This window comes from Colossoma macropomum, unplaced genomic scaffold, assembly GCF_904425465.1.
Source record: "Colossoma macropomum unplaced genomic scaffold, Colossoma_macropomum, whole genome shotgun sequence".
NCBI lineage: Eukaryota > Metazoa > Chordata > Actinopteri > Characiformes > Serrasalmidae > Colossoma > Colossoma macropomum.
In genome coordinates this window covers 7,309,455-7,368,783 of record NW_023494792.1, presented here as the reverse complement: position 1 = coordinate 7,368,783, position 59,329 = coordinate 7,309,455, and the positions used below count along the sequence as shown (strand labels likewise).

At 39.5% G+C, this 59,329-nt stretch overlaps 3 protein-coding genes across 3 annotated transcripts in view; 1 reads left to right on the top strand and 2 right to left on the bottom strand.

The window, feature by feature from the left end:
• Nucleotides 1-5,606: 5,606 nt before the first annotated feature.
• On the bottom strand, nucleotides 5,607-33,089 carry tbc1d2 (TBC1 domain family, member 2). Its single transcript, XM_036575748.1, is given in 15 exon segments — nucleotides 5,607-6,689; nucleotides 9,828-9,949; nucleotides 10,108-10,293; nucleotides 10,377-10,497; nucleotides 12,119-12,153; nucleotides 12,155-12,620; nucleotides 13,751-13,923; nucleotides 14,567-14,677; nucleotides 16,234-16,620; nucleotides 17,094-17,338; nucleotides 17,616-17,746; nucleotides 18,761-18,878; nucleotides 27,501-27,648; nucleotides 30,724-31,186; nucleotides 32,861-33,089. Coding segments are annotated over 14 exon segments (2,904 nt in total). The 5' UTR covers nucleotides 31,183-31,186; nucleotides 32,861-33,089; the 3' UTR covers nucleotides 5,607-6,487.
• A 708-nt stretch (nucleotides 33,090-33,797) lies between these two features.
• elp1 (elongator acetyltransferase complex subunit 1) lies at nucleotides 33,798-51,099 on the top strand. Its single transcript, XM_036575746.1, has 37 exons — nucleotides 33,798-33,924; nucleotides 34,189-34,353; nucleotides 35,139-35,291; nucleotides 35,953-36,034; nucleotides 36,162-36,242; nucleotides 36,341-36,426; nucleotides 37,269-37,368; nucleotides 37,446-37,536; nucleotides 37,629-37,752; nucleotides 38,126-38,219; nucleotides 38,344-38,574; nucleotides 39,260-39,430; nucleotides 39,596-39,677; nucleotides 39,811-39,972; nucleotides 41,046-41,152; nucleotides 41,395-41,498; nucleotides 41,580-41,633; nucleotides 41,880-41,985; nucleotides 42,755-42,870; nucleotides 43,289-43,362; nucleotides 43,481-43,559; nucleotides 43,652-43,731; nucleotides 43,820-43,966; nucleotides 44,353-44,438; nucleotides 44,588-44,736; nucleotides 44,862-44,985; nucleotides 45,072-45,169; nucleotides 45,488-45,689; nucleotides 46,754-46,815; nucleotides 47,232-47,294; nucleotides 47,407-47,467; nucleotides 47,564-47,677; nucleotides 47,931-48,042; nucleotides 48,889-49,016; nucleotides 49,561-49,712; nucleotides 50,776-50,854; nucleotides 50,948-51,099. Exons 2-37 carry the CDS (start codon nucleotides 34,204-34,206, stop codon nucleotides 51,013-51,015), a joined length of 3,972 nt encoding a protein of 1,323 aa, XP_036431639.1. The 5' UTR covers nucleotides 33,798-33,924; nucleotides 34,189-34,203; the 3' UTR covers nucleotides 51,016-51,099.
• A 1,747-nt stretch (nucleotides 51,100-52,846) lies between these two features.
• The window catches only part of smu1a (SMU1 DNA replication regulator and spliceosomal factor a), a 7,459-nt gene continuing 976 nt past the window's right edge, over nucleotides 52,847-59,329 (bottom strand). Inside the window, exons 2-12 of the mRNA XM_036575747.1 lie at nucleotides 58,186-58,396; nucleotides 57,748-57,900; nucleotides 56,475-56,585; nucleotides 56,110-56,238; nucleotides 55,460-55,579; nucleotides 55,174-55,290; nucleotides 54,910-55,037; nucleotides 54,231-54,357; nucleotides 53,798-53,965; nucleotides 53,420-53,572; nucleotides 52,847-53,256 (exon numbers count right to left, since the gene is read on the bottom strand). Coding sequence (XP_036431640.1) covers nucleotides 53,158-53,256; nucleotides 53,420-53,572; nucleotides 53,798-53,965; nucleotides 54,231-54,357; nucleotides 54,910-55,037; nucleotides 55,174-55,290; nucleotides 55,460-55,579; nucleotides 56,110-56,238; nucleotides 56,475-56,585; nucleotides 57,748-57,900; nucleotides 58,186-58,396 — 1,516 coding nt within the window. The 3' untranslated portion in view covers nucleotides 52,847-53,157. The remainder of the gene's footprint in view (nucleotides 53,257-53,419; nucleotides 53,573-53,797; nucleotides 53,966-54,230; nucleotides 54,358-54,909; nucleotides 55,038-55,173; nucleotides 55,291-55,459; nucleotides 55,580-56,109; nucleotides 56,239-56,474; nucleotides 56,586-57,747; nucleotides 57,901-58,185; nucleotides 58,397-59,329) is intronic.

The following is a 59,329-nucleotide window of genomic DNA, read 5'->3' as shown; positions in this document are numbered from 1 at the left end:
AATGTGACTCAGATCTGATGTTTTCAGGGCTGTGCAGACACACAAATCTGATCTTTTCAAATCCGACCTGAGTCACTTTCATATGTGGTCATAGGTCGGATACGTATCCGTTTTGTGGCCATGCGACCTTAATGTGATGCTCAGATCGCAATTCATTTGCTTTTTTCCACTGCGCATGCGCCATCATTCAGCATTACCATGGCAGCAGCGCCGAACACTAGTTAAAGCCTGTAAACAGAGGAAAAAGAAACTGCCTTCGTCTTACTCTAATAATGAACAGTTGAGAGATGAGTTAATTATCTTCACAGCGAAGCTCGTTCTGCTCGTTATTCTGTTTGCTGATGATGCATGTGACGCACACGATTCATTCACGTGACGTTACTGAGTAGGATGTGCGCATGCGGGTCATTTCAGGACGCCGGTTCATTTACATTAATGACAAATTTGAATCACTTGCCTAAACGAGTGTGAACCATCGTGTCAGAGAAATCGGATTTGAGCAAAAAATCTGATTCGAGCGATGAGGCTTGTAATGTGAACATAGCTGCAGTAACACTTTTTCTTTTGGTCAGTGCGGCTCAGTGTGACGCAGACACTGGGTAACAGCCCATTCTGCTAAAAAAAAAAAATAAATCAACCCACATAGAAGCACTATATGTGTGTTTAAAAGGGTCAAACAGTAAGCAGTAATCAAGCATGAGCACTGATGTAAAAGATGGTTTAAAGGTTAGTTTTCAAAACTGGACGTGCATTTGTTTATGTTTTTAATTCATTAATTTATTTTTATTTATTGTCAAACATGAGGCTTGTTGTGAAAAGGCCTTAATGCCTCGTGCCTCTACTGGCACAAATGCAATCTATTCCAACAAATTATAAAATTGTTGATATTTATCAATAATTTTATCCGAATTCATCAATTTTTCAAAAATGTTTATTGATCTGGCCCTGATATTGTGCAGCCCTATTCAGAACCTTGCTCAGCATACTGAGACGTTTGGAATGTGCCACACTTTACAGAGATAGTAATTCTTATATTTTTATTCAGTTGAGCTGGAAAAACTTGCAGGCCTTCAGGCATCGCATAACGCATCACATAAAGCTCTGGGCATGTATTCATCCAGAACTTAGGAGTGGAGTTGGAGTGCTAATTTACAACCCAGTTCCTTGCATGTTTATAGTGACCTAAGTTATAAAACCAGATTAGCACTCCTGCTCCTCATGAATACTAGCGCAGGATCTGATTTCTTGATTGTGTCGAAGCATGATTGTTTTTGATTTTCTTCACAAAAATGCTTACCACAACAGTGCTTTTAAGGACATCAGGCCCTGGCCTCTCCTCAAATGCAGTGTATTTTCTTTTAGCCAGGGCTATTTCTGCAGTTCCTCCTTCAGACTGTAGGGGGAGAATGCTTGGCTAACATTTCTGATCAAATGGTTCTGCATGTGAAATTAGCCCTTTTTTTCTTGGCACGTCCAAATAGTACTAGCCAAATAGTACTGAGTGTGTTACTGCTCAGTTAAGATTTCACTTTCTCACACTGCATCCTGTGGAGAGTCCAGCAGCTTTTAAGTCACTGTGTGGTGTGCGAGCGTCCACTTTTACACCTGCAGCAAACTCGAGTCTTCCTACTTGCACTACATTTCTCAAGAGAACGTGTGAGGCATCCCTTTGATCCTGAGTGAGGGGGAGAGGAGAGGCACACAAAACGTCGCATCTTGCCTTAACCCATCCAGTGGGCAGCACCCCCTACTGGATTTAATTGGTTAGTTACAGTGTAGTACTTTCCCCCATGACATTCAACTTCAACAGAGCTTCTGAGCCTTAAACCAGTCCTAACGTTTCAAAACACATTCATGACAGTGTTGTAAAGCCTGGATAGGACAGGAGCAGCTACAAGAAAGATGTTAATGTTTATTTACAGAAGAAAATGATGTTTAACTTGAAATGTTTATTTTGAGGTTTTATTCGTTCTTTAAAGGAGCGTTCCACAAAAGAGAATTTGGCTGGAAAGTTGGCCAACAGTTAGCCATGAACCTACAGATCTGAAGAGGAAAACAAGCAAGTGTGCAAGACTATTGGATAGAAGGACATTTCTTATATCATAAAGGTAATGAATATAAATGAAGAGTTTTATTCCAAGATGCTGTATACCCATTTATAATAATTTTGCATATAATGAGTTTCTGAAAAGAACATCAGCTGACGTATAATGGAATACAATTTAATTTCCTGTAAGTGATCTGCGCTGCGGTTTGGAACAAAACCCTTCAAATATACAATAAATAGACAACATAAGCCTCATTTGTCCGTTTGCCTCATAAGAGGCCCAAATCTTTTCACTAGTTTCACCATTCATTTCAGTTACAAAGTCAAATAGTGACTAATTCACTATTAGCTCATTTTTCTCAAGCAAGCCTGGGCAGTGTTGGCCAACATTTCTGACAAAACAGCTTTTGCATGGAATTTTTTTTTGTGTTCTTTAAAAAAATTCAGTTGGAGCAAAATGAGGTGAATATAATGATGTGAGGTATGCGGTTTTTTATGTACAGTATATGTGAACATGTTACGATACATGTTTGACTGATTATAATATTGTTGAAGATTGTCGTTCTTTGACAAGGGACCTGAAAGTGTTTAGTGGTTTTCTGTTTGTTTCTTGTCGTCTCACGTTAAGAGGCTGGAGAGTGTGACTTTATGGGTTAGCTTGAAGATACATACAACTATAAAACTTGGGCAGAGTCCAGAAATATACACAGCTGTAGCTATAAAATAAAAGCATGAATCAAGGAAAAAAAGATTTGCCACACTAGTCTTATGCTCAAAGCATGTTAAGAATTGCACTAAGATGGTATTCATTTCAACACAGAGATAAAAGAAAGATACTTGTAAAAAAACTATATTTGAAATGTTCTTATAGTAGTGATTGGAAGTGTTAGATGAAGGATTCCCTCGGTTGACTAATTGGTCCTTAAATGTTTGAGAAATGCAGTAGACAAAATGCAAAAGCAGTCTTTCAGAAAGAACTTTGTGGGGTGAGACTAATGCTGTTAGTAGTTTCCTTATGCAGAATTTAGTGTCTTGCTTACTGATTCTGCTCCAGTTGTGGAGGATCTGGGTCAGAAACTCTGGTCCTGGATCAGTGTAAAAGAGCAGCTTTGGCAGTGCTGAGTAATGGCAGTGACTGGCTCTCCACTCCAGAACACCCCTTCTCCACCACCCTTTTTTTTTTTTGCCAAATGCGTGCACAATGGGAAATTCAGACAAAGTGCATAAAGCAGTATTGTGCTAACTGGTTGAAAACCAGTTTGTTTTTGTTTTGGTGTTCGGTCGGGTCCTTGTTTTCCTTTTTTTCCCCCTCTCTCTCTGTCTCTGTCAATCAGCCTGGCAGCTGAGCAGCTGCTGTGTGGCAGGGCCTGGCCTGTCACTGTCCATTAGAGAGACGTAGAAAAGCTCTGCTTAGAGCAGGAGCCGAGCTAGCAGCCCATAGTCACCACACACGCACACACATATACACACATACACATACACATAAACACAGAGATATGACCTGCATGCTCCCGGTCTGGGCTTTTTCTAACTCTTTAAAACAAAAGAGCCATTTTTGTAGGACGTGAATTGTTCGCCATTAGAATCCATGTGACTTAAACACTGACTTTAACTTCTAGAACAATAGCTTTATTCAGCGACAAGCCACTGTTTTTTATTTTTATTTCTTTTTTCCCCGAGATGTGAGTCAATCTCCTCTTCATTACTGGAAACTGTGCTTCTATTCTCGTTACTTCTGGGGAATAGGCCATTTCTGTCTAAAGATACTGTTATGAATAGGCAATACATCAGTTTACTCGTCTGGTGTAACACTAGCTCTTAGCTTTTACCTGCAGTAAAGTTGTTTGTAACAATGAACTAAGTTTTTGTTTTGTTCTGTTTTTTATATTTATGATTTCGTATGTATCTTGTTTTTTAAAGTAATAAAATCGAAAATTTTAAACCTCGTCCTCAAATTCTTACTGTACTGGAACTGAAGTGTAACCTATATATTGGATTTATGCGGGGGTGGAAATACACTGTATGGCCAAAAGTATGTGGACACCTGACTATCACACCTATATGAGCTTGTTGGACTTTTCATTCACAGTGTGTCTCTTGGTGTCTCATTTGTGGCTATTGTTCAGTGGTGTGGAGGTCAGGGCTCTGTGTAGGCCTCTGGAGTTCTTTGTCTTTGAGATCATGTCTTTACTGACCTCGCTTTGTGCACAGGGGCTCAGTCATGCTGAAACAGGAAAGGGTCTTCCCCAGACTGTTGCCGCAAAGTTAGAAGCACATAATTGTTTGAGATGTCTTTGTATGTTGTAGCATTAACTTCACTCTTCACTGGAATTAAGGGACTGAACTCAAACCCTGAAAAACAGCCCCAGACCATTATCCCTCCTCCAACTGACTTTACTGTTGGCACAATGCATTCTGGTAGGTAGCGCTGTCCTGGCTTCCGCCAAACCCAGATTTGTCCATCAGACTGCCAGAAGTGACGGCGAGATTCATCACTCCAGAGAACATGTTTGCAGTGCTCCAGAGTACAGTGACCATGGGCTTAACACTTGCCACTCCTGTCAACGCTCAGCATTATTAGTTATTAGCCCTACCCACAAGCTAATATAGGCTGTATAGTTGGCTGTATAGGCCATATCCTGTATAGGATACATGTAAATGCCTTGTATTTCATGACTCCACAAGAAAGTGAAAACAAAATGGGCTGTTTTGGCTGCTTAGTTTCCATATATGGACTGTAGTTTCCATATATGAGCTGAGAGGTGAACGGTACATTTTGAAACTGTAATATTGTTTATATACTACTTTTATTTAAAAACTTTTATTTCAAAAATATGGAAAATTAAGTTTTCCTTGATAAGTTATCCAACCAGTAAATACCATTCATTCAAGCTTGATATGTTTTATTTGTGACACAAAAAGCTGCTTTTACCAAAATAAAATACTTAAAAAGTGGAATGGTATAAACATCAGGATCAGGAGAGGCACCTATCAAGTAGTTAGGTATCAGTATTGGCAGATATTTGAGGATCAGGTATTTGTATCAGAAGGGAAAACGTGGTATCAGTGCATCCCCAGTTCCAAGAGAAAAAGCATACTTTTTACTTATATTTTCGTTTTAACCTTTAAAATGCTTATTACAAATCTCAAAGTTTAATTTGTTTTTATAAAAATACGCAACCAAATTTATATCAGTGTAACCGAAATCTGCTTATGCTATGCTAATTCGCTTTTGTGCGAGGACTAGTACAGCCCATCACACACTAAACAAACAAATCTGTTAAAACGTTTACCTTTTACTTTTATAAATTTTAATATGTTTTTAAATTGATATTTTAACTCAGGTATAGTTTTAGCTCCATACTTCCACTTTTCATTGAATGAGTATAATGGATCTATATTGTTTCCATCTATGGATATTTGTGGATAAGTAGAAAAGAACTCCAGGGAAAAATCCAAGTTCACATGTGGTGCCTCTGTAAATGTATAAAGTACACAAAAATTAACAGTTTTATTACAACATGTTTATTACAAATATAGATTACAAACATAAATGCTTTAGTATAAAATTATTATAAGTGCTGAAGTATAAAAGCTTTTTTTTTTTTCCAACTGAGATACATTTGTGACATTCAGTGTGTGTCCTATTATACTGTGAGTTCAAAACAGGAGAATCTTTGGTATTGGAATGTTAATGAGGGAAAGCTTCATGAATGCGTTTTATGATTCCAGAGGGACGATTAAAGTCAGGAAGGATTTCTGTTTGTTTGTTTTTTGGATGAGGAAGCAGATTACGTACATTTATTGACTGTACCAACTCGTTTACAGTGCCAAATATTATTGCACGTCATAGAGTCTAATGCCCTCTACTGGTGAACCCCACTTTCGGTTTTTCGGTTCACTATGTCACAGTCCTTTTTCTCACTTTTAGCCTATGCTATTTTTTCCTACATCTTCAAGACCCCTGATGTCTGAAGTATGCAGGTGAATAGTACAGCAAAGAGAATCCCCACAGTCTTCCATATTGGCCTAGCTCCATGGCTGTATATGATTTTATGTGCGTATCGCAATGTTTCTTATTGCTGCTCCAGAGGACCCACTGCCCTGAACAGTTTGAATCATTCTCTGCCCCAGAACACACGATCCACCTCATCAACTGATTATTGAGCTCTTCATGAGCTGATTCAGGTGTGTTGAAGCATGGAATAATTCAAACTGTGCAGGCCAAAGAGTCCTCAGTAGCAAAAAGAAACACTAATGTCTACTATGCATATCTCTGGACTGTTGTTGGCTGTTGGTGTGTGAGTGCATGCTTTTGCATACCCACACTGTATTTGTTGTTCAGGTCTTTGTCTTGTCTGTATGTGTAAGACAGACTTTGGTAATTGTATGTGAATCTTCATCCCTGCCCTGAGCCCTCTCATACATAAGTGTAACTTTCTATACATCATCATCATCCTCACTGGTGATTAAGTCTATGTCCTTGTCCTTGCGCTGGGTGCTCTCTGAAGCATACTCTTTCTGCAGTTTCTCCAGCTCTCTGAGCTCAGCCTGCAGGCGTTGGAGGTGCAAAGTCCGCCGGTTACGCAAAAGTTTCATCGGGAACGGGTTTAGATCCTCGAAGGCGATGCTCGTCAACTTCCTGTGAATGTTCAGCAAAAAAAGGATTAGAAATGCCGCCATACAGAATTCGAAATTTAGATTCTTTCAAATGGAATAGTTAAAAAATGTACACAATTTTATCCCAAATGTAGTCCATCAGCCAAGATAAAAAAATGCTTCTTTTTTGGAGCTACAAAGCTACAAGTAATGGAAGCTTATAACCCACCAACTAGCATAAATCAAATTGCATGCTTAAATTATTACACACTTGCCTCAAACAAGTAGTGGGCAGTACGGCCCAAAATCTATATCACAGTGTAATGAAAACTGATGATGGTTTCGGTATATATATCATGGTATACATATATTTTCATACAAAACCATTTCAGATGCTTAAGTAACCTATTTTTGTAGGTTAAAAGTGGCTTATTATTCTGGAGTGCCCTTCACTTTTTAATAAGAAACATTTTTTAAAATTAATGTAAATCTTAAATATTTATAGTAATTTCCATCTGAATTTCTATTAGGCTAAAGTTGGCTTCTTATTCGTAAGCTTTCTCTTCAAATTTTCTGTTCCACCTTAAATGGAGCAGCAGTTAGTGGCACCTGTACAGAGGCCTAAACTGCAGCACTATAGGCGGAACAGGAAATTTGAATAAAAAGCCAACTTCAGCTTTCTCGAATTCCTCAAATCATCCGTCTTATGTGTGTATTCCATACACTTGTGCATCTGAACGTCAGACACTGATGGAAATTGTAACATACTACAGTCATTCACAGTCATTACAGTTTTGAGCACAAGGCCCCGGCAGTGCAACAAGAGAGAACAGAAGCGTCTAATGTTGGCTTGTTTTGTTCTCTTTGTATGTCACGTTATCTGTGCTTATTTGTGGCATTCTGGTATATATATCAGTTATGGCAAAACTCATATACCACCTACTACTACCTCAATCCATGCTAAGTTAATGCGGGCTCAGACACTACATGACAAACTGCTATGCTTAGAAATAAAATTCAGGCTTCAAAATGGCTGCTACCACTGTTCTATGAGAAAACCATGCTAAACCAGTTAGAGACCTTGGGCAAGACCCCTAACGCTACATTTGCCTACATTTGAAACAAAATTAAAATAGTAAATTGGATAAGAGCATCTACAAAATGTAGATAATGCTTTCTAGGCGGCAACAGATCAAAAGAGAAAGTTAGATTATCTGCATGTTAAATAAAATGCTCTCTGCTGCTGACAGACAGCTCTGAAACACTCTCAGACTCAGTCTGCGCGTCAGCTACTTGAAGGAATATCATGCTTTGATCAGACATTTTCACAGCCCTATAAGCACCATTCATTTCAGAGTTTGAGACAAAGGAGGAGCGCAGTGATGTGACCCAAATACACTTCATGTCTTTCTCTGCTCACTGCATGCTTGGCCATAACTCCTATAACTGGCATGTGTGTTGGGCTCTGTGCTGTGTGTGAGCTTAGTGAATTATACATGCTGGAGTCTGTCTTCAGTGTAAAAATAGCAACACTGTCTACAGCTCTGAGACTGTGCTGAAACAAAGTGGCGGAGAGGAAGGAAGCAGTGAGGCTCAGAGTGACCTATATTGGAGAGGTCAGCAGGTGCATTTTTTCATGGTTCCTCTTGGTTGACATGAGGCTAAAGAAACAGGAGACATTTAAAGGCCAAGAATTAAATATTTTTTAAAACGCAATCTGGGGCAAATGGAACAACTCTTCTAGATCTGTACTATGATTAATTAGTTCAACAATGATGCCATTTGTCATGAATTTGCAGTGATGCTATACCGATATCTAACTATTTATTTATTTGTTTACTCATACTTATTTTTCTAGTATACAGTGGTTCCTTGTCCTGGTCCTGGGGTACCCCTGCCCTGCACACTAACATACACTATATGGCCAAAAGTATGTGGACACCCCTCTTAATTATTGTGTTCAGGTGTTTCAGCCACACACACTGCTGACAGTTGTACAAAATCAAACACAAAGCCATGTATCTCTGTAAACAAACACAAGCAGTATAAAGGGCCATACTGAAGAATTCAGTGACTTTAAATGTGGCTGTCAGTTCATGAAATTCTGCCCTATTAGATCTGCCCTCTAAGTGCCATTATTGTGAAATGGAAGTATCTAAGAGCAACAACAGTTCAGCCATGAAGCAGTACGCCACACAAACTCACAGAGGCTGCTGAGTGATAAAGCATGTAGCATCACTCACTACCTGTTGCATCACTCACTCCATAGTTCCAAACTGCCTCTGGAAGCAACACAAGAACTGTCCATCAGGAGCTTCATGAAATGGGTTTCTATGGCTAAGCAGGTGTGCACAAGTGTAAGACCACTGCAGTGGTGTAAAACACACCGCCACTGGGCTCTGGAGCATTGGAAACGTTCTCTGGAGTTATAAATCACACTTCACTATCTGGCAGTCTGATGGACAAATTTAAAGTTAGGTGGGGCTGCGATAATGGTCTGGGGCTGTTTTTCAGGGTTTGGGCCCCTTAGTTCCAGTGAAGGGTAATGATGATGGCTTTCTTGTCCATCATCCAACACAAATGCTCTTTTGACTGAATGGGCACAAATTCCCACAGACTCACTCCAACATCTTGTGAAAAGCCTCTACAGAGGAGCGAAGGCTGTTACAGCTACAAGAGGTTATATTAATCGCCAAGGTTTAGAACAACAAGCCCATTTAGGTGTGATGGTCAGGTGTCCACTTATGTTTGCCACATAGTGTAACAACTTCAACTCAGCTGGGTAAAAAGCTTGCTAATTAACTACATAGCTGGATTGGGTGTGTTAGAGCAGGAAATCACTAAACTACTACTGCATCAATCAATGTGGATGAATTATCTACTATCTATCAAAGGTGGTGGTACCTGTGAAAGGCCTGTTTCTATTTCTTAAGGTTGGTATAGATGAGAAAATGAACCAATGTGATCAAGCTGAGATACTGTGTTGCCTCGTGATGTATCAAATTATGACATCCATGAATACTGTGTTATGACCTAGTTACCATTAACCGTATCTATGTGTGTTCCGGATATTGATGGTATTGCATCAGCCCGACAACGTTGTTTTCAACTGGAAAACTATCATCCTTTTAAAGGTTTGGCTGTCCTATCACTATCACAATTACTATCAATGTCTGCTCACCTGCTGTCTGTGACTGTTTTGGTGAAGAAACGGAGGTACTGATAGATTTCCACGCTGTCATGGATCTTTAAGATGTCCTCCTCCTTGTATTTGAAAAGAGCAAGTGCATAACGAAATATCACCTGTGAATAAATGAATGCACAGTGTTAGTACTTGTATAGTTAGTACATTAATGTAGGACCTCCAGTTAATATTGTAACGTAACAAGACGATGAATTTAAACCATGAGTAAATCTTGGGAGTGAACGGTGTGGCAGCTGATTGGGGCACCGTGTTGTACCTTGGTGCCTTCGGATAAGAAGGCGTCCCAGACTTTAAGAAGAATGTCACTGGGCAGACTCTCTACAAACACCACCATGAACCAGTTAAAGGTGACGAGGGACACATCCACATTGTGCTCCTCCAGATGGGCAACCAGCCGTGGCAACTTCTCTGCCATAAACTCCTTAAACACACGCTGATCTGCCTGCAGGGAGGGAGGTGTGATCAAAATATGCCTTTTCATGAATGATCTTGAAAAGTAAGAGTCTGTTTTCCACACATGGGTACCTGAGAGCCCAGTAAAGTTTTGGTGTAGTAGTCCTGAGGCATGAGAAACTGCACTATGGCCACCAGGCACCAGAAAGCGTCTTCCTCATTCTGCAGCACCAGCAAGGCGAGAGCAGCCAGCCTGGAGACATCATGTCACACATACATTCACATGCTGTATGCAATTCCAGTATAAGATTTCTTCAGTGTAAGTTTCATGCTGGGACCATAAAATTAAGGGCATATTATTGTTGAGAGTGACCACTAGATGTCAGGATTTCCTTTGATATGCTCTGCTAAACTAAGGTCTGATATGCTGGTCAAAGCAGAGCAATACTGAGCCAGTACACTAGGACTGCAGTAACTAAAGATGGCCAGACTCAGAAAGCTGCTATTTCAGCTTTAGAGAAGTCAAAACATCATTATACAATCAGAAGAGTGAAGTCAGCATTTATACCTTCTAACACTTGCCTGATCACCTAAACCTTCCATCCTTAATTGAACAAGAATACAGAGTTATGAAAAAAAATAAAAAAAATGTACAAGGCTGATGAAAACATCAGGATGGCAAAAACATAACAAACAGTGAAGATGACTGTGCTACCCCGCATGCTTACATACAGTTGCATAAAAACATTTGGCACCCCTGGTCAAATTCATATTTTGTTGATTTTCTAAGTGAAAATCAGTTAACCTCTTCAGAGAACACACTTCTGTAGAGTTTCATGCACAATTATGGTTTATTTACTGAATTTAACATACTAGGGGAAAATAAAAACAAAGTGTTGCCTCTGCAAAAGTTATGGCACATTTTATATGCAGAAAAATGCAGAAAGAGTTTGTTCTCTGTAGAGGATGTGTTAACCTTTTTTACTTTTTTCACTTTTCTTCACCAGAAGTCAAATAACATATTTTGTTTAAGTGAAAAAATGTAGCACATCCTGTTAAATTTTCCTCCTCTCAAAACACATCCTTTCAAATTTTTCCATATGATTGTATTGCATGAGGTCACCTTAGGAATTTAGCCAACGTGAGAATTTAGCCAACAGCAAATGCAAGTTCTGAGAAAAGCCAGTAAACTAACGCTATTTCCGTCTCTATGAGTAAATCATTTGGCCTGTGCTGCTGTTTGAATCAAGTGTATGCCATTATGCATGACTTTGTGTGTAATGACTTTGTAATGATTAGCAGGTGTGGTTGCAAACAGGGGTGGAAAAACTTGTAATTTTACTTTTGGGACCACAAGGGTTCGCCTTGACTGAACTGACTTTTCAGTTGACTTCTTAACTGTTGGTTACAGGAGCAGCTTTGGTGGATTATATCTAGCCAGTTGTCATCCCTGATCCTAAAGATCCCAAATCCTGCAAATGTTTTATTTTTTCCTGCTCTAACACACACAGTTCAACTCAGGAAGGCACGGAAACACCTCTTTCTACATTTTCATTATTTCTTTAAAGGGTGCATATTCATTTGACATTGAAACAAATTGAAAATGGTTGGAAATGCAGACTTGAACCTGCCAATTTAGACTGTTAAATCAAAGGTAATTAACTTCATAACTATATAATTCATGAGGCATATACACATAAATAACTGTATAATGTGAATCAAAGACAGAAAAATGGCAATAATAACTCTAGGCTTTAAACTAGTTGATTTGCAGGATCAGTTATGTGTGGAAACCAAACTAAGCAAGGCAGGGGTAATCCTGGACCATAAGGGATTCATATAAACCATTTTAGTGTGTGGGTGAAACCATGTACCTGTTGAGTCCCTGGCAGTAGCCGACGGTGGGGTTTCTGCCAGGCGAAAGCGAGCAAGACCCGATGGAGCTGCTCCAAGGCTGGGCTGGAGGGGGAGGAGAAGTGCTGATTGGTGGTCAGTGTGCGGTGCAGGTCCAGCTGGATCTGTCTGGACGCCGGGTGTGGCGTGTTGCGGCTCTTCTTGCACAGCTGCTTGAAGAGGTTTGGGTGTCGCTCCTGGAGCGAGCGGGTCAAGGTCCGCACCATCCAGCGCCACACTCGCCGCCGGTACTCACGTGGGATGCCCCACCGCAGGAGAACCTTTAGCTCCAGAGTAGAGGAAAGATCATCTGGGGAGCGTCCGCCTAGGTACTGCGTCCAGCGGGCCAGTACTGACCTGTCCCCTACATCCTGGTTGAGCAGGTTGTTGGAGCGGATCTCCAGAGCCTGGATCTTAGACAGCAGCCTCATGTCCTCCACCTCATAGTCAGGGATGAGCTTAAAGCCATACTCATCATACTCCCTAAGGAAGTGTCAGTATCAACACTGAATTGCTCAGTCTCACAGGTACCTCTGAGTAGTAAATTTCAGCATTTATTTTAGAACATGTTGTTTAGAGCAACAGTCCTGCAGTGATTACAATTTTCCCCTTTTCCCTATTCATGCTGGATTAGTTTAAACTGGGGAGGTACTGTAAATGACTACAAATGAGATCTGTGATTTGATTTCAGTAAGAAAGTCTGTAGTTTTTCTGACAAGTGATAATTCCTTAGTTAACAGCCCTCTGTAATTTAGTGAATGCTTCCTCAGCAATAGAAGTCCTGTTTGAACTGAATTTATGGTAATGTAATAACAAAACCTGCAATACACATGTATGGGATGGGCAATATGTCTAAAATAACATCATGATACTTGAAGATTTTTGACAACACATTACATCTATCACTATATTTAGTTTTTCTGAGGTTTGATGCATTGGAACTAACTAAAAAAGAAGGAGCTGCACCATCTTTAAAAATACTGTCAAGAGTAACGTGCATTTCATTCAGCATTTCACACACTGTACTGTACTAAATTCAAATAAACAAGACCAATTATGCTCTCTTTGTAATGAAACATGCCGTTGATTAGTGCTCTTTAAGTACTGACAGTATCCACAATATGCTCTGAAACACATACTGTGACGCACAATAACAACATGTAATAAAATCACAATAACAATATGTATCGTCACACCTAGATAGCCATGCAACATGTTTTCATAATTGAGCGCTGTACCTGACATATAACACTAATATAAACATCAGGGCTATGAGCAATTAATTCAAGTCATCTATGGTAACTGGGTGAAATTGCACAGGAACTTTATCCCTTAAGTCAAAGCCCTTACAAATTACATTACAGAACCCCTGGAGATAAAACTAATCCAGCTCAAATAGTGCTTTACACACCAAATTCAACTAAGACTTTGTTAAATAGCTGAACAGCAGTGCTGTGACCCTCCAAGACTGGAGTTGACACCCCTGTTTAGAAACAGGATTACTTAGATTACTTAGAGATTTACAGGAGTTAAAGCAAAACAATCATGGTTAGATTATGTAAAGCTTTCTAGTGTTCTTATAGAGTTTTATCCAGAAAAGTCTGTTTTTTCACCTGACACTGTTGAATTTGATAGCGTCTTTCAGGTTTTCCTGCAGCGCATCCTCTATTAGCGTCCTCACAGTGTCTCTCTGAGCTGCAGTCAGCTCTTTGTTCTCCTGAAGTTTTCTTAGGACCCCCAGGTACCGACTCTCCATCTGACAGTTGCTGGCCTCCAGATAGGCACACTGACACACACACACACACACACACACACACATACAGATGATCTCTTGTTCAACTAAACCCTTCAATGTAGCCAATACTGGACTGTCAAAAAGCAGCTGTAAATTAAGTCTATTAGGTCGATTTTATCATCATGTGTTAAATACCCATTTAATTGAGTGTGATGTTTGTGTTACATCACAGTGGCTGTTAAGTGGTCACTTAATTTTAGTAGGTTCTAAAACCAAAAGCTAGAGCTTTGATACTAGCAGTTCAGAACCAGCCTAAAATGGCCAAACTGGCCAATTAGCTATCTTGCTTCCTAGCTGTTGATACTTAGCTCCCAAATGATGACAGAAACTTGAGATCAAATATGCAAATATGACTCACCACTGTCCTCTAAAAGTGTTGAAGCACAAGTCAGAAGTTAGAACTGTTGTTGCTTTCATAAGACTCATGATGCGTCTTAATAAACACATTTTCTGCTTTCTTTCATTTACATGTATTTGTCTCAATCCAACCCACCCCATTCACATTCTGTTTGTGCAACATGAATTGTGAAGGCTAACAATTATGGAAAATAACTGCGATCAGCTCAAGTAAGTGTTTTCAGGCGATTATGTAATAACTGTGACAGGCCTACCAAGTGATGTAAAGGGCTCTTACCTTCACCATAAGACTTTTCTCCTGTTCTGAGCTGTTCTGCCACAGTCTGGTCAGCTGATAGATCTCAGAGTTTAGGAACTTGTTCTGGGTCTTATAAGCTTCTATGTCATCCTGAAACACACCAGAAACAAATCATGTTACCAATAAAAGTAAGCAGCACAATGGCCTACTCACTGAGAAAGTTAAGGTCCTCCTAGACAAAGTAACACTGTATGTGTTACAACTGTTTCCAGGGATCAGGCTGTTACCTCACAACACTAACAAAGGGACCATTACTCCATTTGCTCTGCTTGGCAAGACAGACATGCTGTGTTCAAAAATAAGTTGGGTCATGCTCTAAATGTGCCACCACAAATCTGCTTGAACCATAGTGGGCCAACAAGCAGTCATTCATGAGTTTTATTTTTAAAATACACTGTACATACATGCTAAAATAACCATTTACACCATTTTATGATGTTTATTAGGGATGCACAATCGAAGATTGGAATCAGCAGATTTTGTCTTAAAACACGAAATCGGCAGTCGGACAAATTATTGTTTTCATTTTGGCTGATCTGTGTTTAATGTAACATGAGCCAGGTAAGTGCACTCTAACTGTATTTGAACGCTGCTGCCAGAACTATATATCAAAAAAGTCATAGAGCATAATTATGCATGACTCATTGTGCTAAATAGCCAGTTCCCTCTTACTTTAGATGTAGCACTTTTGATTTATTTGATTCATTTATTTAAATAAGCAACTGATTTAAAATCACATGTAGAGACTATGTTTAGTTTAGCCAAGAGCACAAGCTACAGGCAGGAACCAAGCTAAATAAAATGGGAAGTAATCTGAATTAGTGATTACCAACACTCCTCTTGGGGATCTACTTTCCCACTGAGTTCAGTTCCAACCTGTACCTGACATACAGCCCTCCCTTGCATAACTCTAAATATGAAACAGCCAATCAATAACCTCTGAAGAAGTTAATTAGCTGGAGCAGGTAACCTAAAGTCAGGAAATGCAATACCTCTTAAGCCAAATGAGAGAAATATATTTAAAGCTACTAATCTCAGAAGTAAATGTTTATTATAGGCAAAAAACCAAAACATTAAACTAAATATAAATACACATGAATACAAAAAATTGTAATTTGTCAGTGTATTAGTGTACCCATTACCTAAGCCCTTCTCAAGGAAGTCCAGTATTTACAGTTACCATCCAATACATGCTTCAGCTAATAAATACTTAATCAAAGGATTACTGAAAAATCCAATTTGCTAAAGTTTACTTCATCCCAAAATGCAGTCAATTAGCCAAGAAATGGAGCTACAAGCTTAATGCTTCTAACAAGTAACGGAAATCTGGTGTGCTGGTGATGGAACTTAAAAAATCCATGCAATGTCTGGGATGTACAGAGACGAAGAGGAACCAAATATATGTTAGTCTAACTTCACAATAATACTACATATGATACAAAACATTAACCTTTTTTGAAAAAAAGAAACTTTTTTGTTACTTGTGGGTATTTATTCTAATACCCACAAGTAACATACATTTACTGCCTAGATAAAAATCTCTCAGGTGACCTAAAACTACTGTACAGGACTATAAATCATTTATTGCACGATGACACTTATAACCTTAAAAATGACTATGTTTTTAATGATCAGCCTCAGCGCACCTTGAGGCTGTCCAGCTCCTGTGTGAGTTGTCTGAAGGTTTGGGTGCTGATGCACTCAGAGGAAATCAGCGGGTCAGCTATGCATGCCGCCACTTGTTCAGAGAGTTTGAGGATGACCTCCTGCTTGGCCTGGTTCTTCTCCATGAGGAGCTTCACGCTGTCCTGCAGCTCGGCCACGTGTGCATCCCGCTCGCTCAGGCTCCTCTGTAGGGTATCATTCTCGCGCCTCAGCTGCTCCAGCCGGTCCCGCAGGTCAGCAGCGCAGCGCTCGCCGTGCCGCAGCATCTCCAGACGCTCTTGCTCACCCTCTGCTGCCAGAAACTGAGCACATGCACGCTTCTCCAGCTGAGCCGCCTCCAGAGCTTTGTGCAGCAGCCACACCAACTCCTAGCAACACATATAGAGAATGGTGTCATGAAGAGAACTGAGCAAAGGATTAGATTTCATTAGGAGTGTTTCATTGAATGGATAAAGCAGTCAAGATCTACCTTTCTGCCAAATTAAACTTCAAATCCTCTCCACCCCCCTCACCCTGCACCCGCCCCACCTGAGAAAATAAAACCTTATCCAGCTCGTTGTTGCTGTCATTAAAAAAAACAAAAAAATACCTTGCGTCTCTAAGATGAGTCACTTTATAGTGGTGTTGCTCAGTACTGACATAAAATGCAGTGCATGTTAAAGTTACTGGTTATTGTGATGTACAAAGCAATAAATTCTGATTAAAATAATGTGTCTGACTCTGGATGCTGGAATTCCAAGATCAGGCCTGGGGACCCCTGCTACCCCAGCATACACTATCTTCTCGAACAACATAAGTATCACAAAATGCTGAGGTCTTGTGAAACATCTGTGATCTCCACCTTCTGGGCTTTGACCTCCTCAGCCAGAGTCAGTTTTTCCTGCTGGAGGCGGGAAGCGCGTTCAAGGACACTTGCTTCTTTGCGGTCAACAGGCATGGTGGCTGAGTTGCATTTCTTCTTTTTCCCATTGGGCAGAGACAGAGAGCAACCTGGGAACTGCAGGCCTTCATTTGGCCTCTCACACTCTGGCTCTGGAGACTGAAATGGGTTCTGAGGTGACATTGGGGCTGGAGAGACTGCAATGGCTGCAGGAGAGTAGAGTGCAGATAAATACATCCATTGAATCACAGAGCAATAAGTGCAACAGATAAACTGTATATACATTATTGCAGATAGAGCAGTTTTTTACCGCTTAAAGTCTCAGGGACTTCTCAGGGGATTCCTACACAACTTGCATATTAGTTTCATAGTAGTTTAATTTACTGTAGTTTTTGAATAATATTAAGATTGATAAAATTACGGTTAATAACTAAATAAGAAGCCAACAGTTTAAGGGTGTGATTGTAGGGTGATGGTTCTTACTGGGTATGTTGCATTGGGGAATTTTGGGGGAGTCCGTTTTGGGGGTATCAGTGGTAAAAGATTCCAACCAAAACACACTCCGACGTAATTCTTGAGATGGCCGACGAAGAAGCAAGCTGTGTACCGAGTTTCTGTAACACACACACACACACCGGGTATGGCATCTTTACTTTTTTGAACAGAGATATTGAAAAACAAGTTAAAGATATCAAACATTCTTTATCACTAACAAACATTAACATGAATAATCCTGTAATGCTGCAATGGAGTTGAAATGTTAAATAGCTTTTTTCAGCATTTTTACCATGACTTCAAAACTGTAACAGTATCACGTCACTCAAAAAGACTAAATTCTGATCTTAAAGAACTGGCAAATGCTTCTGACTGGATACAAAGCACAACTTCCTCAAAAGTAAAATTACAGGGAAACTGTGGGACATTATTGTGTCAGCACTATAAATGCTTAAGTCTTCACTTTGGCTAGAATTAAATTCGGGTATTCACAGCATTACATCATGGGGAGAAAGAAAATTGAGCCTAACAATTAAGCAACGCAAAATGTGACAGTTTCGCTTATATTCATGCCCCAGTATGTATGTTATGTTAAACTTTGCTGTGATTAACTGTGTTAATGTGAGCACACTGCCTATGCTGTGTAATGAAGACAGCAGAGAGCATGTGGTCAGCTCCTGCATGGCTTTGGCACATTGCCCACTGAGGAGAAACTACTTTGTGTAGAAGATGATTAGTCCTCATCAGCATCCAACGTTGTACTGCTAACATAGCTAAGTAAGCTTTAGTGTTAGCTCGTTCACACATGTGAAGAGGCAGCTTCTGTTATTCATCCAGCATGAAAACCTACCGTTTTCCTCCAAGTACTGTTGTAGAATAAAACACGTTTTAAAATTTTAAAATGATATCATTTAAAATGTAAGTATATAGCCTTATGCTAATTTTGACCTATTTTCTCCTTATTGCTGCTTTTTTCCTTCCCTGCAACTAACTGGATATCCATTCATTAACTCTTTTGGATATCACAATATCGAAATTAGTCAGAAAGCACATCCCTAATTTTGTTTTATATGCTGCAATAATCTGTTTTTCAACCACAATGGCTGATGCTGCAGTAGAAGTGCTGCACTCACTGTATCTCGATGAGTGGGTGTTTGATGGAGACGTTGAGGGGGTTGCTTTGCACCGGTAGATTAGCAGCTTCCTCCCCAACCAGACCTGGGGGAATCTTCACTGTGGGCAGGAAGTTCGCTACAACAAAAACACATTAAAAAAAACATCAAACTGTGATCTGGCTGCGATCTGGCTGCATGCCCTAATTATGGTCTGAACTCAGCATTGTCAGGAAGAAACAATATAAAACCATAAAGGGGGTGAGCCTCCCACATAAGCGTGAAACAATAAGGAGCACATCACCACAACAGGAAAGCTCTGTTGGTGGCTTTGTATGACCATTAGACTTTTTCAATCATTACTATGCGAATAATAAAACATATGGCATGTGCAGTACGCAGTCATTACAGCACTTTGAACAACAGGAGTGTAAAGTTATGAAGAAGCATACAGTCAGAGGAGGGTAGTCAATAATTTGTTCTTGACTACTTATTTTCAGATGATAATACTTTAACTTTTACTTAAGTACATTTGACAGAAAAGAAATCCACCTTTCACTCAGTTCCAGTTCAGCCATTCACACTGAGTAGTCCACTTTTTGTGTTTAACCCCTTAAATGACCAGGTCCTGCTGACAGGACCAAGCTTTTATTACACCTCTTCAGAAAACTCAGACAGTTTGCACTGTAGTCCATGTGGTTCCAGAATAATATACATTAGGAGCTAAAGTCTGATACTGTGCTGCGTTTTACTCCTACTCAAGCTGTTTTTGCTAAGCTTTCTACTTTTTGAAGCACTATTTCACTGAAGATGATCTACAACTAAGTTCACTGTCCTTAATGTGGTCTTTTAGTTTTGCTTCAGGTCAAACGCACCTGGTGCAAAGCCAATTTCAGCAACCACTTGATGATCACAGCATATAGTAGGACATCACTCCTATATTCAAACTGACAAGCTATATAAACTGTAAAAGGTATAAGAAGGAAACGAATGACATTATTATTATTTTTAAGTTATTGTGTAAGATTATATGTATATATTTTAGTTAAATTGGTTTTATCTATTCTTCTATCCTATCTATAGTTTTGTTTATCTATGTGTAAATACTGTTCTCTGCATAATTTGTGGAACTCGCACTCAAGTTTTTCACTCACCTGTGTCCCTGTACTCTTGTGATGTGACAATAAATCTGATTTGATTTGATTTGATTTGATTTGACACTGAAAGCTAAAGTGCTTAGAGAATCCATAAGAATGAAGAACTTCTCTCAGCTTAATGAATGACACCAAATGCTGTTCTCATGTGCGCCTGTGTAACACAGGGTGAGGCGCAGCCACGTCCCAACATGTCTCAAACATCTCAGCTGTGAGTCTTTGCTGTGCTGCTCTGACTGAGGGAACAGCCTTAAAAGCTCAAACTCAAAAGGTAGTTTAAAATAGCTGGATTTCTACTTGAATGTAAACATAATTCATTTGCATGTAAATGAACAGTGTAGACTAATATGCATATGGTACATATAGCCAAATAAGCATATATATAGGCCAAACATTAATATACACATAAAATATGTACGCTACTTTACAAAATTTTGTACATGTAGCCAAATAAGCATACATATAGGCAAAGAGCTAATATACATATATAAATATGTACACTAATATACAAAATTTTGCAATCCAGCATTTTATCAATATATAACCAACTTATTTGCAGTTACAGTTACACTCTATTTATTTATTTAATTTCCAGGGAAATCCGCAAGAGTATTTTTCTACACCTCCAAAGTTTAATCTTAACAGTTGCTCATTTTTTCTGCTTCTCATGATCCCAAACACATTCAGTGATGTTGAGATCTGGATCTCAGAACACCAACAGCTTTTTTGTGTGATCTGTAAGTTTTCTTCTTCTTTTTTGTCTATTTCCAGCTTTTTTACAGCTAAACATCCTTTCAGACTTTCCTCTATCTTATGAAAGTGGATTATCTAATATCTAATCTCCTCAGAAATATCTCCTGAAAAAAAGAATAACTTGTATTTAATGGCCATATTTAATAAATTAAGGGTGGTCTCTGACTTTTATAGTGTACTGTACATTTATAAAATTATACTATTATTATGTTACATTCATAGGTTAGTATGAAGATATAAAAAATAAAGACACAATGTGTCCAGAAGGATAAACACAGCTATAGATGACTCTATAATGATTGAGAAACGTATAACATCGAAAATGAAGTTATAAGAAAATTAACACCCAGAATGCCTCGCATTTAGAAAAGTGAGGCTGATGACATGTGAAGGAATTAGTGCAAATAGACAATTACAGTCTATTTTTAACATTTTAAAGTTCTTACTGTTCCCCAAAACATCAAACACTGAATACAATACCTTCTGGTGTCTAGCTGATAGTGTTATCATCTACACTGGATAAGCTATGATGGAACAAAATAACAACAATTATTAATGGGCCAAGGGATACTGAACTTTTGAGTTATAGTGTACAATCAGTTAAACAACAGTGTAGGCCCAGAATAAATCTACAATGAGCCTTTCATTCAGTCTGCAACTGTAATAGGTCAGGTATGAAATGCATTTTTAGAGCTGTTATAATTGGCACAGTTCCTCCGTCTGGCCACCTGCTTGAGCAGCTCAGTGTTTGTTGCTTCACTTCCTGTAATAGTCACTGCCATGCGCCCCCCCTTTTCCTGCAGCTGTGCACTTAAACCCAGGCAATGAGGTATTATGGATGATGAAAGGAAATTTAACCTTCAGTTGTGCTCCCTGTTATAATTTACAGTAACCCCAGTGCCTTTACACAATGTGACAGTTAAAGCCATCCTTCTTCGTCAGTCAAAGTGGGCTTGCACATGGGCAAGGCTAGACTGGAAGTGGCAAATCTACAGTTCCTCATTAGATCCACTAATCATGGACTACTGGAGAACATGTCCATAAGGGACATGATTCATCGTTAAGTATCATCTATCTGTCATGCTCGATGGCAACATACAGGAAACGGATGCAATTTGCAAGCAGTGCAGAACAGCATCAAAGCAGTGCAGCAGCACTCCGGCTCTGACTCTACACAGCACCCGCCCACACCCACGGACGCCAAACACTATCACTCCCATCGGGCTTTTAAAATCAAACACAGATTTCACCAAGAAGCTCCACTGATCAGGCTTTTCTGGGTCAGAAACCCCTGCTCTTGCATTCCCTGTCATTCCTTAGAACTATCCAAAAAAGTACATTAACAAGTTGCAGTTCAAACATTTGGAACCAAAGTTTTCAATGATATAAAACCAATATAATAAATCTAATATGCCAGTCCTATTTGTTTGTTTCAAATAATTAGTAGGAAACTGGGGGGGACATGTGTTCAGACATACATTTATAAAATAGTAAATAACTACTCAGAACACCTTTTATTTCAAGAGGTGATTAAATCTCCAGTAACTTGACAAAAAAGATTATAAATAATTATAGAATATTATTTACCATTTAATAATTTCTTGTTGCTCCTATCTTACTGAATAACATCTAAAGGCAAATCTAAACTGTCCATGTTATTATTAAATATACAATTATAAAGATTATTAATATGACAAGTGACTCCAAACCTCTGAACAGCAGTGTAGGACCAGTCACAATATATGTTTTTGTTGTTGTTTTTGTTTTTCAGTAGAATGGTCCACACAAACGTACTTATTATACTAAAATAATAATCAATTACAGTCAAGTTAACATAGTGCAAACCACAGATGATGAGAAACTGCTCTGCAAGCTTAATCAAACTTTGACTGGTCATATGAAAGTAAAATGGTCACGTCCACATATCAAATAAAGAATCTCAAAATTCCTATATGAATAAAAGCTGTTCTAAACTTGTCTGGGCTGAGTCAAAGACAGGGCGGCATTGCTAGGAGAAACACCTAAAAACACATTCATAGCAACCTGAACAGCCTGCCAAAAAGCAAGTGTGCTTTTCATTTCTGTTCACTGACAAACAGCATAAAAAGAGGGGTAACGTGCTTCTATTCAAAAAATGTCAGATGAAAAGTGCTGATGCAGGATCAGTTGCCTTACTGCGTGTACTTTTCTTGGTCACAAGAGGCTGTTTCTCACACTGCTTAAAGCCTACTTAACATCCTAAACTTATCCTAGTCTTATATTTTTAAGACTGATATATGTGACCTCTGTACTAAGTGGGTGCTCTGTAGGTGCTAGCTCATTCCAAAAGCAGTCTGGCCTAAAGCGTTCCTTATAAGAAACAGGTGGGAACTGTTGAGGCTGAATAGGTGGATATACATAAATGTGTTGGTTTTTGTGATGTCACATAAAAATCAAGAAGAACTTTCTTTAACGGCACTTACAAAGTCAGAGACTGCCCTTCATTTATTTAATTTCCAAGCAAAATGACCATTAAGTAAACGTTATTAATTTTTCAGCACCAAATGAAAAAAGCAGAAAACATGTATTTCTAAATCTAATATAATTTTGTCAGTTTTTAGTGTGTCCACGCTTTGCCTTTATCACAGCTTCCATTCTTTTGAAGAGGCTTGCTTTCAGTTTTTTAAAGAAATCTCCAGGGATATTTTTCCACATTTTCAAAGTTCAGCCTGAGAAGTTGGTTGTGTTTTCTGCTTCTCACAATCCCTGTAAACACAAATATGTTTACCAATGGTGGTGGTGTACCAGCTCTTGCATGGTTGTTAGGAGTCATTTTGTCAACATCTTTTGATTCTTTTTTTGAACTGCTGTTTTGGAAAACTTATTTTTGGAAAACTTGTTTAAACTTCTGCCCTGCGATGGACTGGTGACCTGTCCAGGGTGTATCCTGCCTTCCGCCCAGTGACAGCTGGGATAGGCTCCAGCATCCCACAGCGACCCAGAAGGATAAGCAGTTTAGATGCACGTGTGTGTGTGTGTGTGTGTGCATTTAACCTTCCTCTTCCTCTTCAGAAATATCTCCTGCAAAGCAACCAACCTACACTTAATGGCCATTTTGACTGGAAATTAAATAAATAAAGGGTCTCTGATGTCTGTACATGTGATTGTATATGTGCTGTAGCTTAGTCAGGCTCATACTTACAGTTTTGGTATAGGTGTAGTTTTTGTGGAGGAAAAAGTCATGAGATATCAATAACGTCCAACACACAACTGTTTTCATGAACCATTTGCTCAAGATTAGAAATTACTTGGCGTGCATTTACTGGAACTCTGTGGATAATTGACAACAACAAGTTGTTACACATATAAAGTCTTTTCCAAGAAGGCTAAAACTCCCAAGGAAATCACATCCTCCTGCCGCCCTGATAGAAACTGCAGATAAACTTCAGTTTGACCAGATACAGCTGTTTCAGACTTTCCCCAAAACAAGCCTGACTGATGGTCTCAGTTGAAGTCTGGTGAAGGGAAGATTCCTGAGACAAGTCATGAGACAGTTAAGAAAGTGCTCAAACATCTTTTCACTGTAAAAGCCTGTAGGTCACATGTGAGGATCTGATCTCAGCCAACAATCTTCTAATTCTTATGAGCTGACAGGGGATTTCCCAGTGTCTCTGGGTACACTTTTCCACAGGCCTCCAGAATAATACCAGCGGACACACTTCCTCTCTCAACGGCTCCTGGTCAGTCCATATTTGGCCAGCACATCACCAACTAGTGCAGTTTAAAAGTAAACAATGCCTTCTGGTTTGGCTAGTTTGGGGTGATTACAGTACTTTGAACATGAGTGATGTAATGTGTATGAGTAACCATGTATACGAGTGAATAGTTGGAGTGGGAGAAAAAAATCTGTACAATATAATATTGCAACAGTTAAAAAATAGTATCGATACACTGAGACCCAACTATCAATATAATAGAGAGTGCCCAACATAGGTATGGGGACAGTGAAGTTGGGACAACTTAACACCAGAACTGCATCATTTACTTTAAAGGAGTGGTACTGAATGAACATCCCTTATGGGGCCCACTTCAGGCTTTTTTGTCATTAAAAGCTTATAGTTACAAAAGCAAATCATGTCTGGCTTCTTCACTAAGGTGCTATCTTACATATGCACAGATCATTTCATGCAATTGTAACATTTCATAGAGAATTACAGCAGTTGTTGAATTTATATGTTATTTAGCAATCAATGTTTGAATTCTTCATCAATTAGATAATTAGACAAACTACCAGATTATGCGCCCTTGATGGGTAAATACACACTATATGTCCAAAAGTCCAAAAGACACCTGCTCATCCAATGTTTCTTCTGAAAGAGTTAATTAATAGAGAATTTGTTCTCCCTCTTCTATGAAGACACTAGAAGTTGGAACATTGCTGTGAGGATTTGACTCAGCCAGTGAGATCAGACAGTGATGTTCAATAATTAGTTCTGGATCACAAACTCCACTCCAATTCATCCCAAAAGTACTGGACGGAGCCCCATCACTTCAGAGAACACAGTTCCACTGCTCCACAGCCTAATCCTGGGGGTCTTTATACCCCTCTAGCCAATGCGTTGCAATGTGTATGGTGACCTCAATCTTGTGTAGAATTTGCTGTCAGAACAAAATCTTGTATCTGCATTTTTGGACCCATAGAAATGGTATAAAATTGATCTAGAATGTTTTTCTTTCACTTGTAAATGTATCATTTTGGAGATGCGAGGGTTTGTTCTGACAGTGACAAACTGCTTGTGTTACCAAATAGCACTGATGGCTTTGTGAATAATCTTGGTCTAAACCTCTTCTCTTGTTTCTGACTGCCTTTGGAGTCAGGACGCTTGAACAAAACCATCAAAACAAAGATCAGTCAGAGTAATAACAGACACAAAGCATGGCAAACAACAATTTGAAGTTTCTTGAAAAAGAAGCATGTCTGTAGTGTACTTAAAAGTCTGCAGAGACCAGCATAGCTATAGTGTTATGAAAAAGTATTTGCCCTACACCTGGCTTCTTCTATTTTTCTAATTTGTCACATTTAAGTGTTTCAAATCATTCAACTAATTTTAATACAACATGCATAAACAGAAAACGCAGCTTTTAAATGATTATTCGATTCATTGAAGATAAAGATTTATTCAAAACCTATAGCACCCATGTGAAAAAGCAATTGTCCCCTAAACCTAATAACTGGTTGTGCCAGCCTTGGCAGGAACAACTGCAATCAAACCTTTGCAATAACTTGCTATGAGTCTTTTACATCACTATGGAGGAATTTCGGCCCACTCTTCTTTGCAGAATTGGTTTTAATTTGGCTACATTGGAGGGTTTCCGAACATGATGTGCCTGTTTAAGGTCTTGCCACAGCATCTCAAAGGGATTGAAGTCAGGACTTTGACTCAGCCACTTCAAAACTTTAATTTTGTTTCTTCTGAGCTGTTCAAGGGTAGACTTGCTTGTGTGCTTTGGTTCATTGTCCTGCTGCATAACCCAACTGCGCTTGAGCTTTAGGTCACAAACTGACAGGTGGACATTCTTCTTCATGATTTTCTGATAGAGAGTAGAATTCATCGTTCCATCAATTATGGCAAGTCGTCCAGGTAAAGCAGCCCCAAAACATCACACTACAACCACCATGTTTGACTGTTGATATGATGTTGTTATGGTGGAATGCACTGTTAGCCAAATGTAACAGGACCCATGTCTTCCAAAAGGCTCCATTTTTGACTCATCAGTCCACAGAATATTATCCCAAAAGTCTTGGGGGTCATCTAGATGTTTTTTGGCAAATATAAGACAAGCTTTGTGTTCTTTTGGTGGTTTGCACCTTGCAAGTCTCCCATGGATGCCATTTTTGTCCAGTATCTTTCTTATTAACTGACCTTAACTGAAGCAAATGAGGCCTGTAGTTCTTTAGATGTTTGTTTGAGTTCTTTTGTGACCTCGTGGATGAGTCATCGATGTGCTCTTGGTGAAATTCAGGTAGGCTTTTCTCCATTTGTGGATAATGGCTCTACCTGTGGTTCATTCGAGTCCTAGAGCCTTAGCAATGGCTTTGTAACCTGTTCCAGACTGGTAGATTTCAGTGACTTTGTTTCACATCTGTAGTTTAATCTCTTTAAAACATAGCATAATGTGCTGCTTTTTGAGACCTACTACCCTGCTTCATGCCTGGGTGTTTCTAGTGCAAATGAATTCAACAGTAAACTGAATTTGGCTAACTGGTTGATTTAGTAGCTAAGGGAGCAATACTTTTTTACATACAGCCAGGTAGGGCTGAACAGCATTTTTCCTTCAATAAATAAAATCATCATTTATAAAACAGCATTTTGTATTTCCTTTGGTTATCTTTGTCTAATATTAAAAGCAGTCTGATGATCAGAAACATTCAAGTGTGAAAAAATATGCAAAAATAGAAGAAATTGGAAAGGGGCAAGTACGTTTTCACAGCATTGTATCCCAGCACTCATTGAGGTATTTTCCATGGTCCATTGAGCAACTTTAGAAAACGGAAGTGACTTTTACTGAAATTTTACCCTGTACTTTAATTTCTATTTACACAACAGTTTAAGAAGCAGCCAGCTTAAAACATGACTAACCTGATAATCCAATTCCAAAAGTATGATCATGTTAGGCTTTCGCTTTCTATTAACATATTACTCTATCATACAGCAGACTGACCAGCAAAAGTCTCACATCCCTGAAAAAATCCCTGCATTATCCAAGAGCGAGACTTGCCTGTCACGACATCTTAATCGAGCCACTGTGTCTTTATGTGTGATGTTGTTATTGCTGATCTTATAATTGGATGCTTTCTTTCTCTTTAGTCTTACCAGGGCAGGTGTCTAAGAGCTGCTGACCATCCTGTATGACGTTCTCTGAGGTGGGCAGGGAGGAGTCTGCACTCAGCTGGTCTCTGTGCTGCCATCGTCTCAACTGCAGCTGCTGCAGCCAATACATTTTAGCATCTCGATTTGCAGCCTGCAAAATACATACACACATATGCATGTCCATGTGATTTGGTGCATTAATAATGAAATGTTTTATACCATTTAAATATAAGAGTTTTCAAAAGATGTAAAGCAAAAAAAATATGCTACAAGATTTAGATCTGACAGCGATGACATATAGCCTCTGTTTATATATAAAATACAGTCACATGCAAAAGTTTTGTGAACCCTGGGGACAATACATGTTTTGTTGATTTTCTAAGTAAAAATAAATTAATGCATCCTCTACAGAGAACACACTTTTGCACACTTTAAAACACAATTACTGTTTATTTGCTCAAATTAGCATATTTTGGTGCATAAATAACAACGTGCAAAATGTATGGCACATTTTTATATTTTTATATCATTGCTGTTGAAAATCTCCATTTTTGTCGTTTTCCATTTCTTGACATAATTTGAAAAAGGCAGTTGCCCTTTATGTTTTGTTTCAAAATTTCATGATGAATGAGCCAACAGAAATGGTCCAAAATCACTTTACTTCCATTAAAAGTTAAGAATGTTTTTCCTTTTCCTGTAAAGGTATATTTTGGAGATAACAAGGTTTCGTTCTGACAGCGTCGAACACACACACACACACACACACATATTTATATATATATATATATATATATATATTCACGCCAGGGGTGTTCAGCCTTCTGCATATGACTGCATGTTTTACACACACACACACACACACACAGTCAACTCAACAACAGGCCCCTTTCATGAAAATGAGCTAAAATTAACCCAAAAAAGACAGCACTCAGCCTCTTTCTGTAGTGTTTAACAAGGTTAAAGAGCATTTGTGAAGGGATCTTTAACAACTCTTCCATGCAGAACATTTCCAACTCACTGAGATTCTTGGGTTTTCTCTTGTGAACGGCCCTCTTCAGTTGAGACCACAGATTTTCAATTGGGCTCAAGTCTGAAGACTGAGAGGGCCAATGCAAAACCTTAATTTTGTGTTGCTGAAAACATGGCTTTGTTGATTTTGACCTGTGCTTTGGATCACTGTCTTGTTGGAAGACCCAAGCATGACCCAGTTTCAGCCATCTGGCAGAGGCAACCAGATTTTCAACTAAAATGTTCTGATATTAAATGGAATTCATTACACCACTGACCTTAACAAGAGGCCCTGGACCACTGGCAGCAAAACAACCCCAAAGCATCAAAGAGGCACCACCATATTTTACCGTGGGCGTTCGTTCTACTCTGTCCCCTTTTTTTTGCCAAACATGACGATGGTGTGCATGGCCAGAAAGCTCAGTTTTTGTCGCATCTGACCACAAGACATGATTCCAGTTGTAATTCCAATGTTGCCTGACAAAGTTCAAATGCTGGGATTTGTGTCTTGGTCTCAGGAAGGGCTTCTTTCGTGGAACTCTTCTGGTCATGGGGGTGGTGTCTCACTGTTCATCTTGAAATACAACTAAAGTTTGCAGCTGTGAAACTGTGATCTTTGGTGATTGTTTCTCATTTGAGCTAAAAGCTCTTGGGTTTCACCCATGTTGATGGATGACAAAGGGATTTTACCTGGGTTATACCTGTTGCCACAACACTGGAAGTATTTTATAGTTTATAATGTCTTTGTATTAACATTACCTTCACTGGAACTAAGCAGTCAAGCCCAAACCCTGAAAAACAGCTCCAGACCATCATCCATCCTCCACCAAACAGTGTATAACTAGACACATATCGTGTACCATGAAAATGTCTTGAAGTATCATGATATTACATTTTTTGCCACATGACCTACCCCTATTACAGTGGTTGCTGTTGTTGTTTACAGGCTCTCTGCAATAGTCGGCGAGTGACACACAAACAGCTGAGAAATCTACAGAAATATCACTGCCACTTTTGGATCTGTAATGCATTCCAGATCACAATCATTCTTTCTTTCAGTTTCAAGACACTGTCACATTAGGAATGCTAGAAATCCCCTTGAGCCTATTCCAATGGATGAGTTAATGTTCAACCACTAAACATTTACACGTCAACTAGATATGAATCGTATTATGGCCTTCTGCAGCTGAACAAATATTAAGCGGACATGCAAATTCAGTCTTTCCTTGTCTAACAGATAGCAACACTGTATGGGAGCTCAAAGGGAGGTCAGGTCTGCCATCATGACAAAGAAGGATTTTTATTGTATTTATTTTTATCTGTCTATTGATTTTACATTGTTTATTTACTGTGTTATATTACAGAAAGCTGTCTTGTGAAATTTCAAAGCACACATGTTAAAGTGAGATGAGAAAGTGGTCTGAGAGATGAGATTAAAGGCTAATCTCAGATGTTCAACTATAAGGCAAAGCTGCAATACATAAAGCATTCTGTAACCTAAGCCTTCAGCATCACTGCTAATATGTAACTGTTTTTGTTGTGATTCTTCTGTAGGACCCACTGGCTGCCTCCCTCAGGGAGAAGAGGAAAGATGTTCAATGAGGAGCAGGAAAAAACACCATTATGAACATGGTTATCTCTGACAATGAAATCAAACTGGGAGAGGGTGAGCTATATGGATAAGACTGGCTTCAGTCTGGCTAAAATAAGGCATTGAGAAATTTACAAGGGAAAAGGGTCAAAACATACGTTCCGTGGCAGAGTGGTGATAAATTCATTGTGGGTGCAGTAATTTAATCTAACGGATTGTTGTTACGCAAACCCCAAATCGGGCCACACAGTACAGAGCAAATGATTCCATTCTTGTAAGGCTTGTGTTTGAGGAAAAAGGGAGCAGCTGAAACCAAACATGAACGCACAAGAAACACTTATTTCTGTAAAACAGATTTCTCTCTCCTTATTCATCATTCCTCAAGCCCACAGAAGAATTCTCTTCCTCATGGAAGTGGAAGGTTTGTTGTCATCAAAATGAAGAAATTACGTGTATTATGTCTTTTCACCATTTCAGAGATTTGAGGTTCTGTTACAAGTAATTTTGATAACACTTTACCAGTGTTCATAAGGCTGAACAAAACTTATGTTGAAATAAGCTTTTATAAATGTCTATATAGGATTAAATCAATTGCCATGAAAGGATTATGTTTTTTTAAAACCCTACCTTGAGTATAAATGTGCGTTCTGGTGTCTGAATGTGGAAAGTGCCCTCCTCTCCTTGCAGTGGGTAACTGAATGTGGCATTGCACAACTCCACCCTGCCCAACGGGTTCAAGTCTTGTGCTGTGCGATAGTAGAACAGCTGGCACTTCTTCTCCTCGTAGGTGAACCATCTGTACTTCCAGGCTTTGAGCGGGCCGCCCTGCTTGTGGAGATAGCCGCACAGCTTAGTGCTGGAGATGTGCTCAGTGGCTGTGAAGCCAACAGCAGCGCTGTCCGGCTGTGGAGCTTCCTTTCCCTGGTCACCTGTGGACAGACCCATAGTGTCCGTATGCGTCTCTTCCAGGCTCTCTACCAAACTGCAGCAATCTCCGCTTTCAGACTGGTGTTTTTCTCTCGGAGTGGGAAGTGACACAGACGCAAGTGCACTGGGATTTCCTTTACACCCTCCTTCTCCCTCCATCCAGCTGAAAAAAAGGAAGCAGAGAGAAATAAATGCTCAGCAAAACAGCACCAGTGGTTCGGGGTCACAAATCTGTACTTACCACATACAATAATGTGTTGTTTTAAATGAAATACACACTTTCACCTATAGATGAGGACAAAAGAAATGAAACTCTTACATTACTTAACTCCATATACTATGCAGTTTACTGAGAAATCCTGCTTTGTGAAATATCCCCCCAAAGTAATGCTTTTATTTTAGCCCACTGTAGAAGCATTGAAGATGTTCCTCTTGGCTTTAACTTACAGTCAATTAAATACGTATCACATTCAATTTAGCATCCCTAATCCCTAAACCTAACACTCGCTCTAACCCTAAGCCTCAGTTCAACTTAAACCTACCCTTAACCCTGGTCCTAAGCCTGATGCTGTTGATAATCAACTGAATTTCATTAGTTTGGTTACTATTTGAGCATTTGTAGATAAGCTATTGGGGACCAATAATTAGGAACATTAAGTAAAATGTTGTGCTCTTGTGCAGGCAAATGTAGGGATGGGCAAAATTACAATATTCAATTATTGTGATGAACTACTTTGCATTACATCATGTCTATGCTATGTTTGTATGTTTATAAATTCTATCGCATTATGTCACAATATTTTTTCTGAGCATATTGTGGATATCAATAACTAAAGAACATTGACCAACTGCATGTTCAATTACAAACAGAGCATAAAAATCCCTGTTTAATAGGATTTAGTGCAGTGCAGTATGTGAAACACTAAATAAATATCATAGCATTCATAGTTTTAGTACTTTTTAAATGTGGCACCACTAATGCAGAATGCTGATGCAGAAGGAAGCCAGACAGCTACAATTATTGCTTGGAAGTTGAAAGTCACAGCTGTATTTACAAGCTTCTGCATCTATGGCTATGCTATAAGTCAACATTTCTTTACTGCCAAGGGGGGATTCCCAATGGCTGTATGATGTAGTTGTGTATTGCATGCTGGGTATTGTAGTGACGGAACATGATAAACGAAAACACAAGAATACAAAATTGTGAATTCTGTCGAACCGGTGAAGCCGAGGGATGCAAGGCTGTGCTATTATATAGTAATAATAATAATAATAATAATAATAAAAATACATGACAACACATTAAATATTAGTTTTAGGCCAGCAATGCCTCTATTGGTGTTTTTCCATAAACCCATCTGCTTCGTTTTTGTTTTTATCTTCAGTGTTGAGATTCCCTCCCTTTATATTGCACAATACTGAAAGAAAACAGTCAGAAGTACTGTAAACATTCTCTTCAGCTGTTGACAACAACCTTTTGCACCATTATCATAAGTCAGACAACACACAACTGAGCCTGCTTTCATCTGACAAATAGTTTATTATTATTATTATTATTATCAATATTATTATTATTAAAAACGCCAGCCTGTGTGAAAGCTGGGGAAAAAAGAGCAGTTCTCCAGAAATCAGGAAGCCCAGGCGAAGGGACCCAAAACAAACGTCGTGAATGAAGGAGGCTCCATGCTGCTCCTGCTGCAGTACAGCCAACTGATTAGCCGACGCTGTGGCAGATTACAGCTACAGACACTCTGTGGATGTGTTCAGACAGGCTCTGTGGGTTGAATAACACGTTCTCTACAGCGGCTGTAATGCAGACTATCGAAAAGTCACCAACCTGTTCTCCTCCTAACACTCAGAGCTCCAAAAGGACCCGCTCCCTCGACGAAGTCTGAGGAGAAGCTTTCAGTAGCCGAGAAAGAGGATTTTAGTCAGTCCTAGCATTTTTGCTGTGTTGGACTCGAGAGGGAAATCTGCCCCGAGCTTTCTTTCTCCTACTGCACTGAGCGAGTGTGTGTCATGTAATGTGAGGCAGCAGAGGGTGTGTATGTGATGTGTGTGTGTGTGCGTGTGTGTCAGTGAAGGGTATTTCTCACTGTCTTGCTTTTCCTCATACTTAAGAAAACTGTTCTTCCTGACGTACAGCTGGGGTGCTCTTTAGTTCATGGGACTAGTTCTAAGGTTAAACGTAGCCAACGGCCATAAACAAGGAGCAAGCCATTCGTCTGATATGTCTAGTTATAATTTAATTCGGGATTTTCTGGCTATTGTCGTTTGGTCTTTGAACAGTGCAGATACTGTATGTACTGCAGTTTCTGAGCTCGACTGTGCAGCGTATAAATGAAAAAAATCATACAGACTCGTCCTCTGGAGACCATGTTGTCCTATAAATGGTATTATTAGTTTGAACTGAGCAAGCCATGTGGCCCATCATGACTTTTTAATTTACAGAGGTAGGGCTGGGATCCCAAAAAGAATCGATTCTCCGGTTCGAGGCTTTTGGGAAGCCCGAGTTGACTCCAGACTCCGACTTGTGTTCAGAAGTAAACCCCTTTCTGTTTAATTACCGTGTCGTTCCCGCGTAATTGTGTATGTGAGAAATGGGCTCACGTATCGACTTTTGGAATCGAGAATGGAGAAATTTATTGTGTGAAAGCGACTCTATCGATTGCCAGCTCATGGAATCGGAATCGGAGTCGACTCCAGAATCTCTGGAATCGAACAGCCCTGCGGAGAAGTGGCGCTCATTGCTCCTCCGCAGCGACAGGGGGCGATCTTAAAACATGTACTGTATTTCTCTCTACGTTACTGTGATATATCGATGGCGGTTCAGAGCTGACAGCGTGCTTGTGTTTTTAAAGTCCGAATGGGTTTTCTTTAACCGTGCAAATACACCAAAAGGTATTTAATGTTGGTAATTAGATTTCTTAACATTCTGTTTGTTCGTAATGTTTGGCTTTCCCATAATTTTTCTTGACAGTGTGGTCTTTTTCTCCATTTTATGTTTTTTCTCTGTTAGCTAAGCTAACTAACCTAGCGAGTTCAGTCCTGAGACAGACTAGCTGTCTGACCCTAACTAGGCGTGTTGTCTGTTTTGCTGACCAGGTGGCAAACAGTTCCAGTTAAACGTGAAACATATTTCTGTGCCTCTTCTGCTGTTTACAGTGAACGGAGACCAACATGAGGAACCTGAAGCTGCTGAAGTGTCTGCGCTCTCTGGAGCTGCAGAGTCCAGGATGCCCGCAGTGTCTCTCTGTCAGGACGGACACTGGTTCCCTCCTCATCGCCTCTCAGTTCTCCATCACTGAGTACGACCCTCGGACAGGGCAGGTAAGCCCACACTGCAGTGCAGTGTCACAGAGAGCTATCATTTACCTGCTGTGTGATTAATTGCTGCACATGTAGAAGCTGTGTGAGGTGTGTTTGGAGTGATCATGTATTTAGGATGTGAATGGGATGGCCCTGACTAAGTAGAAGCAGATGGAGATAAGAGAAACAGTGATTAATTTGGACTGGATAATTAATCTTTTTATATTGAAATCACGTTCTGACATTGTACAATATTCAGATGACATAAGTTTTGATTTTTATGTTAGAGTATATTATCAACTATATTGTCTTAACAAGTTTTAAATTATAAATTTAACCTGATATTGTAGAGCTTGTGAACTGCCTGTAGATTAGTTTGTCCAACCAGCACCTACCCAGGTGCTATATATGTAATATCACAGCCACAACTAAATGGTAATCCGGGGCTCTCAGTATTCAAGTTTACAGCCAGAAAAAAACAGATGTTCTGATCTTCTTGGTTTTAAAAAAATCTAGGAAATTAATTTACAGAGAATACTTTCACACTTGAAGTATTGGTCATAAAAATCTTACATGTTTTCCCCAAATCATTCAGTCCTATGATTAATCGGTTTAGACTGTTAATGTGAGTATATGATGAAGAAGGTGTCCCTGATTAAATCCAAAGAGGTCTAAGTAGAAACACTATTAGTGTGATTAATAAAAATGACTTTCTGTGTTTATGTGGTAAATTAGGTGTTCCTGATAAATTAGAAATAGATGACCATAGAAAAAGTATTAGTGTCATTTGTGTATTTTGACTGCAGGTGTTGAATGAGGTGTCCCTGACCACTGAGGACTATCTCTCAGAGGATGGTGAAGGTGTTCTGGTGGGTATTCAGGACCTGCCGGAGCAGGAATCAGTCTGTGTGGCCACTGCACATGGTGATGTCATTCTGTACAACCTCAGCACTAATCAGGTATTCATTTAGATATCTCAGCTTTCTGTTCCTCTCACAGTCCAATACTGTTCAAAAGACCACCCTTCGTTTATTTCTTTTCCAGTCAAAACAGTCATTAATTAGAAGTTATTCTTGTATAGCATCCGGAAATAAAGCAGACATGTATTTAACAAGCAACTACACCTAAATAACTAATTTTCAGAATTTACAGTATTTACCCTTTGTCTTTATTACAGCTTCCATTCTTTTCAGTAGATGTGCTTTCTTTTAGACTTGCTATTTGGTTGCATTTTCTGTTTCTCACAATCCAAGTAATTCCAAACACTTTCAGTGATGTTGATGTCTCGGATCTGGGATTGTCAGTCCATTATTCTGAGAACACCAGCAGCTTCTTTGTGTGATCTGCAAATTTTTCTCCTTTTCTCAGTAATGGGGTCTTGACAGTTACACATCCTATCAGACCCATAACATAGAGCCATCGTCTCACAGTGGAAGGATAGACATAAACACCTGTGGATTTTTTCAGATCTCAAGCAAGAGTGGAGCTTGATTTTCTTATCCAGAGAACTAAATAACTTGTATTAAATGGCCATTTCGACTGGAAATTAAATAAATAAAGGGTGGGCTCTGACCTTTTTGCAATACTGTGTGTGAACAATGATGTCTCGCTGTTTGGTAGCTGGAGTGTGTTGGTACTGTGGACAGTGGTCTGACGGCAATGAGTTGGAGTCCAGACCAGGAGTTAGTGACATTCTGTACAGGTTTGTGTCCGTGAACATGATTCATAATGGTACGTCTTCCGTTCACCTCATCCACTGTAATGTGCGCTGTGGATTGGGTGTGTGTTTATTTAGTGACACTTTTTAATGTGCTGTGTCTCTTTTTCAGGCCAGGAGACTATTATCTTGATGACCAAAGACTTTGAGCCCATAACTGAGGTGGTCATTCATCAGGATGAGTTTGGGGAAGGTGTGGGGCACTGGAGGCTCTAGACCACAAAACCTTTCTATCTGTTATAGTATAGGTAGATATAGATATAATAATGACTGCATTATCTTGTGTGTTAGGTAAATTCATCACAGTTGGATGGGGGAAGAAGGAAACTCAGTTTCATGGCTCAGAGGGGAAACAGGCTGCTCAGAGGAAGGCTGCAGTAAGTCTTCATGCTTCACTTCTCTCACTCTTCTACTAAACAGCATCAGACAGCCGCAGCTTTAGTCAGATCCTTTCACAAGTAGACGTTTGCAAAACTGGGCCAACATTGCAGTTTTCTTGTAGTACAATGGAATTTTGTTTTTAAGCCTTTTAATCTTAAGGCTTGTGGTTGAATGATTATATGTCTTGATATGTCTTATTTATAAAGTTTCTTGGTGTTTCACTTCGTGGCCCGTTATGGAATTTTCCTAAACTCTTCATTTCTTCGGGTTACTGTCCCACCAACCATCCTACTATCCTATTTACTTATTCCTGGCTGTATATTACATTCACCCCTTTCTTGAGCTGTGGTAAACTGTTATAAGCTGAGACCTGGCATTTGTTCAATCTCTGTCTCCTCCTCTTTTCCTCTTTTTCCTTTATTTTGACTGTCATGCAGCCACAGTGAAAGAAGAATACTCTTTATTTAAGTAAATTCTTAGAACCCATCAAATATTCTTCGATTTCCCTTGCATTACTTGTTAATATTGCTTGATTTCCAAATTAACATGGACCATAGAAAGTTCCTAGAAAACTTTGTGCCTATGAAATAGAAACTTTTATAGGAGAAGGAAAAATACAACTTAACTTCAAGGAACATGAATATAAAAAGAAAATTTTGGCCATTTCTACTGGTCCATTCATCATGACATGCTCATGCTCATCGACCGCTTTGGTGCTGTTTTCAAATAGTGAAGATGATCAGTGATGAAGTACAGTGGTTGTTTCAGTTTTGTTTGTTTGTTTAATATCCTTATGCATTACAATTACATTTACAATTACATATTTCACATATATAAGGAAGTGCAGCCTGCTTTGCCGTGGGATGATCGCAGACCAAGGATTACATGGAGAGGTGATGGGCAGCTGTTTGCAGTCAGTGCCATCTGCAGTCAGACTGGTAGGTGTGTCTTATTTACACCTATATGAAACTGGAGAGCTGAAAAGTATTTCCTGAATTCTTTTGTTTTGTTTCAGGGGCCAGAAAAGTCAGAGTGTGGAACCGAGAATGCATCCTGCAGGCGACCAGTGAGGCTATCAATGGCCTTGAACAACCTCTCTGCTGGAAGTAAGAAAGTCTAAAATTAGTGTCATGATTGTCGTATTATTGTTGTTGTGTGCTTTTACTATAAAAACGTAAAACGTGTGTGTATGCTTTAGACCCTCAGGCAGCCTGATAGCCTCAACTCAGCGGCACCCTAACAAACATAGTGTTGTGTTCATGGAAAAGAATGGCCTGCTTCATGGTGACTTCACTCTGCCCTTTGCCAAGGAGCAGGCTAAAGTAAGCCACAACTCATCAGTGCTCTTCTTGCCTAGGGAGAAGACTCAGGGCTTGATATGTATTATCCATATATACTGAACCGACTTAATAGACAATCTTTGTACGTGTGTGTTCATTTACATGTTAGTGCAGTGTTCACCAATCCTGGTCCTAGATAACTACCTTTCTGCAGAGTCTAGTTCCAATCCCAGTCTTTCTCACCTGCTCCAGCTAAGTAATTTCTTTTGAAGTCTTTGATTGGCAGGTTCAGATGCATATGTTGGTTGGTGGGGGCACATATGTTAGATGCAAGTTGGAGCTAAACTATTCAAGAAAGTGTATCACCAGGAGGATGGTTGGTGATGACTGAGTTAGTGTATGCCTTGTGTTTCAGGTGAAAGAGTTGCTTTGGAACAGTGACTCCACAGTGCTAGCTGTCTGGCTCGAAGACATGAATCCAGGAGAGGATGGCAACCCCAACACATACAGTTAGTGTCTAATTGAAATTTACTCACTTTAATTTACATTCCACAATACTGTCACAAATTAGCTCAAATCACACTAATATTACACAGCTGTTTCTAAATACTTACAGTCTCTCTCTGCTTTTAGTTCAGCTGTGGACAGTAGGGAATTATCACTGGTACCTGAAGCAGAGCCTGCATTTCGGAAGAGAGCCCTCAAAGGCCCCCGCATGTGTGTGCTGGGACCCAGAGAAGCCCCTGCGCCTGCACCTGCTGAGTCAAGGCTGGGCCAGCTACACCTATGACTGGGGCTGGTGCACAGACCGCAGCCCTGGAGATGATTCACAGGACAATGCCAGTGTGGCAGTGATTGATGGAGGTGAGATACAGCAAGACTTCGTAGTAATCTCTTTTTCACTGCAGAGCCAAACGGTTCTGTGCACGGTAACCATTCCATTGGCATTCCTGCAAACATGGTTTGACATAGAATACTCAAAAACTAGGCTCAGCGCGGTTTAACTGGCATGGTTAGCTAAGTGTGTTCAGGGCCACAGAACAGTTCGGAGGGATGATGTAACGATGTAGCTGTTCACTGATTGGTTCTATATGTTGGCATTGTGCCACTGCATCCTGCATTAATTCAAACCCGAAAACAGTCACATAAAGTTCATAACAAATTTTCAGTCTGGCAGAGCGTGCTGATGAACATGTAAATGAAACAAACAAGCTCCGATACATGAGATCCGCTCTCCAGTAGAAAGTAAAAAGAAGAAACAAGCTTGCTGTGTTTTAACAGCTTGCTGGCTGTTACGTAACACCTAACACTGGTCCAGTTACTAATTGCTGAATTACTGTAACATTAGGAAAAATGCAAGCTAGAGAGTAAGGCTCTGTAACATATGTGGTGCTTCGTAGCTGAATTTCGATCACATTTATATCGGTTTATTGTGATAATTCATAATAATTTTTCAAAATTTACATTATTGTCAAACCTAGGATTTCTCTACAGCTCTTGTAGTACATGACCATGATTTTTCTTTCAACTTGTCCCATGCATTTTACAGACAAAGTTTTGGTGACAACGTTTCGTCAGTGTGTGGTGCCTCCGCCCATGTGTTCCTATGAGCTACAACTTCCTGCTGCAGTCAACCTGGTCACCTTCCACTCCCAGCCTCAGAGGACCAATGAGCTTGCTGCATTAACAGCTGACAGCCGTCTGCATATCTACAGCCAAGGTGTGCTGACTAGAAAACTACAAGATAAAAGCACTAAAAAGTTATCTTTCTATTCATTCTTTTCTTTTTCTTCATTGTCATTCTCCATGGTGAATTTCAGTGCTCATGAGTGTATTGTGCTGCTGTTATTGGAATGGGTATAAGATTTCTCACGTTTTGATGCAGGTTCTGAAGCAAGTGGGCCTGTTACAGGAGCATCTGGGTTTAGAGTTGTATCCGAACCATCTGTCTTACAGAGGACATACAGGTTAGATCAAGAGAATATGTCTTGATATTGAAATTCAGTTTGGATATTTCTGTTGACCTCTGGCTGTCTTTCAGTTATTAGTTTTCTTTGAAGGTTGGGTGTGCAGTTTAACGCCGATATGCCTTGCATGCAGTGTTGCAGTTGACCAGGAGGGGGTGCTGGCTGTGCGCTTGCTGCTGTGGCTGAAGGAAGATGTGTTTGTGGCAGTGGCGTGTGGCGATGGCCTAACCGAGTCACGCCTGCTCGTCCTCAAACCAGCAGAGACTCAGGGCTCCGTACACAGGCTGGAGATCAGGTACAGAAAATGCAGTTCTATCTTTTCAGTCACTGTATTCATTTGTGTCGTCTTATTTTACTGTGACAGAGGATTGTCACGACACCACAATTTCATCATGATGTTTGATGGCAAAACAGTACTGTGACAGAAAATGAAACAGATGCCATTGTCTGGGTTCAACCAACTTTTTTGCCAACTTTCTATAACCAGCAGTGTCGACAAAGAGAGATGCAATTTTGTCTGATATGGTAAGGCGTACAAACTGCGAAAGTTCAGATTTTTTCCAAGGAAGAATAAGGTGTTTTAGTGATTTGGTGGCATACTCCCACTTCGCTGCTGTTTTGAGCCACATCATGCGTGTATCAACAAAAGCACCACCGGGTGCTTTTAATTTGAGGCACAACCGGAATAGACCATTTTTTCCTGCTGGGAGATGTTGTTTAGATGTGAAAGCAAATGAAGGCAGTATTGAATATATTGTTCACTCAATGGATTGTACCCCAGAAAAGTCAAAATTATCCCATTATCGAATGTCATCTTGCCAGACCATGATTTTCACCACTGCTTTCCCTACTTAGTGTTTTTACTAATGTTGAACCCTGACTCAGTAAGCCTGGCCTCATTCAGCATGTTCTGAGGGAATAATTAACATACATTAAAGACTAACATTCATCACACTGTGATCAGTGCAAATATTATGTGGGTAGTGCCTAATTTTAATTGTTTCTAGGACTGTAAGGTCTCGTATGATGATTAAAACTCCTCTCCTTTATGCTTTATATATTCTGGTGGGCTTGCCGCTGCCATTCTGAATCAAATCAACCTGAACATTTTGTTTTGTCTTTGTGCAGAATACAACGTAACACTAATGTAAGCTAATTTAATTGAAGAATTGAAAGAGCATTGAATTGTTTACCATGTTGTAGTACTGAAAAAACATTGAACTTTTGGTGCAGAGTGCAACACTTCTGTGGAACCCCTGTGGTCTTCAGTCAGGTGTGCCGCAGTCAGTCTGTAAAACAGAACAGGTCTTGGAACATTGATTCCTTTTTGAAGTTCAGGTTCTCTCATTTTGTCTGTGCGGTAATCAGTTCACAGGTCCAGGTGGAAGGTCATGTGATTAGTCTATGCCACAGCCTGAAAAGCGACACATTGGCCCTGCAGCTGGAGGATGGTCAGATTAGGAGAGTGCACTGGGGTGAGTGCTGCTCTTTCTTTCTTTAGTGTGTGTTGATGTTAATGATGGATGCTGTATTCACTTGTAGTTACCATGATAAAATCACAATGTCTAATCATGACAAAACCCAGCATGATTTATTGAAGCTGAAACATTCTTTAACAAAGTCATATTTAATAAACTTCACTTACTACAAAAGCTGTTGGATGACAGTTTCCCCAGTTTAAATAAATACTGTAATTATGCACCATCATCTTGTTAAGACTCCACAGAGGTGACAGTAAAAGAATGGAAGGATCCTACTGGTTACAATGTAAACTTCCCCCTGCCCTGTCTGCACACTGCACTGTGCACCATCAATGGACAGGTAGTAACAGTCAACAGCTTTCTTTTTTCTTTTGCAGTGAATAAGTATGTACATGTTCAGGTGTATTTTGTCTCTCAACAGGAGCATTTGATAGGTCTCACAGAGAGATACCACCTTTATATTGGTGACTGTGAGGTATGTATGACTGATGTGAACAATAATCAATAGCAGCACTGGAAGTCATGGTTTATATATTATATATTATGCACATTTTAATGTTCTTCATGGGTTAAAAAGTGTCATGTTAGAACAGCAAAAAAAATGTTTGCTCAGGAAATGCTCAAAAACCATAAGTCGATAACACTGATTTAAACTTTGTTTCTTTCAAGGATATACCTCTTCTTCTCTTCTCAAATAGTGTCATTATGGTGTTCTCTGCAGGTGGCTTCTAATATTTCCTCCTTTGTGGTGTATGGCGAGTTCCTCCTGCTCACCACACACGCACACACCTGCCGCTGTCTCCACCTGACCACTATGTCCATCAAAGGTGAGAGACTGGAGAACGGTCTAAAGATTGTAAAAATACTATCATGTGCAAAAACAGGCCAAGCCCAGTCTTTTTACTGATGGTTTTAGCCTGGCCAGAGTCCAGATTTAAACCCTGTAGAGAATATTTGGTCTCACATTAAACACAGAAAGAAGTGTTTTTTTCAATAGTTTGGAGCCATCAATGCTGATTCTAACAATATTGACTCTTCTTTCTGTAAAAGCCTGTCTGCAAGTTTACTCACAAGACTTTAACAGTAAAAGAAATCAAAGGGAGAAACTATTACATATTAAGTTACTTTATCTGTTTGTTTAGTTCTTGCTAATTTAATAACTAATGATTTGTTGTGAAGACCATTAAAAGCTTAATGTTTTGCCATTGTGGGCTTGGCCCATTTTTATACGAGAGTGTATATAGAACCACAATGAGGAAATAGGAAAGAGCACCACAAGAAGACTGAGTTTCCTGTGAATGTGTGTTGTACTGCATGGCATGCCACAATTTTGTCAGTTGCAGTGATTTGTTGTATAATTTTGTTTTTGTACCGTTAATAGTCATGTTGTTGAAATGTTTTTTGACAGTTGAAAGCAGTTGTGGCATCATTTTGTATTAGTTGTGTAAAAATACATTTTGCATATGTTCATAAATTCTTTTTGAAGATTATGGATCGTTTTTAAGACATGGATCTCAGTGACAGAAAGAATTTGACCGAGGAAGATCTCAGAGCCTTTTTCTGAATTCAGTGCTCTTTGTGTCCATGTGTGTGCAGATCTGAAGGCTGCTCTAAGTTCAGAAGCAACTCAAAATGATGAGAGCGTGCGCAGAGTAGAGAGAGGCTCTCGCATTGTTACTGTGGTGCCACAGGACACCAAGCTCATCTTACAGGTTAACACTGAATGACCCATACACTCATACATACACTGATACATACATACCAAAAATGGGGGGGTTTGTCAAATTCACATATGCAGAATTTTCGAAAGGTAGTTCAGTATTGGCCAAGTTTCGTTAAGCTTTTCTGGACATAATTAGTTAGTCAGTGATGTCCCTCCCTCACCCTGCACCCCACCTTTGCTGCACTAAAACTTTGTTTTTTTCTTTGGATGTTATACAAGCTCTGTTGTGGCAGCTTAAAGTAGCTTTGTTCACTAAAAAGAAGGGGTGTCTGGATACTTTTGGCCATCTACTGCATCTTCTTTGACTTTGTAATTTGAAATAATGTTGGGATGTGTCTGTGAGTTTTTATGAATCATTGATGAGTTCAGATGAGCTTTAATAATGTTCTCTGTGTTTTATTTCCCAGATGCCGCGTGGTAACTTAGAGACCATCCATCATCGAGCACTTGTGCTGGCTCAACTCAGGAAGTGGCTTGATGAGTGAGTGCTAAAAATTTATGAGTAGAGATTTGCATTTAGCTAAACTTGCATTTTTTGGAAAGTTCTTAAATATGGTCAATGGGTTTAAAAAAGTTTGTCCTTCATCTGCTTGTTCTAGTCTGAAATTTAGAGATGCTTTTGAGTGCATGAGGAAGCTGCGGATTAACCTCAACCTCATCTATGACCACAATCCCAGTGTGAGTGACCCAGTCATGATGTCATTTGCTCTTGTTGTGATCTTTGTACAGAGATATTACTAATAGAACTGTATGCTTTTTCATCTGCACAGGTGTTTTTAAGGAATGTTGAGACGTTTCTGAAACAGATAGATTCAATCAACTACATCAACCTTTTTCTTACAGAGCTTAAGTAAGTTCCTGTTTTGAAGTTTCCATAAATATAGGGTGTATATTTGTCAAAATGCATGGTCTTCATAATGGGACTTGTCATCTGATAGGGAGGAAGATACCACCAAGACGATGTACCCTTTTCCAATGAGTGCTGCATGCCAGTCAGCTTCAGGAAGTAAAGGAGGGGGCACGAAGAAAGTGGACACTGTCTGTGATGCTCTGCGGTCAGCTATGGAAACGCTCGATCCACGAAAGTATGTTAATTTACTATGAATATTTCCAATACAGCTCAAAACTTGGATTCTAAAAGGAGAGTTCAATTTTGTTGGAAAGTTAAGAAAAAGGTATGCAACTTAAAGGATAGTAAAGTTAAGGCTCAAAGCAGTCTGGAAACTCTGAGAACGTTTTCATTTTTCTTCCCCGTTGCATTTAATGTATTTTGACCTAACTATGTAGGATACATCCACTGCCATTTGCATGAGCAGCTATATGACTGTTTCTAAATAAGCAATATGCCATAACGTTACATTTATACCTTGTACATTTTACTTTACATTTGCATTTTTACCTATTTAGTGGATTTTCCTGGCAAGTTTACAAGGGAGTATTTGCATGTCCTCTTGTCTTCTGTCTCCCCCAGATTTTGTTTGTGCATTTTGACCTCACATGTGAGGAAGACCACACCAGAGCTGGAGGTTGCGCTACAAAAGGTCCACGAGTTACGTGGTGAGAATTGCACTGACGAACAAGCTCTTTAATCCAGAAATGGACTTAATCTATATTCAGAAATCACATCATAAAAAATATTGTCTGTACATGTGTGCTTGTGTATGTGTGTTACCATAACATCTGTTTGGTGATGTGTTGTATTTAAGTGAACCCACCTACTGCAAAGAATGCTGTAAGTGCGGAGGAGGCTCTGAAGTATCTCTTGTTTCTGGTCAATGTAAATGAGCTGTACGAACACTCCCTGGGAACCTACGATTTTGACCTGGTGCTTATGGTAGCGGAAAAGTCCCAGAAGGTTAGTGAAGTTTTTAATGCTATTTGTGTGAATGCACCTGTGCACATTCATACTTGTGGGATACCTATCAGAGTGAAATCTCTGACCTGTACACTACTTCCCCTCTCCTCTCTGCTCCCCTTTAGGACCCTAAAGAGTACCTACCCTTCCTGAACATGCTGAAAACTCTGGAGCCTAATTACCAGCGTTACACCATCGACAAACACCTGAAGAGATACAAAAAAGCCTTGCATCACCTCAGCAAGTGTGGTAGGGTTTTTTTTATTTCTCCTCCGTTTAAGAATGTAAACAGAAAGCAAACATACATAAACAAAGTATGTTTATTTCTTTCACAGGTGAGGAGCACTTTACAGAGGCATTGAACCTGGTTAAGGACCAGAGACTGTACATTGAGGCTATGCAGCTCTACCCCTCAGACAGTCCACAGCACAAGGTTACTTCTCCTTTAAAGGCCTGTTAAACAATTATATGACATTAAATTTGCTGGTCTTTCTGTGTTGTATGCTGGCTCCTTGCTACTACACACATGGGTGGCCTGTGCTCAGTGAATAAGAGGGAATCTCCTGTGCCACCCTGTATAGTGTAGGATCAGAAGAATCGTAGGTTTGGAGGTTCTCCTGTTTTGGGTCTTATTGCTTTATTGAAGTAGATTTCACTTTTGTTCCTTTAGGACAGTAACAGTTACTTTAAGCAGTTGGTTTTGTATCCGGGGATGTTTCTGTGACCTCTGATCTCCATGCAATGTCATCAGGTGCTGAGTGTTGCCTATGCGGAGCACCTTATGGAACAGCAGCAGGCTGAGCAGGCGGGGCTGCTGCTATGGCGGTGTGGAGAGATGGTCCGTGCCCTGCAGGCTTTTGTTAGCTGCACAAGTTGGAGACATGCCCTCGCTGTGGCAACCCACATCCCTCTGCCACCTGAACAGCTGGCACAGCTTGCCCGAGATCTGGCAGGTATAGGGGGGGCTGGGGGGGCAGTGCATGTGTTAGTATATACCGGATGGAATACGCATTAATTAATTTTTCCTAATAGTGGTTCAGACGAGTAAGAGAAGGTTCTAATAAAAGTATGTACTCTGTCTGTGTGTAGTCTTCAATCTTCCTAATAAACTGTGTGAATGGTTCAGACTAATCGGACTACATTTCATTAGCAAAATCCTCGCCAGCTAATGGAACACAATATTATGATTGCATTAAAAAAATCTTATTTTCCTTATGCACAGTGCACAGGGGGTCTCAGAGACCTCTGGAGTTGTGTGTAATTTTGTAGTTAAATTTTGTAGTCATACTCAGATTAAGCATCCATGGCATTGTCCTGTGTACATTTTCCCCCCAGGTGTTACTGGAGCCTCTGAATTATGAGGTGGTGAGCAGTTGAGTATTTCTACATACATGGGAAAATTATAATTTTTTGGCAAAAATGATTGATCAAGTTTGCTCCTTGTAGAACATATGTGAACTTATTTTCACTTTCAGAAAATTGACTAAACATCTCATTTAGGCAGAAATTTTCAAACTTTTGCATACGACTTGCATGCTACCAGCATGCTCACACTCCCGCACACTGAAATGAAATTGCATGGAAGTCTCCTATAAAACTTCAACATTATTACATATTATATACCAAAATCAGCTACTGGAACCATAGGCTATTACTGCCAAAACAACTTAACTACCACATTTGACAAGGCTTTGGTTGGTATGGGTTAATTTGGTGAGGTTGCTGGTCTTGATGTCAATACAGTGTGCAGCAGTGTTAGCTTGTGTGTAGTAACAGTCATCCTATTTTGGCTCCTGAATTACCTAATTTTTGAGGTAAATTAGAGGACAGCGTTTCACTGAAAAATATACATACTGAAAACGTATTGGCTTTGGAGCATTTTAGTTTACCATAGGGTGTGATAACAGTTCCTGTTATACCCATGACACTGACTACCAAATGACAACACAGCTTCAGAGGTCCATTGTGCTTTTGTTGATCTCAGTAGAGCACATGTGGTGTTTATTTAATGTTTCAGAGAAGCTTCTGGAAGTGAGACGACATACCGAGGCTGCTCTGCTGTTGGAGCAATATGCTAAGGTGCTGGAGGGCCTGCTGTTTTACATTCTACAATTTCAACTTTTTACAATTCTGCAGTTTCCCCTGTTAGCCCTGGCAGTGAAGTACCCTGTCACAAGTGAACAAGCTATTAATCGGTGCATAACAAAACATTACAGACTCTGTTAAAGGGTTTGTAAAGCCTTATTGGGACACCCCCGTGAGTACTATCCTGCCCTAGTTGTGGATTAATCCTGGTCCTTCACATTTTAGCGTTTTCACTTCAACTCAGGAAATGTGTTTTTAACTGTCTGATTGGTTAGATCAAGTGTGGGAAGTGGTACTTCAGGACCAGGGCTGGGAACCAATAAGTTTTTGTAACACTCAAATACTGATTTATGGTTATTTTAATTGTGGTATTTTGTGCATGTTTGTGTAAAATTTGTCTGTGGTGTCAGGACTGCGAGGAGGCTATCTCTGCTCTGATAGAGGGATGTGCATGGGAGGAAGCCCTCAGACTAGTGAGTCATTTTCTGATTTTGCCTTTGATTTATTCATGTTTATGACTTACTGCTGCTGAATAGATGTCTCCAAGCTTAGATTTATGACCTTTTGCTCATTTCACTATTTCAGATTTACCTTTACAGCAGACAAGATATCACTGAAACCCATCTGAAGCCTGCCCTTTTGGAAGGTACTATAAATTTCTTACTTGTAACTTTAACTCGCATATTATATTGTTTTTCATCTCCTTGTTTTTTTCTCACACTGTGCCTGCTCTCTGGTTTAGCTCACAGTAATCAAGTGGCCTTCTTGGAGTCTCAGAAGGCTCTCTTCACACGGCACAAAAACCGGCTGGCTGTGGTGCGAGAGCAGAAGGCGAAGGCTAGGCTGGAGCTCATTGGTAAATTGCATCTATAAGCATAAATTGCATATTAGTTTCACTGCAGGCCAAATAATTTATAGTAGTTACTGAATAATTCCAAAAATTAAGGATTTAAGATTAGCAGCTGAATAATATGCCTGCAGATTGAGGTTAGCGTTTTTATTTGTACAGATCATGAGTCACAACAGATCATAATTTGTTTAAAAGCTTTTTTACACCATTCTTATTACATCCCTGTATCTCATTGCACGGTAATCCATATGTTCTGCAGATGAGGATGGTCCTGACTGTGCAGATGCTGAGCTGTACTCTGAGGCCAGCAGTGTCCTGACTGGCAGCCGTATTGGATCAAAATACTCACAGAGCAACTCCCGCATCTCTGCGTGAGTAACTACATCACATACATAGCATATATGTTGTTCACACATGGTCTTTACACATGCTGATTATAGATGACTTAATTTTGTGCATTTTATTTGTGCTATGTGTACATCCATTAAAAAATTTGAGTATTCAAAAAGGTGTGAAGACAAGGAGACAGAAGCAGCTGATATTGTGCCTCATACCATCAGCCACTGATCTCCCATTTAGTGAAATGGCCAAATCTAAGTCAGCAATAAATGGAAATATTTCAGATACAAAGACGATAAACTTGTACAGTATAAATTGTGAGTTTAGAGATGTATATTCATAAGCAGTGAAAATAGTGACAAGTTCAGAAATCAAGGCTTAGCTCCCAGGCAGAAAAAGGAAAGCAAAATTGTGGTACACTGAGACTAAGGCTCTGAGACTAAAACACAGGGAAACAAGAAATCACTGTAGAATGATTGTTTATTGAGTTCAACTACTATGCAAATGCAAGTCATATTTAAAACTATACTACCCTCCTGGGATTTTGCATTATTTGTTAAAATCTGTTGCTTACCATGCCAAGTCAAAAGATCAATCTGGTAGACATTTTCTTTTGAGACCCCTCATCAACAGTAATTATAGATAGAGGCTGTTCAAAAAACTCAACACATCATTTATGTTCATTGCATCATGCTTGGACATCAGTGATCTCAGATTGCAACATAATATCAGTATACACGCAGTCTACAGAAATCAGGGCATTTATGAAGAGCAAGAATAAACAGTGGCCACTGTAGAAAATAACATTGCAGTGTTGGTTCATTTTGCAGTTGGTTCCTGGTGAAAGTCTGAGGCTCACTGACACTCTTTCTGTACAGGAGGTCTTCTAAGAACCGCAGGAAAGCAGAAGGAAAGAAGCACAGTTTAAAGGAGGGAAGCCCCTTTGAGGATATTGCCCTTCTCCACGCCCTCATTCAGATCATCCACGTTGTTGACAAGATGAGGGGTAAAATTAGTAATAATGCACATACACAGTGTCTCTCCAGTGTTGTTAGCTTGGGAACATGTTTGGATAAATCCTTTTCAAGGTTGCAAAGTCATTGTAGTCTGGCTCAGCTGCTTTCCAGCTTCTCCTCTGAACAGCTGAATGAATGAATAAATAATGCTGGGTTGGCTCATTATCTCAGATTGGTAGGCTGGTAAAGAAAAAATGTATCAGGACCACATATGTGGTTAGGTTTTAGCACTTCTTTATGGTCTGCTCTTTTTAAGGAGTTTTTGAAGAGCCTTTATGCTTGCTAGTATTATTAGATAGGTGAGTCAAACTTGGGCTGCTTAGCTACCGAAGACAGACTGTTTATTTAAGACGTGTGAAATAAATTTCTGAATATAAAGAACGTAATGAAAGTAACTAAATCTTACCAAACCCCCACATACCGTTGGGTTATACCACATTTTCTAATCCAGTGGAATGCATACCAAAGCAGTGCCTTATTGGTGTATTAACAGAGAAACATCAGTGACTACAGTATCTGCTCTTCTCCCCACAGAGGAGATCCACAGTCTCCTGAAGGCTCTGGTGCTGTTTCAATTTGACACGCTGGCCAGCAGCCTGCAGGCAGACTACAGTGAGCTGCTCCAACTCATGGAGAAGGGCATCCCAGAGATCTGGAACGAGGGCCTTCAACAGGGCCAAACACCAGTAAGAGAGGCACAAATAGACACACAGCACTTATTTTTCTTTTATTGTCAGCAATCTCTGTTTTACAGGACTTCTATTCTTCCACTGAACAACACTATAGAACATTTGGTAAAAGTCTAAAAAATATACGGTGTTGCTAAATGGACCATATCCTACATTTTTCTTGTGCTATTTTTTCCTTATAGTGTACTTACAACCTTTGTTTGGTTTTATGTACCAAAAATGGTAAAAATTCATTTTTTCATGACCATTTCCAACATCTCTTTATCTTCTAGAATTTAACAGGCTGTTTCTGTTACTGTGCCTTTAAGACTGATGTAGGATAAATGAGCTCTTTCATTATTTGCATTTCTGTGTTGTGCAATTCAAAAAGCATTCACAGCTGAAACACTCCCTAGAACTTCAGCATGAATGGGTGGAGCTAACCCGCTGTAGGCTGAGTAGGTGGATGTATGTAAATGTGTTCGTTCTCGTGACATCAGAAACAATGAGTTTAAAACGGGCTGTTTTTTAAGCTTAGTTTCCATATATATGGATCATATTGGCTAGGTAGTGAATGGTACATTTTGAAACTTTTAACACTGTTTACATATTTCTTTAAACATTTTATTAAAAAAAACAAAAAAAAACAAGGGAAATTCAGTTTTCTGTGATATTGGATCTATAATGTCTTAGGAAGAGAGTTTCATCAGACCTGACTCATGGGACCAAAACATTGAGAGCTTATAGTGTAAGAAATCTCGGGACTATCAGAATGTGTACTAGTTCTGTTAACTGAAGTCTGCTGTTTAAAATTCAACTATATTGCTTTTTTTGTGAGATTTAAGTGATAATTATAAGGTGTCCATTTTTTAAATATATAGTAAGTACATGGATAAGTGAGGTTTTCTTGTTTCAGATCCTGCTAAAAGCAATGCCCTTGAAGCATCATTGTGATAAACTAATAAAATAGTGATGGCCTCCAGTACTTGGCTTGTTGGTTGTTAGTTTGTGATGAAAATGAAATGAAAAATTCAAATGCTTAAACTGAATTTGAAATTCCTTATATTTCTCTTTGTTTCAGATCACAGGCCCTAACTCAACTGCCAACAGCATCATGGCTTCTTTTCAGCAGCCCAGACCATCCACAGTGCACCAGCAAGGTAAGTGTAGTGATTAAGTCGTTATCAACACAAATGCTAACAAGTCAGTTTTGTGAACTCTGTTTTGATAAGTATTGTGTTTCTACCACTCAGATGCAGAAATCCTGATACCACCCAAGATGCGACAGTCTGTCAAATGGAAACTCTGTATACTGAAGTAGTTTTTGTTGTTTATAAATGAATAAAACACATTTTACAGTGTATCATTAAAAAATGAAATAGTTATAATTGCTTTGGAACTTTAATTGCTGTTTTCACAGAAATATTTATGTAATGTCAGTATATACGAATTGAGCATTATATCTATATCTTTTAATAAGATATACTTTGTACTCGGGCCAGTGCTGGGATCTAATGGAGTAGTATGGAGCTACTGCAATAACCCTCAGCATGTAGACTCTAGTATCCCGATTATTACAGCAGTTCTTAATGATGTTGGGTAGGCCAGGTTTGTATGAAGCAACAGCAGGTGGCTGGAACAGTGTGCCTCAGGCAGAGGAAGTGCTCCTTCTCCAGTGCAACACTGTTTCCATTTTGGAAGCTCATGCTGTGCCTGGTTATGTTCTACAGTAGCTCATTGTCAGTGTTACCTGACAGATTTCATGAATATTTTACTCATGAATCAACTTCAGGAAATTATTGAATTCCACTGACTTTTCAAAAAGTCTGTATAATTAAATCATTAAGATGTGAACAAAGCCATTCAGTGGTTTGATGTGAAGTACTTTGTTGTTCACAGTGGTGTTGATGGGAAGCAGATGTTTAAAGACTTTAACATTCTAAAAGCTGCCTCACAAAAAGTTACAGGAAATGGATGTCAATATGCTGTCTGATGAGTGAAATGTTGTTTTACAATAGTTTTAGAGAAGCTGTTGGTCTAAAATGTCTTTCATCTGAAACTTCTTTCATGGTGGATGGGTACAATGCTAGAAAGATCGGCATGGCTGGTCAACACCAATACCAGCATATGTTGCGGGTTCGATGCTGGTCAAGCAACATACCGATGCTGCATGACTAGCCAGACTTGCATACACATTCATGTTGGTCTGTGCTGTTTCTTTTTTCAGCAGAGCATCAAGACAAATACATATTTTAGGATTGACCACTACTTAAGCCGTGTCAGCATTGCATATGAAACAGAAGACGTGTAGGAAAATAAAATGGCCATAGGTGTGTTGTAGACGTCACAACTCCTGGTTTTCATCACCACCACTGTAAAGAAATCTGAGTTGGCAATAGAATTATCTAGAATTATCTAAAAGTCCCTGCATCCAGTAAACATCTTGGAAATATAGTTGACCATATTTGATGTTACTCATATACACACATATCACTGAGAAAAACGGCATGCTACTTACACGCAGTGCTACACGTTTAGAAGAGGCACTTTCACAGCCTCATGAGCTTTCATAATCCCACTGGACATAGAGGCATGGGGAAAATGTATGCCATGCATACCGAAACACAAATTCAAATAGCACATAACATGCCATGCTGTTTGCACTTCTATTAGTGAATCAGTTTCCTGCAAATCCTATTTTTAGAAGTGATGGTTGAAAAATTAATTTTTGCACACTTAGTCTTATGACAAGAGCTTTGTCTTGCTTTGATGTGGTTTAATTTTTTGTAGTCAACTAAAACTAGGCCCATGACTGGGTTTAAGTAAACTGTCACCTTTCAGTACGATATGCTTGTACCTGTTCTGCTTCTTTTGGGTGTACCAGTCATTGGCTGAATAGGTTCCACAAAGTAATGGTCTGAGTCTCAATTTTCCACTTTCTTTCTACATTATCAACTCCATAGAACTCAGTGGGCTGTAAGACACCCTGCTGCTCTAAGCACTCCACTTACTGTGATGCACATTCTAGTGAAGCGTATTATTATGGTGTTCTTGGCCTTTAACTCCTTTTTTTTTCCACCAAACTATTTGTTTGGTCCTCCATCACATAATTCACAGTCAAAATGTAAGTTTTTAAAACAAACAAACAAAAGTTGTGATCAAAATGTTTAATTGCAAAGGTTAAAGAAAATGTTCCATGTAAAATACTGGAGAAATATTTGACAATGACTCGCTATTACACAACCAGAATGACAAGGTACATAGCCACAAAGAGTCTGGAACTTTTTAGAGGAAATGTCCACACTGCCTATCATGTTTTCATACTCAAAAGGAAGGGCCACAAACTGACCCTCAATCTAATACACTCAAATAAAAAAGGAATATGTACAAAAGAAAAACTTCAAAACCTGTCCTTAACCCATTTCCTGTCTGTCTCAGGAAAATATTGGTTATGGCTGATGTCTTAGGGTTTCCAGAGCTTGAGCAGGCCATCTTCACTGTATGTGGAGATCAGGTTCTGATGAGGGTGGTGGGCAATACCAATCACATCCTTCTCATGTACCTGGTAGAAAACACACACAATCTTTAGCTTAAATATGGTTCTCATACAGCCAAAACTAAAGAGGAACTGATATGATGACTTTCCTCATGGCAACATTCCATGTCTAAGGGCTAAAATAGACTGCTCTTTAAGCACCAGATACAGAGAGCAAATGTAGGCTTACTGTCAGGGTTCTCTCCAGTTTGCCTGTGACTGTGCTGAAGCAGTAGAGCACAAAGTCCTCTCCCACACAGTAGATCCACTCTCCTCTGGGGGACAGCGTGCAGCACACAAAATCTCCTCCTTCTCGCTTACCAGAGCTGAAACTCCTCACAATCTGCATTAGGAAAGCATTTAGAGAAACAAACACTGTAGTCAGCAAAAAATAAAACGCCATCTCAAGAAATGGGCATAAATGCACCAACCACAAAAACTGCTAAGACTTTGTCAGTATTTATCGATGTACTGGCACATTTTTAAACATTGTACTAACCATATAATCCCATCATCCATCTGAGCCTTATTTGTCTGCTGGATTTTGGTGAAACAGTTATTTGCTTACCTGACCCTGCATGTTCATAATGACCACAGTGTTGGAGCGGTTGCAGACTACAAAATGCTCTGGGTTCTTGGGAAGCAGGATCACGTTGTTCACTGTGATGTCTGTGCCAGCTGAGGCACCAAGGGATTTGAATGTGCTTGTGCACTCTGTGGTCTTCACGTTCCAAATCTGAACAAATGCAAAATTTGTCAAATACTCTATTACATTACATTACATTACATTACATTACATTACAAGAACAAGCTACAGGATCTAGCATTCATTACAATTTCCTAGTGTAACTTCACTGATTAGCAATTGAAAAGATGAGCGATCAACAAAAAACCATCGGGTTAAAAAAAAACAAAAAAAAACATCAGTCAGTCTGTGCAGCACTGTGATATTATCCCCGAATGCCACAAGTAGAAGGAATAGGAGTTGTGGGATTTTGTACCTTTACTGTTCCATCAGAGGAAGCACTAATGATGTGGTGGCCATCAGGAGTGAAAGTGGCTTCATTAACGAAAGAGGAGTGGCCTCGGAACTCCTTCAGAGACTTGCCTGATTTCAAACCATGAACTCTGAAACACAAACAGAAACACTTACTCTAAACAAAGGAAACCTTTGAATTTTATAACAGGCCAACACATGCAGCATCAGCAAAATAGCATAAATCAAGGAAACTGACAACTTGAACAAGTCACACAGAAATAAAAGCATACTTCCAACATCATTACACAAAATAATACATCCTCTATTCACTGTTGGTACAGCACAGGAGCTGCTCTGAAGCAACCACATCAATTATTAAATGCAGATTAGAACACTAAAGTGTTTTTACTGGATCAGTATGGAGCTTACGATTTATGACAAGTGGAGGAAAAAAAAATCCATAGGGCTTGCCTTTTGAATGATGAAAGACATATCTAGCATAGCTGTTACGAACAGAAACATTGATTAAAATGAAAGTGTAACTGTTTTGTCACATGGACAACTCCTTTTTAAGGTGTGATTTTGAAAATGAACTTTTAAGTACTCATTCTGAAATATTAACAACAAGCCTTTAAAATGCTGTTAGGGTCAGTTCTACAGTCTCAAGTGTGTGATATACTCAGGCATGCCGAGGTGCATACCTGATGGTCTGGTCGAATGAGGCTGAAAGGAGCTGAGTGCTGTCCTTAGAGAAACTCACACAGGTCACACCTTTACTGTGAGCGCGCTCAAAACGGCGCAGACACTGACCGCTCTGGATCTTCCATACCTGCACACACACACACACACACACACACACACAAAGAGAAAAATGGCTGTTTACATACACGTGGGTGCAGTCCTTCAAATATTTTTTCTTAAACATAACACATGCAGAATAATAGTCAGACTGCTAGGCCAGTGACCTTTATTTTGCCATCCTGAGCTCCTGTTGCCAGCATCTCGGTGTCTCTGCTGAAACACATGCACAGCACTGCATCGTCCATCATCATAAAGTTATCTTGCGCCTGGTACTTCAGATCCTGTAACAGACACTTTGCACTTAATAACACAAACATACGTGAATGTAAGCTTGTATGTGCAGCTTAACTGCACAACCAACACCAAATCCTGCTCACTAAGAAAGAATCATGTTGGAGAAGGTGGGCAGGGAGAGTACTTGGTGTGTGAGCTGGGATTAGAAGATTGTACCTTTCTGATCTTGCCTGTAGTGAAGTTCCACACCTCGATGAAGCCGTCAACAGAGCCCGTAACCAGATACTGACCATCAGGAGAGAAGCGGGAGCACTCCACATGGGACTTTTGACCAAACTACACACACACACACACAAACAGAGAGGCAAATTAAATACTTATTTAGTCACATGTCAATTTTACCTGGTTGAATCAAAACCATTCAGCTTTCATACAGATACAGACAAGTTGGCAGGCCTAGTTTCTTTAAACATTTACAGACTCTGTGTACTCAGCCCAAAATTTAAAATGTAACCATCATCACATGTATTGTAAACATGCCTAGGACAGCAGAGCCAAAGCAGCTGTATTAGCATACCATATTTGCATAAACATCATTGTGTAACACAACATAACATTAAATGCCAGTTTTAGACCAGAATGCCATTTTAACCTGCAATACTCTGTATGCAGGTCCACACTTCCAATTTTTCAATCTCATAACTTACATACTCTTCATAGACAGCACTGAATTCATAGTAGTTACTGAATAGTGTCTTAAGTTTAACAGTAAGTATGCAATTTAAGAGGTTAAAATAATTGAAAGAGACAGCATTACTCTCACTATTGCTTTGCATCTTAATGCTTTTGGGAAACCTGAATAGTACCTTGATGTGTCTGCTAAGCTGGGTGGGGAAACGCTCTTCCTCTACATCCTTCACTGCAGCTTTGCCTCTGAACAAGTCAATGGTCATACCAGGAGGTAGGAGACCCTGGTGCTGTTGCCACTTCAGAGACTGAGCAAAGGAGCAAGCAGGTCATTAGAAATTAATCTCCATTGCGAATCATAACAGTGAGCAATACTAAATAAGACACTAATACCATCCTTCCATGCAAAACAAAAACTAAAGCTATTTAAATACTTACACTTTAAATATCCTAAGACACACACACAAATGACAATTAGATTTCATCCATCCACATTAGTGCTATTCTATATGAACCAGCAGAAGCAGCATGCAGTGTTCCTCACCTGTGCAAGCAGGGCCATGAGACGAGAGGGGGGCACGACACTGACCTCCCCCGCCAGCGCCTGAGCAATTGCTGCTCGCCGCTTTTCCTTACTGCTGCCATCAGGATACGCCTGAAAATAAATACACAAACAAACAATATAGGCAATCATAAAACTGATGTGCTTGTATGATTACAGTCTAATATAATGGCAGTTCACTGCTGTGTGGCACCAACAAGTGGATCCATCTTCAGCTGTGGCTGAAGTTCCAATTGTTTCTAGAACTGCTCGCATTCGTGTCATACTGTGCTCATTACAAAGCATGAGCACTTCTTATTTTCTCTCTCACAACCATCTAGGGTTGAACAATAATATAACAGACCTGTCACAATCATTACATATTCACTTGATTGCACTTATCTGAGCAATTACTTAAGATGACCAGTTATTTTCCACAGGTTTTACCTCACAATTACATTGCTACAAACAGAATGTGAATCAAGTGCATTTTCAACTATTAGAGAAAAATATACACTAATAAAAGAATTTCTGAGACACCACATGGTTCTTATGAAAACAACACGATTCTAACTTCCCAGTATGACATGTTTAGCGTTTTTTTTTTTGAGAATGAGCTGTTTATATCATAAAGATAGGAGCTACTAAATACTGACAGATAAGAAGAAAGATAGCTAATGAGCCAATTTTGCCACTACAGGCTTGTAATTTAATAGTAGCAAACAATGAATGAAAAAGACAAATTGGTAATCGAAATTATTTATATGGTAATTAATCAACAGCTAAAATTTCATGATGACATAAAGAAACCGGGACGTGGTTAAACCTTGTGCTGCAATTTAAAAGTATTTATTCTTTTTGGATCCTATAAATGCCTTAATTAGCAAAACAAACATCTGTGACTGGTCAGGATGCTCACAGCATACAGCGCTCATTTGCACATTGTGTCCACTACCATATCAGTACTGCAAATGCCAACATTCCAATAAAGATGAACAAATTGCTGTTGTCGGAAGAAAACCTTGTATCTCCATCTTTGTCGTTTTTCAGTTTTTGACATAATTTGAAAGTTCCTGTTGCTCTTCACATTGTGTGTAAATTTCATGATGAACAGACTAAAAGAAACGGCACAAAATGACTGAAAAAAGTCTGGTTCCACTGACTTACATTAAAAGTAAAGTAGGTTTTTTCTTTTCCTGTAAAGTTACCATTTTGGAGATATGAGGTTTTCTTCCAACAACAGCGAAATGATATATTGTGCAGAACCACAACCCACCTCTCTGGGGTCAAAGTAGGAGCGGGCCAGCAGGTTCTCCAGGTGGATGTACCTCTCAGGCTGAGTCTGTTTCAGCATGATCATGGGGTCTGTCTGCCTCAGCAAAGACCTGGCAGCTCCCAGCTCTCTCAGCTCTATCAGCTCCAGCACAACCTGTTTGGCAAACACTGGAATTAATCTACAAGAATATCTACTTATGTCATCATGTCTGAAACAATACACAGTAGCCTAGAAAGCACATAAAATGCCACTGAGAATATGACATTTTTAAACTGCAGGATTATTATTCAGTTACTATTCAGTAACTTCTGCAAATTACTCAATAAATACTAAGAAACAAATACACAGCTCATGGAGTTATAGTGAGGAACATACAGACAGTTTAAGGAGTTAAACAAAACTGCATTTATAGTTATGAGAACAATACAAGGGCCTCACCTGTTCATACAGATCAATCAGTGTCTTATCTGGCAGCTTGAGGGACTGGATAGCCTGTAGCACAGTGTCCCAATGACCACTGTTTATATCTGCCACAAAGCTCTCAATACTGTCCACTGTATTGAGGGACACAGTGGTCTCCTCCTGCAGTGTTGCAAGTGTTCGATGCAAGTTATTTTCCTTCAAGTACTGCATGATCAGACGAATTACGCTGCAAAAACAGAAATCACAAACAAAAAAGTGAGGATATTTCATTTAGAGTACCCTGGTTAGTTAGTTAGTGAGCCACAACCTGTGACGGAGGTGCAATTCTGTGTGCAGTTTTTTATGGAAGATATCAATACATTCTTATGATATTTTTTTTGGGATGCTTCCTAGACTAAAAGGAATTTTGTCACTCCAACTGCAGTCAGTATATGGGTTTCTTTATCCCTCACTTACATCCAATCTTAATGAACACATAGGTTCTGATGTTGTAACATGAGATTAACATATTGTTCCTATGAACCTCTAAAGTTTTAAAACAAAACAAATGTTTTGGGGGCAGTCACAGGCTGGAGGTTAGGGAACCAGCCTTGTGACTGGAAAGTCGCTGGTTCGATCCCCTGAGCCGATTTTACGTGTCTGAAGTGCCCTTGAGCAAGGCACCTAACCCCCAACTGCTCCCCGGGCGCCGTGGATAGGGCTGCCCACCACTCTGGGCAAGTGTGCTCACTGCCCCCTAGTGTGTGTGTGTGTGTGTGTGTGTGTGTGTGTGTGTGTGTGTGTGTACTAGTGTGTAAGTGGCGTTTCACTGGACGGATGGGTAAAACGCAGAGGTGAAATTTCCCTGTTGTGGGACTAATAAGGGTCACTTAATCTTAATTAATCTTAATGTCATTTTCCTTGTTTTCTTCTTTCTTTATAAGACCTTGATGTATGTAAACACTGTTAAAACATACCTTTCACTCCCCAGTACATACAGTTTATATATGAACAACCTGATTTGAATTCTGTTTTAAAAAAACAAAGACATCTACATAAATCCACCTATTCAGCAGTTGTCCTCACCCCATTCATGCTGAAATAATATTAAGTGTTTTAGCTACAACTACTTTTGCAATGAGACACAATACAGAGCAGCCAATCAGAACAGAGATAATTT

Coding starts and splice junctions, on each gene's coding strand:
- elp1 (XM_036575746.1), top strand. CDS start 34,204: ATGAGGAACCTGAAGCTGCTGAAGTGTCTGCGCTCTCTGGAGCTGCAG. Junction 37,369..37,445: donor TGCCATCTGCAGTCAGACTG/GTAGGTGTGTCT, acceptor GTTTTGTTTCAG/GGGCCAGAAAAGTCAGAGTG. Junction 39,973..41,045: donor GTACACAGGCTGGAGATCAG/GTACAGAAAATG, acceptor TGCGGTAATCAG/TTCACAGGTCCAGGTGGAAG.